This window comes from Nicotiana sylvestris, chromosome 9, assembly GCF_000393655.2.
Source record: "Nicotiana sylvestris chromosome 9, ASM39365v2, whole genome shotgun sequence".
NCBI lineage: Eukaryota > Viridiplantae > Streptophyta > Magnoliopsida > Solanales > Solanaceae > Nicotiana > Nicotiana sylvestris.
In genome coordinates, this window is record NC_091065.1 from 49,718,662 (window position 1) to 49,790,750 (window position 72,089).

The window sequence follows — 72,089 nt, forward strand, 5'->3', positions numbered from 1 at the left end:
TACTTTGTGTTATACACCGGTAGTGGGTTTTTGGCTGATCAGAGGTAGAGTTATCTAAGTCTAGCGAGGTGGCTGTCGGCGTTCGCAGCACCGCTTTTCTCCCTTTTGTTCATTATTCCTGTTTTGTATAATTTGACCTTGTAGTTGTATTTACACCCTAATAGATGCTCGTGACTTGTGACACCCCAGTTTGGGTTGTGTCGGGATGGTTTCTACTATTGTTATCATATTTCCGCAAATTAAGGTTACTATATCATGTCTTAGAACTATTTATAATATTTAACAGTTTAAAAGAAGTGTTCTGTTTTGGTCTGGCTGGCCTTGTCTTCACGAGAGGCGCCATCACGATCGGGTTCGGGGATTTGGGTCGTGCATTTATGAACATTCGTAGAAATGCTTTTGGCGCGCTATTTAATAATTTACCTTCCTAAACTCGGGTGTGCATTTATGTGACCCAAATCCAAATCTCAACAACATTAGATAAAATGTGTTGCGGACTGCGAGTGCATTTATGTGACGTGGTTCAAGAAGTATTTTAAATGACGTTGCAATCTTCCTTAAAAATGAAAAAAAGCGGTTATAAAGTTAAAATTGCACCATAGGCTAAAACATGGGTTAAAATCAAGTAAATAGGTCAAATATAACAGTTGAGCGACTATGCTAGAACCACGAAACCCGGGAATGCCTAACATCTTCTCTCGGGTTAACAGAATTCCTTATCCGGATTTCTGTGTTCGCGGACTGTAATACAGAGTTAATCTTTTCCTCGATTCGGGATTTGAACCGGTGACTTGAGACACCATAAAACTATCCCAAGTGGCGACTCTGAATTTTATTAAAATAATCTCGTTTCGATTGTCACTTAAATTGGAAAAACTCTCTTATACCCTTTCGGGTTTAGTTAAAAGGAGGTGTGACACATAGCATATTGAAGAGGACATGATAACAGAGATAGACACGATGTTTAAAAGCAGTAGACAGGAAGAACATAGGTCTAATTACATAGCATATTGAATGATAGCAGAAGTGGAGACATACCAGTTAAGAGATAGCAACAGGAAAGGGAAGCAAATAGGACCCAAGAGTCTAGCCTTGGCTTTCAGCCGGCTAGACAGTGCAATAAACACAAGTAACAGAAAGAATTGCAATGGAGAGAGTGTGTATGAATAAGAGTTTGTCTGTGTTTCTGTGTCTTTCTATGCGTGTTCGTGTGTTTGAAAGAAATCAGAATGGGGGAATTATATAGCATATAGCAGGGTAAAACAAATAAGGCAAAGAATATTAGAGTTCATAAATAAGGCGGGCAGATAAAATCAACTAGTTAATTGGGGCTAAACCCAACTAATTAGTACAACAGAATCCGGAAAACATCCCTTAACTTAGGGAGAATCAATTAGCAGCCAAATTAGAGGTTAAACAAGGCAAGAAAATTAATCAAAGACCATCTAGGAGTTGGCTAAAGCAATCAAATCTCATAAATCCGGTTAATAAACTAATTAAGGTAAGTATTACCAATTAGGGGTTACAAATAAGGAAGATAGGTAAAAATCACAGAGAAGTACCAATCTTGGAAGAAAAATATAATTTGAACCCTAATAAAATCAATCAATCTCTTTTAATTAACAGAGATAAAAATAACGGGCAAATACTAGAACAACTAATGAAATAATCAGAAACCCTAGGGTTTAGAACATAGACAGTCAAGCAAACAAAGAATAACGGAATCAAACACTCAAAAGGTTTTGCAAAAATGCAAAGAAATGAAACCCTAGTTTTAGAGAAACATTAAAATCGGTTAATAGTAAGAAAAATAGAAGTTTTTGAAAGAGAAATATCAGATAACCTCAAAATCATCTCAGATCTACAAAGATCTGAACAGACTCGAGTAGAAAGAGATTAGGGTTTTGAAGAATGGAACGAGGTGAGAAAAATCCAGTTAAGAACCAGAGTTTTCAAGCCATAAACATAAATATAACAATACTCACAAACATAGCGATGAATATAAGGCAGGTTCATCAAGAAATGAAGAGTTTGAAGCTAAGTCTGAGTTGAATCTCTTTGAGATTTCTTCAGATAACAGCAAAATCGAACAACCAGTGAAGATAAGAGGCCGGCTGGGGCCTAAAATCACAGGGAAACACCATGGAATGGAGGGTTTTTAGGTGACGGCATCTAGGGTTAAGGGAGCGTCTGAGAGAGAAGAGATGAGGGAAGGGATTTAGGGGCGGCAGAATTAGAGAAATGACTAGGGTTAGGGGGTTTGGTATATTAAAAAAGGAAAGAATGTCCCGGATCGTTGATCTCTTGAGATCAACAGCCAGGATTGAGTCTGGGGTTGGGCGGTTTAAAATTGGGTTATGGGTATTGGGTTAGTTTAATTGGGTTGGGGTGGTAATTTGGGCTAGGTCCGAAATTAGGCAAAATTAAAGAGGCTATTGTTAAATACCTAATTAAGTGATAAAATAATATATAAAAATAGTTAATTAAATGATAAAAATTATTGTTATGCATGAAAATGATTCAAAATAATTACTTAATATTATAAAAATACAAAAGGTTATTTTTGTGAAATAAGATAATTATATACACATGGGCCATTATTGCAAAGTTATTGCAATTATAACCCTGACATGTGAATGTGGCTATTCATGAAATAACTAAAGCTTAGTATAAATTTAAAATAATGAAATTAAGCAATAAATTTATCATGAAACCATTTGTGATGCAACTAGTAATTATTTGGGTAATAAAATACTAGAATAAATTAATTAAAATTCTTTTAAAATTACAGAAAAATTATGAAAAAATATTGGTTTATGCTCATGCACTATTTTGATAGTATATATGCATTTTGAAATATATGAGTAAAAAATTGGGTATCAACAGTGCTCTATTGTAAGTATGAATATTTCTATATATTCTTTTGATTTCTTACTTACCCTAAATTAGGGTTTTCATATCTCTTTTAATCGAGCCAAAATAGGTTCAGTAATGATTACTTTAGTATTATTTGTGTCTATATTTATCCTATGCTATTGTTTATGTATACTCCATTGATATTTGTTTTTCCCAAAACTAGGTTTACCTATTTTTTCCTAAATTCGATTTTTATTGATTTTTGCATGATATTGCTTCCTTATTCACGTTTGATTTTATAGTGTTTCCTTGTTTACTTATTTAATTTTTACTACTATATAAACCCTTCCCCTATTCACTTTTAAACTGACTTGGATCGTTAAGAATTTACTAAAAAACTGAAGTTAATACTCTTTGTTCTCTAATACTCTTGTTCAATATTCTGGTTCTTGGCCGGCTGAAAGCCAAGGCCAGAAATTCTGGGTTCTTCCTACTGTGGACTTTGTTCTTTATTATTTCTTCGCTTAACTGGTGAGTTGCTGAACTTTTGTCACTTCATTCCTATTTGCCTGTCATTTGCATATGTTTTCACTTCTGGAGATTGTAGTTTAATACGTTTTCTGGGATGTTCTTGTATGCAATTCTGATTGCTTTACTGTAATTTTAGGTATCTCTAATCTTTACCTTCATCATGTTGGTAATCTAAGACATGCCTAAACCGAATTTGAGTTAATTAATTTCTTTTCAAGCTCATCTAACCTATCTGTTGCAACTTACTAATGTTAAGAACCTTTGCACTTTAGCCTCTCTTTATTGTTTAATTTTGCTACCAATCTTGTTACTTGGACATGCTTTCATATCCCTTTTAATAGACTAGTTGATTGTATTCAAAAGCATAAATGTAGTCATTAACTATATAGCATAAGTCTGCTTCTTGTCCTATTCTGAACTTGCTATGGTGGTATCCTGCTTATGTAGCATGTTTGATCTTATTTCTTATTAGTATGCTTCTAGTATATATTGACTTCCCATTAGTTGCAATAATCTGTTCTCATCTTGTCTAAGTCCAGTTGTCAATTAATATGATTCTTTCTTGTAACACTAGCACCTATACTTAACATAATTTGAACATTTTCCTTATTAGGAGTCTGTGTATACCAATCCTGCAAACTTGTTTGTTAATATGTGACTACTTATGCACTAGGTGTCGAACTTGTTCTTCTGAATCTTTGCTAAGTCTATTCTTGAAACCTAGAGCCTGATTGATTATTTTCTCTACGTGCTCAACTTGTACCCTTCAGTTCTGTCCTTCAGCTATTGTCCATTCTCCCTCATTATCACTTATGTTATTCTGAACTTCTTATTCTTAGCCGGTTGAAAGCTAAGGCTATCAAGGCTCTTGTTACTTACCTCCCTAGTGTGAGCACTGCCCTGGGTTCTTGAAGTTCTTGGGAACTCTGACACACTAGGGTCCAAGGTGCCTTGCCACTTTGTCCTAATTGCTCAATTCTATCCCATTTCACTTGCTAAATAAGTCAATGGGCTTATGTACGTGGCTGTTTTTGAATCTTTGAGGGCTACTGGATTCTGGCTATGACTTTTGGGCTATTGTGAACTACGTGGACTTGATATCGAAAGCATGTCCTGGCCGGGTATACTTTGGGCCTCTCTTAGGCCCATTATAGTTATTTTGTAACTTTATAATTTATTCATTGGGCATCTAATAATGATGTAATAATAATTGGGTGTTAGTTTGTGAAAATGGGTTTATTCTAATGCTTGCATGAAACGGGTATATCCTGCCTATAGGTATTTAATTGCTTGAATATATTTTGTTTATTTGTGTGTTAGATAACCTGCCTATAGGACTTTGATGTTCAAATTCGTTCAACATGTTTTGATTATTAGATATCATGCCTATAGGAAATAAAATGACCAATCTTTCAATTGCAGCATATTCACTAGATACCATGATCACAGGATCATATTAGTTCATGTTTTACAAATTTGCATTTTAGAAATCATGCCTATAGGGTCTTAATTGGTTAATGTGTTGTTGTTATGATTACTCACTTAGGGGATATGCCTATAGGAGTTAAGTATATAAAATTGTATCATGTCTATAGGGCTTAATGGCTTTAACTCATCTCTGAAAGCATGCCTCTAAAATAACACCTCGCATCTGAAACTGCCTGCATGTTTGAATTGCAAAGTCACATAGCAATCATGTCTATGGGGCTTAATGGCTTTAACTCGTCTCAATTCTGAAACTGTAAAATGCCTAATTTGTTTGTGTGCATTTGTTGTCTACGTGTGGAGGCTAACTTGAGCCTGTAACTGCTTTTATGTGAAATCTAACTTGTTTTGTATGTCCCTTAGTTTTCTCATTTTTGAGTAACCGAAGTTAGCTCTAGAACCACCTAAAGTAGAGGTCCAAATGCCTCCTGGACCATAGGTATGAGACGGGTAGTGCACGCATAAGGCACGGTTTAAAATCTACTAGTGTGCTTTAGGTAACAACTTAAAGATAGTAATCGGGTATCAGGAGATGATAGTCTATACCCGCTGAATAATACGAGTAACACCCCATCTTGAGGGAGTTATGAAGTATTATTTATGTTGCACGGGGTGATCCTTAGGCTAAAAAATTTAGGACCCCCCATCTTGTATTTAAATCAATTTTTTGTGTTTAATAATGAACTTCCCAAAATCCTTATTTTCTTGTCTTTGATCATAAAGATAATTCATATAATTCAAGTTCGGCTGGGACCCACAGTTGTGGACCTCGAAGAGTGCCTAACACCTTCTCTTCGAGGAAATTTTGAGCCCTTACCCGATCTTTGGTGATGCAAACTGTTTAGACCTAAGTTATTTGCAAATAGGTGACCTAACGCACCTCAAACTCGTTAGGTGGAGACTCTCTCTTTTAACATCTTCCTTAAAAGAGTTGTCACATGTCGAAACCCAATTTCGCGAGAAAAGGGGGTGCGACAATTAGTCAGCTTTAAATTTGGCTATAGTTCTTAGCGGGTGAGAGAGCTCCATGACGTGTTGATCTGATGAGTGGTTATGAGTTTCTGCGTGTTTCTTTCATCATTGGTTATGTATGAAGGTTTTGAACAAGATTTTATTTGATATAAGGTACGTTACCGGTGCCGGGTTTGTTATTAGGAAACTATCATGGTTGGAATTTATTGCTATGAGCATCTGAGTTATGCGGTATATCATGTGACTATATATATGGTTATGGCTTGATACAACTTTTTCAAACTCATACATTGTATAGATGCGAGATTCAAATGTTATGATGAACTTCGAATGTTGGGGATTTGGTTCTAAGGCTTATGGACTAAGATTGTAGTAAGAATCTTAAGTTAGGTTGTGATGTCAGGCTTATATGGATTGGGGTGATGTGGGATCACCCAGGCTTATATTAGACCTTGTATTGGAGTTTTGATGATTCTGTTGGGTAGTGATGGTGATTTTGGACTTGGCCATATGCCCGGATTTAAATTTGGATATCTCTAGTAGTTCTTGGCACGAATGGGCGAAGTATAGCAATTTGAAGGTTTGGAATGTTCATAAGTTTGACTAGGAATTGACTTTAATGGTATCGAATTTGGATTTTTGTTTTGGGAGTTGGAATAGGTTAGTTATGTCATTTATATCTTGTGTGCAAAATTTGATGTCATTCCGAGTTGATTTGATATGGTTCGGCACGAATTTTAGAAGTTGAAAGTTCATTAAGTTTAATTTGAGGTGCGATTCATGATTTTGATGGTATTATGCATAATTTGAGGCCTCAAGTAGGTCCATATTATATTTTAGGACTTGTTGGTATGTTCGAATGGAGGTCCCGAGGGACTCGGGAGTATTTCGGATGAGTTTTAGAATATTTTTAGCATGTTGGGCAGTTCTGGTGATGGTTCTTGGCACCTGCGCAAATTTGGCCGCAGGTGCGGATTCGCTTATGCAATGGAGTGTTCGCTTCTGTGAAGGGGAGGTGTCTAGGAGAGTTACAATTTTTTGGAGGTTTTGGCGCAAATGCGACTAAGCACCGCATATGCGGAAATGCTGGGCAGATGTTATATATTTCGAGCGTTTGTTCATTTTATCCCATTTTGGGTTGGAGAACTCGAATTTGGGATATTTTGGAGAGGATTTTCACCACATGGATTGGGGTAAGTGTCTTTGACTCAATTTTGATTATATTTCATGATTCTATCTTTGACTTTGGCATTTGATTGATGTATTTAAAACAGAAATTGGGGGGGTTTGTCTAAACTTTCCTAAAGTGAATAATTATGTTTTGAACATCGATTTGGAGTTGTATTTTAGTGAAATTAGTATGGTTAGACTCGTAATTGAATGAATTGTCGGAATTTGTGAGTTTTGTAGGGTTTCGGAGAGCGGTCTTGGATTGACTTTTTGGTTGACTTTGGGCATTTGATTAATAATTCGACGTTTATTGTTTGGGTTTGTTTCCTTAGACATTATTTAATATATTTGTGTTACTTCTTGCTAGTTTCGAGCTGTTCGGAGGTTGATTCATGCGAGATAGCATTTTTAGAGTATTGTTTGGCTTGCTCGATATAAGATTTGGCTTGCTCGTGGTAAATAACATATCTAAACTTGGATTTGACGGTAATTATCCCTGAGAACTATGATATTTGAGATTGGTTGGGTATGACGCACGTGCTAGGTGACGGGAGTATGTGAGTGCACCGAGGTATTCGTGATACGGGTATTTGTAGGCTATTATGTTCCTTGTGTTGCTATCATGCTTCTTGATATCATGTTTTCTCCATTTATATGACTACGTGAGTTTTTATTTATGTTAGAAATCATGTTTGAGCCATCTGATTTATTGTTCGAGACCTGATAGGGCTATTTTACCATGTTGAGCTATTTGCCTTAGCCAGTCATATTGTGTTAATCATAATAGTTATATCTGCATGCTATCTTTGTCTCTGTGCATTTTTTATATGCTATCTCACATGTTATTGGTGTCTTTGCACGTGACACGAGTCTGAGCTATATTTGAGACACACTTTAGTATTCTGTATTATATAATTAGATTATGTTATGTGATATGTTGATATGAAGACTTTTGATGACCGATGTGGGTCGTAGGGCCATTTTGTGTGTTATGCTAGATCGGGTTGCACACCGCAACAGTTATATATTGATATTGCAGTGGCGCGTATGCCAAGCCCCACATTGGGCTAAGTGTTTTATTGATGTTGAGGCTATGCATGCACCAGGCCCCACTATTTGGGCTATGTGATTATGATTAGTGCTTGGGCAGGATCTGCCCCTGCGGAGTCTGACATACCAGCAGTGGGCGCAGGCACATCATTTTTATACATGTGCTTTAGTGATGTGCATTTATGCCAAGAACCTATACAGTGTTAAGTGTTGATGTGTGTGATGGTTAGGGCCTTGTGGCAGGCACCATGAGAGTGCTAAGTGTGGTTATTCTTGATGGTTTCACTGTGATGATATTTACTTGACATGTAGGCATGAAGATACATTTTTCCTCATGCTAGGTGGTAATATGACATTTGATGGTTGACATATAGGCATAGAGATGTATAATCCCCATACTAGATGCATAGAGATGTACTTTCCTCATGCCAATCGGGAAACAGAAGTTCTTATCTAGTGTTGTGAATTGGTGAATACAGATCTTTTGATAAACTCATGTTTAGTTGATTTCAGTGGTGAGATTTGGACTTTAAATGTTATACTTGAAAAGCATGTCTATTTTTCCATAAATGTGAACAAATTGATCATATATCTCTTGAGTTAATTACCTATAGCATCCTCATTATATTATTACAAATTGTTATTGGCTTTTGATGTTGGACTACGACTATCTTCCAAGCCCGTCACTGCTTTTAACCTAAGGTTAGGTTTGTTACTTATTAAGTACATAGGGTCGGTTGTACTCATACTATACTTCTGCACCTTGCGTGTAGCTATTGGAGCTAATGTTACTGTGTATGGCGAGAGCTGACATTGAAGATGTACCTGTTTTTCCGGATGTGGCTGCCACTTGTTTTTGGTAGCTTTAGATTTGCATTCTGTCTATATATATTTCAAACATATGATGTATTTATTTCGTACCAACAATGTAAATTCTAAGTCTTAGAAGCTCATGATTTGTACTACAATCTGTGGAAATTTTGTATAAAAGTTCAGTTATTTTATTCATTGACTCATATTATTCTTATTTGAGTTGTGTTGAATGTTATTTGACTTACATAGCGGGTTGGGTTAAGTTCCATCATGACTTGTGAGTTTTGAGTCCTGACAAAGATAGAATATTGGAATCAAATCCCGAACACTTACAAATCAAAATTAGGCGACTGTGCTTTTGTAATTGTGTGCAGACAACATCATTTTCTTAGTAATAGAGAATAATGAACGCCTGAAGGTAACAACTAAGTTAATTTAAAAAGCCCAATTGTTAGTGTTGACTTTGGGATAGACACTTGAAATGCCTGAAGTCGGTCAGATATACTAAAAAATTTGACGGGGTATCTGTTGACCCAAGTAAATGTGAAGTTTTGAAGACTGACAAAAGAATTCAGACATGAATCAGGTCCATCTTGTGAAGCATAATCGTGATCAACCCAAATATGTGATATGCATGTGAAGGAGATAAATCTAACTTATCAGAAGTAATATCTCTTGATTTGATCGAAAAGGTTGCATATTGGATAAGGAGAGAAAGACTCCTTACACAAAGAGAACACAGTTTAAGAAGAGGATAGAATTAGAGCATGAGATCAACTAGAACTCTACTACCATAGAAGAGTAACATTTGTATCTCAGTCAATCTCTAATTACTAACCCCTTAAATATCAGTGTCGTTCTCTTTTACAGGTAATGCACATAAGCAGAAGTTAAACATGAATTGAGAGCAAAATAGCAAGGGAATTTTTCAAGCAATTTATGTGTGATTCAAGTGTGCAATCCTAAAGCTACTTGAACAAGATAGAAGAACCAGTTCCAAGTGTCTATCTTTTATTCTAGTTCAATTGTAGTAGGTAATTTTACATTGTACCTTTCAGCTTTTATAAAAGCAATTGTATTAGGTACTTAGAGTTTTCAAGTTAGAGTTAACTTGAAGCTGTCGCAACAGTTAAGGTTGTGTGCCACAACGGGATTAGAGTTAATCCTAGGTTTACCAAAGAGTTTTTGTAAATGCAGTTTTTGGCTCAGTGATTTTAGTGGAGAGTTTGGGTAAATTCTACTGGAAAGTAGGTCGTGGTTTTTTCACCTTTTGAGCTAGGTGTTTTCCCCGTAAAATCTTTGTGTTCTTTATTTTCTCTACTTATTATTCTGTAATAGTAGTAGTTGTAACACATAGAAGAACCGGGTCCTTCTATAATCAAGTTAAGCGAAAATTGGGTACCACACAAATCATCCCCCCCTCCGTTTTGTGTGGTATTGAAGTCTAAAACATCAATTGGTATCAGAGGGGGTTATCCTTGAAGAGGCTGACACCTTAGGAACAGATCAAGATGATTGCACCACCTGAAACTGGGAAGGGCAATCCACTGCTAGGCATTCCTGGTGGAAGAATAGGATGAGGAACCACATCATAGGAGAAGAATATGAACTCTGGGACATAAATACTAATGGTCCCATAGCTACTACAAAGAAGAATGCTGAAGGAGTGGATGTACCAAAGACAAGAGTCGACTGTACTGCTGAAGATTTGAAGAAATGGAAAAAGAATGCCAAGGCCAAGAAATGGCTTGTGTGTGGAATAGGTCCAGACGAGTACAGCATGATTCAAAGTTGTACCACTGCTAAGGAAATATGGGACACCTTACAAGTGGCCCATGAAGGAACTCCTCAAGTAAAGAGATCAAGAGGAACACTGCTATATTCTCAATATGAGAATTTCACTATGAAAGAAGGAGAAACCATCCAAGAGATGTACACAAGGTTCACAACACTAACAAATGAACTTAAGTCTCTTGGAAGAATTATCCTTGAAGAAGACAAGGTTGAGAAAATCTTGACAAGGGTCTTGCCTGTAACTTGGGAAAGCAAAATCACAGTTATTCAGGAATCAAAGAAAATTGCTACCCTCAAGTTGGATGAACTGATTGGGAATCTCACTGCCTATGAACTGAGAAGGCAAACCATTAAAATGGATGCTCCCAAGAAGGAAATAAGCCTGGCTCTCAGAATTGTTGAAGGTGCAGACTTGGAGGATGATGAAATGGCTATGATCACAAGGGATTTCAAAAAGTACCTAATGAGAAGAAAGGGTTCTTCAAGAGGTACAACCTTCAACAAACCAAGGGCTCCTGAAAAACAGACCAACGAGGGTTGCTATAAATGTGGTAAGACTGACCACATGATCAAAAATTGTCCCCAGTAGGAAATTGAATGGAAGAAGGAACAGGTTCAATCGAAAAGGAACAAAGAATCAATAAAGGCTATAGTTACTGCTTGGGGAGAAACCTCAGATGAGGATTCAGAAGATGAAGCTGGAGATGAACAAGCACTTATGGCACAAGGGATTTCAAGAAGTACCTAATAAGAAGAAAGGGTTCTTCAAGAGGTACAACCTTCAACAAACCAAGGGATCCTGAAAAACAGACCAATGAGGGCTGCTACAAATGTGGTAAGACTGACCACATGATCAAAAATTGTCCCCAGTAGGAAATTGAATGGAAGAAGGAAAGGGCTGAACGAAGAAACAGGAAGAAGGAACAGGTTCAACCGAAAAGGAACAAAGAATCAATAAAGGCTATGGTTGCTGCTTGGGGAGAAACCTCAGATGAGGATTCAGAAGATGAAGCTGGAGATGAACAAGCGCTTATGGCCATTGGAGAATCAGACGATGAACAAGAGGTAAGTGTTATTCATCTCAAAGACAAGATTAAATTTTTGTCTAAAGAAAGGTTATTTGAATTATTGCTAGACTTCATTGATGAGTCTGAGGTCATAAATAATGAGAAGAAACAGCTGTCTAGGGAATGTGTGATCCTAAAAGCCAAGTGCAAAAATCTAGAATTTAGGTCTAGTGAAAGTGATAGTAAAAATGCTAAGTTGAAGAACGAGGTTCTTGAACTTGACACTAGTGTCTTAGAACTAAGGTCTGAAAATTTAAAACTGAAATTAGGAACATGTAAGAAGAAAGCTGATCACACACACCTCACCTTAGAAGAAAATCTAGGAAAGATGAAGGATGAGTTGTACAAGAAAGATGAGCAGATAAGAGTCCTAAAAGAAGATCTAGGCAAGGTGAAGTATGAACTAGATAGAACTTGCAAATGGAATAAGTCCTCTGATGCACTATCCTGGCTACAAGAGCATCAAAGTAGCAACAAGAGAGGACTTGGCTATGGGACCCCAGCACCTAAGTGGAAACCTAAAAGCAAATACATCACACTTCCTGAAAACAAAATCTGCATACATTATGGCAAGACTGATCATTACAAAAGTGAATGTAATGCAAAAGAAAAGGCCAGTCAAAAGAACAAAATTTTTGTTCAAGAGAAAAATAGGCTGCCTAGATGGTCCAAAAGGAATTTAATTTACCCATTTGCCTATAGAAAGGGACCCAAACTAGTTTGGGTTCCGAAAACTAACCCATGATTTCATTTTGTAGGTCCAAGTGAAGGGAAGTAGCCAAATATGGTACATGGATAGTGGTTACTCAAAGCATATGACTGGAAGCAAGAACCAGTTCCTTTCACTTGAGGATCTAAAAGGAGGTAATATCTCTTTTGGAAATGGAAATAAAGGTGAGATCATTGGGGTTGGAAAGGTAGGTAAGACAGACTCACATTCCATTGAGAACGTCTACTTGATAGATGGCTTTAAATATAGCCTAATCAGTGTATCACAACTGTGTGATAGAGGTAACCTGGTAGCATTCACCTCTACCAAATGTTTTGTGATTAATCTTACCACTGACAAGATTGGTTTGCATGGAAAAAGAGTTAACAATCTTTACATTGTAGATTTGTCCACTCTTTCAGAAAATGAACTCACTTTCTTGAGTGTGTTGGACAATGATCCCCTCCTGTGGCACAAAAGACTTGGTCATGCAAGTCTGAATCAACTCAACAAATTAGTCTCCAAGGACCTGGTGATAGGGTTACCTAACATCAAGTTAAAGGAATACAAAGTTTGTGAGTCCTGTGCAAGGGGGAAGCAAGTAAGATCATCTTTTAAAAGCAAGAAAATGGTAAGCACAACCAGGACGATGGAACTGGTTCATATGGATCTCTGTGGTTCAATGAGAACATTGAGCAGAGGTGGTAAGAAATATGTGATGGTACTTGTTGATGATTATTCTAGGTTGACCTGGGTACTATTTTTAACCTCTAAGGATGAAGCATTTGACATGTTTACTGCCTTTGTGAAAAACTCAGAAACAACTAGGTAATCAACTTGCATCAATTAGGTCTGATCATGGAACTGAATTTGAAAATACTAAATTTGCTGAATTTTGTGATGAGCATGGTATAGATCATAATTTTTCTGCCCCTAGGACTCCTCAACAAAATGGAGCAGTTGAAAGAAAAAATAGGACTCTTGAAGATATGGCTAGGACTATGCTTTTTTCTAGTAAACTACCCCATAGCTTCTGGGCAGAGGCTGTAAATACTGCATGTTACATCATTAATAGATGCATGACTAGACCTCTTGTAAAGAAGACTCCCTATGAGTTACTTAAAAGGAGAAAACCAAATATATCCCATCTTAGGGCATTTGGATGCAAGTTCTTTGTGCACAACAATGGAAAGGACTCCCTAGGTAAGTTTGATCCCATAAGTTATGAGGGAGTACTCTTGGGATATTCTTCACATAGCAAAGCTTATAAAGTGTACAACAAAAGAACTTTGTGTGTAGAAGAAAGTGTACATGTAGTTTTTGATGAAACTAACATTTTTTCTGAGAGACAGGAACATGAAGATGAAGTTATTGGGCTGGTAAAAGAATTGAGTAAAGTTACAGCTCAAGCTGAAGATGCATCAAAAAAAGGAATAGGTAATGGAACAGGTTCTTCCATCCAGGACAACCTGACAGGGGGAACTGAACAAGGAAGAACTGAAACCAATCCTCTAATGGAACCTGTCTATGAGCTTGTTCCTCAACAACAGAACATTAGAGAAACATCAAACAGAAACCAGTTGGTTGTGAAACCTTACAAGTATCAAAGTTCTCATCCCATTGAGAACATAATTACTGATCCAATATTTGGAGTTAAAACTAAATCACAATTAAAGAATTTGTGTGCTTTTGATGCTTTCTTATCTCTTATTGAACCTAAAAATGTTGTTGAGGCTTTGCAGGGCACATATTGGGTAAATGAAATGCAAGATGAACTCAATCAGTTTGAGAGAAGTCAAGTTTGGCACCTAGTTCAAGACCCAAGTACAGATCAGTAATTGGCACTAAATGGGTCTTCAGAAGCTTGATGAAGATGTAACAGTTACAAGGAACAAGGTAAGACTGGTGGTCCAAGGTTATAGCAGAAATATGCAAAAGAGTTGATTAAGAAGTTTAAAATGGATAAATCAAAGGAAATAGACACACCTATTGCAACAGCTACTAAATTAGACATAGATGAACCTGGTTCATCTGTTGATCAGAAGTTGTATAGGGGTATGATTGGTTCACTTTTCTATCTTACTGCTAGCAAACCTGATATAGTTTTCAGTGTAGGGCTTTGTGCTCGTTTTCAGGCAAATCCTAAGGAATCTCACTTGACTGTTGTCAAGAGGATACTGAGATATTTGAAAGGCACTACTGATCTTTGCCTTTGGTACCCTAAAGGTAGTAACTTTAATCTAGTGGGATATGTTGATGCTGACTATACAGGTTTCCTTGTGGATAGGAAGAGCACCTCAGGTATGGCTCATTTTCTTGGTTCATGTCTTGTATTATGGGCCACTAAAAAGCAAAATTCAGTGGCCTTATCCACTACTGAGGCTGAATATGTTGCTACTGCCTCTTGTTGTGCTCAATTGCTGTGGATCAAATAGCAACTGATAGATTTTGGCATTGAATTTGGTTGCATTCCTATCTTTTGTGATAACACTAGTGCTATAAGTATGACAAAGAACCCAGTTCATCATAAGAGGACTAAGCACATAGATGTTAGACATCACTTCTTAAGGGACAACTATGAGAAAGGATTGATTACCATAGAATTATGTGCTATTGATAAACAAATTGCCGACATCTTTACTAAAGCACTGAGTAGAGAAAGCTTTGAAAGGAACAGGTTAGAATTAGGGATGATTAAGATCACCTAATGGGACCAGCTCAGAATACACAATGACAAAAATATATGAAAACAAAATTGAAAAAGACAATTGGCTAGGAAATCTGGAACTTGTGTAAATATCTAGATTATTTTTTACTCAGCTTCATACTGTAAATAGTATACTCCTGTTACATGTCTTAATATGACTCACTGATCTCTAACAAAATTCTCTTTATTGTGGTAAATTGAGGCATGATCAAGAAAATTTTAAATGAAGAACCTGGTTCATCAGTATTGGTTCATCTGAATGACAAGGTATGTTTTCTATACTCTGCACAATTAAAAATATAAATATTTAAATCATGAGCAGAGTCCTACCATTGTTCAACACATTAGAAAATCCTATCCATTTGTTTTTGAACCATTTTTGTCCTCATTAGAATTCTCACCACAAACAAATTCCTAAAATCTACGGAAGCCTAACCATTCGTTCAACCTGCAATTTTAGGTTGATTAGACCTCTAATTGACTGCTAAAGCTATCGTTATCCATTAAATGACTCTTTCCTTTTAAATACCCATTATTACCTTATGTCGCCCTCATTATTCTAAACCGTCAAAAATCCCTTTTCATTCTAAATTGTTTTCTTCTCCAAAAGCCTAATTCACAAACTCTCTCAAGCCATCAACTACAATGTCTAACCCTTAATATAACCCAGGGACTCCTCCACCACCATCCCCTTCTGGTTCCTCCACACCTCCTCTACCTAGTACAAACCCCCAGCCTAAGAAAAGACATGTTAAAATGCTAGCACAAAAAATTGTAGCCTTAGGTGTATTGTCAAAGAAATTAAATGCACAATTGAAGGCTGCCCAAGCCCAAGATTCTGAAAACTCAGACGATTCGTTCAAATCTGCGAGTGAGGGGGAAGGACCTGGGTCGTCTGACTCTAAGAAGACTTAAAAAACCCCTTCTAAGGTAAGTTCTGCTTTGGCTGAAAATTTAGAAAATAGGTTCGTTTTGGTTGGGCCTATTAGGGATGTGGAAATGCCTGAATTGGGAATAAGTGGAGGTAAAAAGAAAATTGAAAAAGAAAAAGAGAGAGAGAGGGTGTATGTGGTGATGTAAGGGGAAAAGGGAAAGGAGTGACTGGTTCTTCACCCACTTCTGAATTGTCGTTACCAGCTATCTGTGGGGTTGCACGGGCAACTGTGGAAGAAAGTGGCAAGAAGTTAGGGGGAAGTGGTTTATGGGAGGCTGCTGAAGGGTTGGTTAATCTAAGTTCACAGGAAGATGAACCTGGTTCATCTATTGAGGAGACTCTAGCAGACCTTATAAAGAAAGTAGGTGCCAGTTATGATCCAAAGAAAAGAAGAACTCCAACACCAAAAGCCCCAGTGCTGCTAACACTTCCAAGAAACGAAAGGCTTTCTCCCCAACAACTACTGAAACTCCATTGCCAAAGGGAAGAGCCATAAGAAGCAGGGTGAAACAGAGTGAGAGTGACCTACAAGGCTTTGGCTTAAAGTAAGAAGAAAAGGATGGATAAAGGAAAAGGTAAGGTTGCAGAGTCCTCTAAAGTTGTTGATGTTGAGGAGATAGAACAGGTCCATCAGGAAGACCATACAACAATGGAGGTTCAGACCCCCCAAGCCCAAAAAGACCAAGACTTCTTCCAAGAAGTCTTCATCTGTGTCTAAGGCTATTGAACCTTCATCGGCCAAGAGGACAAGGTCTGTAGTGAAAAGCAAACAAGTTAGAGTTTCTGAAGATGAGGAATGGAGTGGTAAAGAAGAAAGTGAGTCTGATGGTGAACAAGACAAACTAGCCAAGTTTGGCAAAAGAAAAATTCTAAAGGGAAGATTGCTGAAAGACTTAGTAGAACCAAGAATGGTAAGTTTGGTTGATGTCCTAGCTGTTCAGGGCTGGAAGGACATGGCCCTTCAGATGGATAGAAGGCTAGCCAGGAATGAAATCATTGAATTCATGGCAAATGTTGAGGTCAAAGAAGGCAGAGTCACTAGCCAAGTAAAAGGAGTTCAAGTGACATTTGATGCAGAGAAGCTGGGAGAGATTCTTGATATCCCTGCTGAGGGATATGATGACTACACCAGACAAAGATGGCCAAGTCTGGATTCCCTTCCTCCTGCCCTTGAATCACTTGGAGATTTTGTGATGTTGAAGAAGTGAATGAGGCCAAGTTTGTGCAGAAGAGTGAAATGAAGCCACGGCACAAAGTCCTCTTTGAGTTTGTCAACAAGTACCTACTACCTAGGCAGGAAAGAAGGCATATTGCTAACTATATGGACTTAGTTCTGATGGAGTGACTTGAAAGTGGAAGGCAAATCAACTGGCATGCATTTATCATCAAGCTACTGGACAGGGTTATTAATGTCTCCAAGGCCCATGCCACCCCCTATGGTTTTATTCTGACTACTATTCTGGATCGATGCAAGGTGCCTCTAAATAAATGGGAAATGGAAACAAGCAAGGACTATTTTGGAATTAATACTCTGATTGTTTGTGACTATCTAGTCAATGCCATTCCAAATGAACCTGGTTCATCCAAGAAGACACCTATCAACAATAAAGTCAGGGCTTTAGTTCAGGAAAGTGAGGCCAAGGATGCTGAGATAGCTAGGCTGAAGGCTCGCTTAGCAGAGGTTGAATCTGAGATGGATGCTCTCAGAACTGAGCTTACCAAGGAAAAGGAGAAGAATGATGGGATTCTTCACAATATTCCGAATCTTCTCCAAGCCCAAAACCAACCCTCTAGCTCCTTCAAGCCTTAGGAATTCTAGTCTTTATCTCTTGAACCTATCTAGTACCATCAGTGCTCCGGATTAGGGATTTTCTTTCTTTTTGCTCATGTTTTGAATATTTTTGCTTTCTGGTTGTGGATTGTGGTAGCAGCATATCTTCTATCAATGATATCTATTGTTTTTGCTCTTATTGGCTGTTAATATTTCCTTGATAGTTTAAATATATTTGCTTGATTACTAATGATTAATCCATGATTGCACTTGCAGTTGCCCCAGTATCTATGAGTACTTATTTAAATCTGGGACTCACACTTTGTTTATGAAACTTTTCGATGATGCCAAAAGGGTGAAGAGATATTATGTTTTACATATTCTGAATATGTGATAATTTATAACCTAATGAACCTGGTCCTTGATGATAAGTAAATTTTTTTAAACTTTGTATTGATGATTAATCTGAGTTCTTACAGGGTCTAAGTGAGTAAAAAGCACATAGTTTGTCATCATCAAAACGGGGGAATTTGTTGGCCCAAGTAAATGTGAAGTTTTGAAGACTGACAAAAGAATTAAGACATGAATCAGGTCCATCTTGTGAAGCACAGTCGTGATCAACCCAAACATGTGAGATGCACGTGAAGGAGATAAATCTAACTTATCAGAAGTAATATTTCCTGATCTGATCGAAAAGGTTGCATATTGGATAAGCAGAGAAAGACTCCTCACACAAAGAGAACACAGTTTAGGAAGAGGATAGAGTTAGAGTATGAGATCAACTATAACTCTTCTATCATAGAAGAGTAGCATCTGTATCTCAGTCAATCTCTAATTACTAACCCCTTAAATATCAGTGTCGTTCTCTTTTACAGGTAATGCACATAAGCAGAAGTTAAACATGAATTGAGAGCAAACTAGCAAGCCAATTTTGCAAGCAATTTATATGTGATTCAAGCATGCAATCCTGAAGCTACTTGAACCAGATAGAAGAATCAGTTCCAAGTGTCTATCTTTTATTCTAGTTCAATTGTAGTAGGTGATTTTACATTGTACCTTTCATCTTTTATAGAAGCAATTGTATTAGGTACTTAGAGTTTTCAAGTTAGAGTTAACTTGAAGTTGTCGTAACAATTGAAGCTGTGTGCCACAACGGGATTAGAGTTAATCATTGGTTTACAAAAGAGTTTTTGTAAATGCAGTTTTTGGCTTAGTGATTTTAGTGGAGAGTTTGGGAAAATCCTACTGGAAAGTAGGTCGTGGTTCTTTACACCTTTTGAGCCAGGGATTTTCCACATAAAATCTGTGTTATTTATTTTCTGTACTTATTATTCTGCAACAGTAGTAGTTGGAACACATAGAAGAATCAGGTCCTTCTATAATCAAGTTAAGCGAAAATTGGGATACCACACAAATCACCCCCTCCCCCCCCTGTGTGGTATTGAAGTCTAAAACATCAAGTATCCTTCAGTCTTGAAACATATTTAACTTTTATCTCCATTTTTAAAAATATTGCAGATATAATTAAATCGTCAGAACTTCTCATTCTTCTTCTCCTTCTGTTTTCCTCTTCCTTCATCTTCTTCATGTGTACTATAAAAATGATCATTGCTTAATTGTTGTTGAAATTGAACGTTCCATGATATTATATTGTCTCTCCCTAAAGATTTGGATTGGTTTGATTGAATAAAATTATAGGACATCATTGTTGAATTTTGCTAAACTTGAAAAAAAATTAAAAAAAAAAACAAAGTAATTCTATTGATTTTAGAAGTTAGTTTGAATCTAATCAATGGGATTTTTGGGATTGGTAGAAGGTTTGATATCATTTTTGTAGTCATTTGGACCAATTTAGATCAATTTTGAGAAACCTATTGGAAAAACTTCTGATGACCCGTCAGAACTTGTAAATAAGTTGTTCTCAAGCTACGACACAATTTGCACTAAAGTCCTGACGATCCGTCAAGGTTATTTGCCAAGTATTAGAACTTTCGATGATCCGTTAAGGTAAAAATAGCACGGGCTAGTCAATTTTCGGATTGGTCATTCAAAAATAGTCAGTGTTTGTAAAGTCATTGAAAAATAATCACTATTTTGCTGCAACATGGAAAGTTCCAGCATAATATACTGGAGATTGGTGTACCTGTGTATGAACTTCCAGCATATTATGCTGGAACTCCAACACGCGAAAAGTTCCAGCATATATGCAGGACCGGTAAATTATACTGGAACTCCAGTATATTATTTTGGAACTCCAGTATATTATTCTGGAGTTCCAGCATAAGTATATTGGATAATATACTGGAGTTTCAGTATATTATACTGGAATTCCAGTATATTATACTGGAGTATTTTTTTGGATTTTGAACAGTGTTTTCGTTCAGATTTATCCTTATATAAAAAATGGCTAAATTTCAATTACTTTTGAAACTGCGGCTATTTTTGAATGACCACTTGTAAATCTGGTTATTTTTTAATTTCTCCCTCCGTTAAAACTTCCTGGCAAATTCTATAATTGTCAAACTATTTTTGCAAAATTTATTTAAAAGGCTCAAAACCTTTAAATAGTGGCACAAAATCAGTCTATTTGTGCAAACCATCCACCTAATATGTTGTAGATACTTTTTGGGGAATTCTATATTCTTATGCCATATAGTAAACTATATTACCTTTTATACTTAACTTTTAATATAATTACCTTTTATATACCTAATTACTATTTATGTATATTTTAGGGGTTTTAATGGTATTAATTAGTCTCCTAATTTAATTCTACCGTATATTCTCACTTCCCCCAAGTTTCTCTCTCCAAATCCTACCCCCTCACCCATGTATCAAACCACACTCCATGATTTTGACAACCATTAAAAAGCTTTGAAGCTTTGAATTCGAATTTGTGTTTTCAAATGACATTTTTGGATTGGATGTTATTGCAAAGAATTTTGAATTCTCTCTACGTCTCTCTCTATCTCTCAACCCCAAATTTCAGTAATATAAAGCAAAGGAAAAGAGAGCAGCAATTCCACCATTGACAGTCATTAAAAAGCTTTGAAGCTTTGAATTCGAATTTGGGTTTTCAAAAATCATTATTTGTTTGGATTGGGTGTTGTTGCAAATAATTGGGAATATGGTTTGGAGTTTATATCTCAATTTTGAGGGGTCTTGGTGAAGATTAGACTTGGTTTTGGCTGAATTTCAGATTGAAACTCGTCAAAGAAGAAGAAGAATAAGAAGAAGAAGAAGAAGAAGAACACATAACATACATTATATTGTAGAAATTGTAGAAAAATTGTATTATGTTATTTATATATATTTTTTTTATTATTTAACTATTGTATGAAAGTTGAACAATATTGTTTAAAAGTTATATTTAAGTTGTATGGTACTGTAATTATATATAATTGAGTAGAAATAATGTATGAAAATTGTAGATAAGTTGTATAATATATAATTAGTTGTATGAAATTTATTACTATGTATAAAAAAATGCAATATATACAAAAGACATATTGTATAAAATTTGTATTTAAGTTGTATGTTATTGTAGTTGTATTTAACTAGGTAGAAATAATATGTAAAAGTTGTAGATAAATTGTATAATATATAATTAGTTGTATGAAATTTATTTTTATTATGTATAAATCATATACAAAATATAGAAAAGACATATTGTATAAATTTTGTATAAAAATTATATTTAAGTTGTATGATATTGTAGTTGTATTTAATTGTATAGAAATAATGTATAAAAATAAACACATCATAATAGCTGTTGGAACTTTGAAAGTGAAGTTAGCTATTCTATTCGTATTTGCTAAGTAAATAGTAGTATAAGATATGATATAATACGAACCAAGAGAGGGACCATTATTCATTAATGAAAACTCAAATCCACTCAATTTGTCCTCGCGAACTTATGGAGACGTATGCCTAACTCAAAACTAGACTAACATTATATATAAGTAACCATAATTTCTGTTAACAAAAACCAGTGTCAATAAAGAAGAGCTTTTTTCATTTTTAGTAGCTTCAGGAATTATTTATATTCGTCCAAAAAAAAGGACGAGAACACCAGAGACGATAGACGGAGTTAGTCGTAATTGAACCAAGATGTCAATCTCCTTCTTGAAATTGCAGTAAAGACAAGTGTACAAAGTTCGTATACAAAATACTTCAACCTCCGAATAATTTTGTATAAAAAGATAAGGGAAGATCTGGAGAGAAAAAGGAGAGAGGAGGGGGAAAAAAAGGAAAAGGGTGCAACTAAATCCCTTAATTGAAGGCACTAATAATGGATTGGGAGCCTTTTAAGATGGAATATATATATTGTATACAAAACTTGTGTAGGTAGGGTAATTTACTAAACATGAACATTTAGGGTAATATAGTTTACTATATGGCATAGAAATGTAAAAATCCCTACTTTTTAATGAATGTAGCCTAGGAAGAAGCCTATTATAAATTTAGCAGATATAATGCCTTGAAAACAACAGAAAAATTTTGGAAAACTACCAGCTATGTCCTTTTATAAGTAGCTCATTAAAAAAATTGGTCAATTCATAAAATATTATGAATATTAGCCAAATATTACTAATATCAGCCAATTAGCTATTTGTAGCAAAAAAGAAAGGTCAAAATTTTGCTTTCTTTTGAGTGTGTGTTATTAGAATACATTTGGTACATCTTAAAGAGTTTGAATGTCAGTTTTGGAATGATTTGGTGAAGTTTTGAGATGGTTTGAATTGAAATTCGAAATTAAAACTGAACATGAAAAAAATGATATGTGTATCACACTGTGTATCATTTGTGTATCACATATCTATCATATTTGTATCAATTGTGTATTATATGTATATCCATGTAGACCTATGTGTGAGATACATGCGTGATAAATGTTTGATACATGTGCCGCAGAAGAATTTTTTAACTCGATTTAATTACGAATTTTGATACAAAACCAGTCCAAATCACCTCTAATCTTCCTCAAATTTTGTATATTAACTTATCTATATGTTTTCAATGAACTTCAATTATATCCACTGAAAAAGTTCCTTTTTTGCTTAGATTTTTGGAATGTTGTATTTTTTATTTTTATTTTATATTTCATCACCTTATTTACTACCTCATCCATGAAATTTCCTTCCCGTCTTTCATTTAATGTTGCTAATCACGCTTAAAAATATGGAAGGTAATTTTTGCATGTGATTCTTTGAGAGAGAAAACTTTATTTATTTGGTTTTTTGAGTTTTATATGTATTTGGCTAGTTTTGGTAAGTCTATGACTAATGGCTAAAGGTTGGTAAGTTGAGACTTATTTGGGACATTTGTGTAAGTTTTCCAAAAAATTTGTTTTGACAAGTGAGGCTTGCCCAGTTGGTAAAGTACCTCCACCCACGATCATTAGGTCCTGGATTCGAGTCACGCTGGAGAGCAAGTGTGGAAACATTATAGATCCTCCTAAATTGGGAGGGAATTTACGGAGAAAAAAAACAGAAAAATAACTATCTTGAAACAATATATAATTTAAAATAGAGTGCAATTTATATGTATTAATAGTGCACACTTGTTTTATAGATAAAGTTATACGGATAAAATGGAAAAGATAAATATTCCTTTTAGCCCAACTTTCAACTTATCACGCACTTTAGCCCTAAAGTCCTTTTTCTATTAATTAGCTATGAGCGCAATCATTACGACAAACTCAATTCTAGGTCAACTTCTATACGTGTGAGGTGCGATCAACCTTGAAATTTTAGTAATTAAGAACTTGCCCTCTGGTAAGCAAAGGAAAGTAGGTTAACCAAGACGTAAAGGCAGTTTGACACAAAAAGAAGCTCTGTCATAAACACAGAAGGAAGACAGGTTTGTTAATGCTTGAACTTGATGTAAGTGATTACGAGGTTAGTCTTCTAAGATCATCTTGTTTCAAATTGACCATTAATAATTTATTAATTTTCGAAATATTCCTGTCAGTGAGTGATGCCATGAGTGATTACGTACTGGACTTATTTAATGAATTGAGTCTTCCACTGCTCTCCACGGTATAATGAGGTGGATAATTTTGTTATGTCTGAGGCGGAGAAATTAAGAAAGTGAAGAAACGAATTAGGGAAAGGGATATGAGAAGGAGTCTATACTGGCTTATTCGGTGTATTGGGCCTAAGTCACAATTAACAGGCCCAATTATGAGAAGCATCAGTCCATAATAATCAGCAGCCCAATTACTAGTCAATGCCAGCTAATAAATAACATAATTGGATAGAGCGGTTACTAGTTTTGATTTTGGTAAATCTGATTACTCTCTCTTCTCTCTTTCTCTCTCTTTTTGTTCATCTCTCTAACTTCTTCATCTTTTCTATTTTCCAGGTGGATACAGGAGCTCTTTTATATTCATTGTAATTGTAACACAATCGATTGAGCAATTGAATAATAAATCATGTTCTGCTTGTTCTTCTGCAATTTCTTCCTAAAATTTCTAGTACATTACAAATTGGTATCAGAGCCCGATCCTCGCACCTTGACGATTACAGAAACTCGAGCCAAAGTTACAGAGGAAAGCGTTAAAAAATTAGAACATCAATTACAGAGTTACATGACTGAAACCAATCAGAAATTGGAAACTAATGAAGCAAAAATGGATGATCTTGGTCACAAACTGGATGTCATGATGCAGAAGCTATTCACCAACAAGGATGGCCTTCTGGGGAGTGCACCAGCTGAAATTCATGAAAGAACAGAAGGATCTGGTAGTAGAGCAAGGATGAAGGATCCTCATGAAAATTCTGGCGGTATATTCCATGTGAACAACAACAAGGTTGATTGTCCTTACTTCGAGGAAGGAGACCCTAGATCTTGGCTGCGAAAATGTGAGAGATATTTTCATTATAATTACATAATAGATCCTCAACACAAATTAGAAACTGTTGTATTACATTTAAATGGTAGAGCTAAGTCTTGGTACTTTTCATATCAATTAAGCAGGGGAGTTGTAAGATGGGCTGATTTTGTGGAGAAAATTTGTAAGAGGTTTAATAATTCTGATAATAGCAATCTGAATTTACTTGGGAAATTCAAAAGAATTGAACAAATAGGGACTGTGAATGAGTATCTTGAGAAGTTTGATGATCTTAAAGCTTGGGTGTTGATCAAACACCCTACTATACCTGATGAATTTTTTTTAGGGTTCTTCATTGAAGGTCTTAAGGAAGAAATTAGATACACAGTTAAAATGTTGGATCCTTATTCTTTGAGTCAAGCAGTAGAGAAGGCTAGACATAAGGAAGATTTGTTGGAATCAATGAACAAAAAAGGGAAATTGGGGAGTAGTAGACAAGAGGTTCAGTATAGCACTAATCTTAGTGCATGAGTGGTTAAAAATTCTGGTATGGGGCAGAAAGAAGGAAACCCTAACAGTTCTATTTCTGGTAACAAACTGTTTGAAGCTAGAAAGGCTAAATGAGAGTGTTACAAGTGTGGGGAGAGATACTTTCCAGGTCATGTGTGCAAGAATAGACAAATTAATGCCCTATCTGGTACTATTGAACAGGGGAAGATAGTAGAAGGGTCCAGTTTGGAGGAGCCTTACGAGGAGGTGATTGATGAAGCCATTAGTTTAAATGTCTTATCAGATACTGTTACATCCAACACAATCAAGCTAAAAGGAATGTATGGGAAGCAAGGGTTGATAATATTAGCTGACAGTGGGAGCACCCACAGCTTTGTGGCTAGTGACACTAGCCAAACAATTAAGTTGTGTGATTAGAGAAGCTACACCTATGAGGGTGACTGCTGCCAATAGTAGTCATTTGATGAGCTACCACGACTGCTCTCAGTTCAAATGGAAGGTTCAAGGAGTAGAATTTAATTACAAACTCAGGCTATTGGATATTAGAGGTTGTGATATAGTACTTGGTGGAGATTGGATGAGAAAACATAATCCTATACTAGTTGACTTCATTGGGTACAGGTTGCAATTTAGTGTCAATGGGAAAAGGGTAGATTTGAAAGGATAAACTGAGTTATTTGGAATAACTATATACAATCTGCAGGAGGGCTGAACATCATATATCTATATATTTGGAATAAAGACACAATTTGCAAACTACTATGGGTTGCAGATGAAAAGAAAGATACTTTATGGATCCAATGGGTGCACAATTTCTATATTGTGGTATATTGCGTTGTATGTTTATTCATGATTATGGTCATGCACTTAGCGTGTTTGTTGTTGATACACATGTTTGTTGATTGTGAGCATTGTGGCTCGTTGGATATTCCATGCAGATCGGTATGTCTGGATCGGGCTCCGTGATGCAGCGGGGTTATGTTAGGATATGATTCTTTGAGCTTATTTCGTGTATTTTGCTTCTCCCATGTGGAATGACATCATAGCATTATGCCTTGGCGGTTGTATCTGCGGATTTTGTTGGGTAGTTCTCTTATTTGGTTCTCCTCCCATCTTTGATTATATTCGAGTTGTTGCATGTTGGGCACGGATTGTATCATATGCGGCTCTAGGTGGCATTTATTGTGGCTTGTCGGCCGAGCGGTTTGTATTGGATGAAATGAGGTTATTGGACCTGAAATTAGTGCAATCGATTTTGGATAAAGTATGTTGAAGGGAGAATGTTATTAACCAGCTCAGAATTCGGCAACGATTATTGTCGGGCGCGAGAACTACACGCCTTATTGATTGGTTGAGTGGTTATGAGTTTCTATATGTTTCTTACATCATTAGAAGTATTGTGAAGGTTTGGGATAAGAGTTTATTTGACATGAGATTTGTTATTGGCACTGAATTGGGTAATAAGCAGTTATTACAATCTGAAAATATTACTATGAGTACATGAGTTATGTGGTAAATCATGTGATTATATCTTGGAATATGGTTATGCCTTGATGCAGCTTGTTTAGACTTATAGATGCAAGAACCGGGTCTCATAAGGAAATCCGAATGTTGGAGATTGGGTTATAAGATTTATGGACTAATGTTGAAAAAAGAATCTTCAGTTAGGTTTTATTGACGGGCATATATATATTGAGGTAGAGTGTGATCACCCATGTGTATGGTAATTTTATATGATGATTTGATGACTTTGGAACGACTCTTGACACGTTCGAGGACGAACATATATTTAAGTGGGGGAGAATGTAACGACCCGACCGGTAACTTTCAGCATTGACATTACATTCAGTGGTTTGAGGTCTTGAGTAGCTTCATATGATGTATTACAACTTGTATACATGATTGATTTTGATTTTCAGGAAGTTTGGGATTGATTCGGAAGAGTAATTCTCAATTTAGAAGCTTTAAATTGGAGTAGTTGACCAAGGTTTGACTTATAAGTAAATTATCTCGGATTCATATTTCGATAGTTTCAATAGATTCGTATGATAATTTTGGACTTAAGTATATGTCCGGATTTGGATTTGAAGATTCCTAGGGTGGTTTAGCTCTATTTGGCGAAAGTTAGAATTTTGAATACTTTGACTTTCTGAGAAGGACTTAAGTAGCTAAGTTTCCAAAGGTGAACACCCCCTGTCCTTTATAGTATAGTCGTAAAGGGCTTCTCAGAAAAGTCAGGAAGAAGGCATTCGAAAGGCCGACCACTATCTCATAGGCATTCTGGTGGTAAAACCGATGACCACACGGCTCTATACCAAGTCATGAGCGATAGCGAAGCCAAGCCGCCGTCTATAGGCGAAGGGACGAAAGCCCGACGAAGGCCTATGCTACAGTAAGAAAAAAAGTACGTTGAGGTTACGAAGTCACTTAGCCGTATACTATACAAAGGGAAAGGCGTCGGTACGGAGTCACGTCAGCTGTGGATATAGACTAGGCTATAAGGAACGGAGTCAACAACTATGGACCGAGACTACACTAAGGAACAAGGAAGCTTGACTGAGAAAAGAAGTCAAGGAACGAAGCTGCTTCTCTAATAGCCCCGTTGAATAGGAGGGCGAAGGCTTTTTGAAAAAGTCTTTTTTGTCTTGTAAATGCATTTTTTTCTATTTAGAGAGAGGGGGCTTCAAGTTCTTAGGAAGAGCCGTACGAGACAGCTCACGTACGGTTCGGACACTTGACTTGCATACTAGTTAAGTTTAAGAATTTGAGTTGACTACAGTCAAATAATGGACTTAACGAGCTTTGATTCAGGGTATGAAAGTTCCAACAGTCTTGTATGATGGTTTTAGACTTGTCCTCAACTTTTGGTTGGATTCTAGTAAGTTTCGGATAGGTTTTGGTTGTATTGTGCTCATATTTGGTGTTTCGTCGTCGTTTCCTTAAGCATAAATGGTACCGCATTAAGCAAATGAGCTCTAAATTCTATTTTGATTAAACTATTAGATTTGTGTCCTAATTACGGAACCATAGCAAAAAGAACCGTTAAATTCGAACAATATATGAGAGAGTTATGTCCATTTTAGTATCAGAATGATAGTTGATGATTGTTCTTCGAGATGCGAAGTGGAGTCCGCACCCACGGGAAAATAGGTCCGTAGGTACGGAAATGACACCTGTCAAACCACAAGTGCAAGTTTTTGGGCGCGAAAACGGAAATCACTATGTATTAAAATTAGACTGCATTCATTTAGTATTTTGAGCATATTTTAAGTTCTAGGCTCCGTTTGAGGTAATTTTCATGGCGTTCTTCTCGTTTTGACATGTGGTCAGTATCTAACCTCAAAATTTATATTTTTAACATGATTAAACTCATTTATTTGTGAATTAATCCATATTTTGGTTAGAGATTTTAAGATTTATTCACTAACATTTAAGATGATAAAATTTATGGATTTAGAGGTCGATTTGAAGTCGGATTTAGATGAAACGTGCATATTTGAACTCGTATTGGAATGAATGATCGGGATTTGTGACTTTTGTTAGGTTCCAATAGGCGAGCTCGGGTTGACTTTTTGGTTGATTTTGAGTATTTGATTAATGATTCGACCTTTATCATTTGAGTTATATTCCTATGGCATTATTTGAAGATATTGAATTCTTTTTTGTTAGATTCGAGCCGTTCGGATGTCGATTCGTGCGTGAGCATTTTTAAGTTAATGATTTGGCTTTTTTGAGGTAAGTATTTTGCCTCATCTTATTGAAGGAATAACCCTTAGGATATGACTTTGTTTGTCTAATTGAAATGCGTTAGAAGTGATGTATATGCAAGGTGCCGAGCATATATACGGGTGATATGTATGATTCATGAACGGAGTAGTTTTTATGTTGTACCATACCTTGATTTGGATATTGTGTTTCTTGCTATCATGCTTTATATTTGTATGGTTACGTGAACTCCGTGAATCATGGTAGAGATCATGTGTAGTTGTTGATTTCCTGTTGGGCATGATATTTGTTGTTGTATGGCGCATCTGCTTGATTTGAGTTGTAGTTGTATACTCGCATTATATGCATTTTGTGTGATGGACTGGATTGGCAGCACGCGAGTGGTCTATGCGGTATTATGATTATGGCACGTGAGTTGTTTGTGCAACACGTGAGTTGTCCGTGCAGTGTGTGGACTTTCATACGGTATTATAATTATGGCGATGTCACTTTGGACTTGCAAATTCGAATGAGGTCGAACTTTAGTCTCGTCAACATGGGTTAGGTTAGTTTTGACTCATTCGTTCGAAGGATAACGAATTTCACTTTTGCGTGGCGATAGCCGAGGTCCGCATGGGTGTGAATTCTAACGAGGTCGAATTTTGACTCGTGATGAGTTCGAGCGAGGTCAAACATCGATTTGTTAACTTGAGCGGGGTCGAATTTTACTTACTTGGTGAGGGCAGGGGGCCGTAAGGGTGTAAATTCGAGCGAGGTCAAGATTGTAACACGTTGTGAGTTTGAGCAAGGTCGAACGTTAACTTTGCTTGGAGAGGGCCGATGGCCGTAAGGGTATGAATTCGAGAGAGGTCGAAATTGTAACCCGTTGTGACTTCGAGCGAGGTTGAACTTTCCTTTCGCTTGGTGATGGCCGATGGTCGTAAGGGTGTAAATTCGAGCGAGTTCGAGATTGTAACCCGTTATGAGGTCGAACGTTAACTTTGCTTGGCGAGGGCCGATGGTCGTAAGGGTTTGAATTCGAGCGAGGTCGAAATTGTAAACCGTTGTGAGTTCGAGCGAGGTCGAACTTTTCTTTCGCTTGGCGATGGCCAATGGCCGTAAGGGTGTAAATTCGAGTGAGGTCGATATTGTAACCCGTTGTGAGTTCGAGTAAGGTCGAATGTCAACTTTGCTTACGAGGGCCGATGGTCGTAAGGTGTGATTTTGAGCGAGGTCGAAATTGTAACCCGTTGTGAGTTCGAGAGAGGTTGAACTTTCCTTTCGCTTGGCGATGGATGATGGTCGTAAGGGTGTAAATTCGAGCGAGGTCAAGATTGTAACCCGTTGTGAGTTCGAGCGAGGTCGAACGTTAACTTTGCTTGGCGAGGGTCGATACCCGTAAGTGTGTGATTTCGAGCAAGGTCGAAATTATAACCCGTTGTGAGTTCGAGCGAGGTCGAACTTTCCTTCCGCTTGGCGGTGTGTGGGCTCGGTAGAATCGTGAGATTTGTTTGTTGCATTGCTTTTATAGGAGAATATTACTCGTTGCTGCATCGTTTATGCGTGCATCGGGTTGAGTCCCGATTTATCTGGTCCCTTTATTGACGGGATGGCCGATGAATTTTATTGTTTGTGCTTCTGGGCGGCCTGGGACCTGATTGACTCGAACGAAGTTCGGGCATGATTCGTAATATTTAGTCGGCAAAACTGGCATAGGGTTGCCATGGCGAGCATACGTGCAAACTTTTTGTGCTTGTGTTCTGCCTGTGTTGGGGAGACTATGTGTTCCGTGGACTCACCGCCCAGTCCCAGGTTGTGGAGGTTGTTTCTTAATAGTGTTGGCTTGTTCTGAGTCATTTATCTGTTATTCGCAGTATGGTACGGTGTGGAGGATTTTGCTCGATCGTTGCTTGCGGGAGGATATGCGGCAGATCATTTTCCTGGCATGTTATTTTGATGGCATCTGTTCCTTGTTTGCGCACCTGGAAGAGTGCTCATGTTCCTGTTCCATTCCAGAAAGAAGGAAAAATAATAAGTTACAACCAAAAGAAATCGTCTGTTACCTTGACCTGATTGGCTGGTGAGGAGAGAAGGGCGTTGTAGAACGACTCATTTAGTCTCGCACTAGCATGGCGACTTCAGATTTGGTAGCCCCGTGCCTAGCTCTGTCGTTAGTCGAGTTTGGACTTCTTACGGACTGACAACTTACTTCGTCTGTTGGGATCTCGAGCTCGAGTCCCGATCTGATCCCGTCCGGGGTGCACATAATTAAAGGAAACATAAGTTATATTTCGTATATACGGGTAGGACAAGCTTGTTATTTCGAGGAATCATTCAATAGGCTATCGTCCTTTCCTAGGGGGGAGGGCAATACGCATGAAGTATAGATCAATATCTAATAGTTAATATAGCAGATAGCATTGCGGAAGTGCTCAATATGTAGTGGCCATAATCTCACTTTTGACAGCTTATACTCACTACGTACCAAACCTATCGCTATAGCAGAACACGGATTTTGTATAAATATGAGACATAATTCCGATTTTATGCAAAGACCTGACCCTGCTTGATTTGGTTATTTCAAAAGCTTGTCTACAACTTTCTCGCATTGGTATTTATAATGAGACGGTCAAGCTGCGACAGCCGGGGAGTGAAGCCCTAACTGACTTCAGATCTAGAGGGAGAAGAAGAGTGAGAATGGAGATTGAGGGGAAGAGGCTTAACACTAGAGTGAGTACACTGGGGACGGAGAAGGAGCTGTCAGTGTCTGTTTCAAAGCTGTTCCTTTAAAATTCAAATTATGAGACGGTATTGTCCCTTTTTTTTACTGCTTTACTTTATACTTAATTCAAATATAGTACAGTGCTGCATAATTAAACCCTCCAGTTTGTTTACGGTATTAATTAAACTATAGTACTACTATTTGATATGGTTTACTAGTCAACAGGGAACGAGAAGAATGTGAAACTATGGAGGAAAAGCATTAACGGTCACTTTTTAATTTTGTGAACTCCGCCAAATGTGTTGGAGGATATAATTACTGTCACATGACACTCACCTAAACCTGGGCCTTTACCTGTGACTTTAATATTTACCTTGCTAAATTCAATACGATTTGCCTGCTATCAACACCACTAATACTTAGGACATATTCACATCAAACAATGAATTAACGGTCAATTCTATTTCATATACACTTGTATTGTTTGACCATAGGTAATTTATCACTTGACTTTATTAATGTGGCTTGACCCCCTTCCCAGGAAACCCTCCTCTCATAAGTGTTAACTGTTGATATTCATTAAATGTCGATCCTAAATTTTAAGTTGTAAAACTTAATGGTCACAATTGCTTGACAGGTGGTTACTGTAGTTATTGAAAGCACCTAATTAAAGAAGTTACCAGCTGTGATTCTTCAAACGCTGATAAAGCACGTAGCTTCAAAAGTGAAGGTACCCTCGTCTTTGCACTCTTTATTTAACTTCCGGCTAGTTTTCACGAAGTGACATAACTGAAATTTCAGGTCTAATTAATCCTCGATGGCAGGAGAATTATCATTTTGTTTGTACTTCATTTGTTCTTTTTTCCTTCATGCACTCTCATACACAATCCATGTGCAGAACTTGCTCAAGTTGAGGAACACAATTTTCGGAACAAGTTTTAGGTAGAAAATGGTAAAGCCAAGTGAAAAATGTGACTCTCTATCTTAATTGGCCCAATTTCAGCACTTCATGTTCCTTCACAAATGACTTTTATCAGAACGTATGGTCCTTCTTGTCATTTTTCATAGAAGAAAGATTAGTTGAGCACCTTTCAAATTGTGAGCCCCACAGAAGGAGGGTTTGCTTTACGAGAAAAGTCTGAATAGATAACATAACGGCTCTTCTGATGCTTTGTCGAGACTAGAATTTTGAAAACTGGAACGCCACTCTCCAGTAGTAGATTTTGAATTAAACCAAACGCGATCATTTCAGAAGGAACCAAACTTTAGCTGTCGTTCTCAACCCGCGAAGTCAAAATTTGGTATAAAACAATTCTAATCTAATTTAAACTACTGATAACAATCTTCTTCATATTTCATCCTTAAAAAAACTAAAACACTAGCTCAAACGATTTCTTAAATTTAACCTCTTGTAGATTTCTTCACTCTTATTCTATAGCTAATCATAATGTCTTATTAACAACTTACTTGTCCGGTCGACTTTTGCATATTACATAGAGTACTTTAGCAATAAAATAAATAAAGATGTGGTTTTTTAGTACTCCTAACACAACTCTATATCACTATCACTATTATCTTCATTTCCATAGATTCCAGAGCCACAATGCAAAATTATTCCTAATTTTATACACTGCCGGGGTAAAATTATTTACACCATTAACACTTAAACACCAAGTGCAAAAAATGTTGAAAAAGTAACTGATCAAAATTTTAATGCAAAAAATGTGTAGTCATTGAATTCATTTGAAAACGATAAATAAAGGATGCGTGAAGGATTAGGAGGAAAAAAACACAAACTAAAGCAACCTGCGATACTTATCTAATTTAATGAAAGCTGTGTAAGTAGCATTTACACACAAAAAAAAAAAAAAAACGAGCACCTCACGTGGCCATTTCCAGTGCTTTTATTCTAAAGGATAGAAAAGAGATGGGGAACAACTATTGGCATGGGGCACTCTAAGTTGTCCTCTGACCAACTTGAAGTTCAGGGGTATCTCATTTTTTGTTATATCAACATCCCCAAAAGCGCCACTACCTATAATTTCCTGCTACTCTAAGTTAAAGAATTACAATATGAAATGCAAATCATATTTACTTCTCGACCAGAAGGATTAACAGGTTCAAAGCACAAGATAAAACAAGTCGAATTTGAGCTCAGTTATTCATGTACTACTCGTCTCTTCTCCCAACCCTCGAGGCATCAACAATAGCTCAATATACACGACTCCACTATCGAGTTGCTTTAAAGTGGTTATGGTTGACAAAATAAATGAAACTAACGTACAAGGTTTTTTCAATAATGATGGTATTCAGACTAACTCCTCATTAATCCACAGCGGATCTGTTATTTTTCACTAGGCACCAAGTAACTCTATCATCAAAGTTTAGGAAGATAAAATAACCAGTTAGAATTCGAACATTGGCTCCGAAGGACGCCATCCCCACTCATCAACTGCTAAGACACTCCCTTGGCAAAATTCAGCACAAGATATCTTCTTTAAGCAAAATAAAATATGACTATTAGGAAAAAGCAGAAGTATGGAAGAAAGGGGTTTAAGTTTTTAAATATCATTTGGGGCATATAAAAAACTTGAATATTGGAGCATCGCTGTGTCTGGAGTGCGGAACAGGTTCTTGAAATGAGAATTGAAGGACAAGTAGGCCCAAACCACACATGGGTTTCCCCACACAGACACTTTATCTTGCTTCAATTTTGTGATTCGATTGATCTTAGAGTCCCGAATTATCATCATTGCTAGTGATTGGACATGGCTAAAAGTATGATTCTACCCATGTATGGGTTTGTTCGCTGTATCACTGAAAGATAGATTTGCATATCATACCTCCGGAAACATGCTGGCTCCTTATCTCATAACTTTCCTTTTTCTCCTTTCCTCTTTCAACTTCTTGCCATAGTACTTCTGGGAAAATGTTTTAACACTTGTAAAGCGCCTATATCTTTGTACTTGTGTTCTTGTGTTCTTCTTTGGGTGTTTCCAACAGTAGATGTCTCAGAATTTTGTTTCAAATTCTATGCTATTTCCTTCCAACTACTCGTAATTGTTCGTATGACAACTATGCATAACTCTAAAACTCTTAATGTCTACTAAGATTCGAGACTGCTGTATAAGATGCAAAATCCAGCACCCCCCCCCCCCAACCACCAAATTTACACATGGATTATGACAAATATTCACACCCAAATTTTATGATGCTTACTAGATATTTAGACAGGATAGATCGGCTTTCTTCTCCGAGCGTTCCTACAAATTAGTGCAAGGAACAACTAGAATGCTATCTCTTGAAGTATTTGAAGTGTGTTCTGGCGAACCTGAAACCACAATTAAAAATTCAATAAGTTGCTACTTCTCAAGAAACGTCAAAAACAATCAGCAATTTAGCAACCTGTCATAGATAGACTCCCAACTACCAAACTTTAGGAAGTCTACTCTCAAGTGTAATAAACTAAGATTCAAAAATTTAAAAGACAGCCAAGTTAATGACACGATATACACGCTCCAATCTTGATATACATGATTTACTGAACGAAGTTAAACTTGGAGAACTCTCAAGTAACTTTCACCAGTAAAGGAGGAACTTTACGACCCTTCTACCTTAGAAAATGGCTATGAAAGTCAACTAGCGGGGTAGACATATTGCAAAGCGACTTTCTACATAAAATGCTACCACACACAAAGACAGATTAACAATAGCATACCCATTCAAGATGCTGTGCTGTGACTCCAGAGATATTTCCTCCATATATGCCACCTAACACCTAAAAAGTCCCAATAAAGATGTGGTTAGACATCATAACCGCCGGGGCATTTGCACAAATGGCCTATTTTTAGGCCACTATTTAAATTATGTCCCAACCAACCCAGTGGGCTAAATTTGTCTGCAAAAAGAGAAGTTCATCCAACAACTTTTAAAGGTAAAATTTATCCCACTGGGCTAATGGGAAGAAAATTTGAACAGTGGCCTCAAAAAGGCTATATACAGTGTAAATAATCCATAATTATCTCATACTTTTCTTTCGTAAGACACTTGGCAGAGAAATTTGTATCTGGAAACTGACTACCACATAGTCAAACTTAATGTACTTTTTTTTGTGACTAGCTCACCAGAAACCATAACCACCAACTCTACATCCTATAACAACAACCATATGCACAGGCAACTCTTACCTTAGAAACTGTCTCAAGAAACATGCCAGGGCGCACAGGCAATGGTTTACGCCCACTTACACTTGCCTGGGAGAAAAAGTAAAATTATCATAATGCAGACTATAATTTTCGTTGAAAAAACTTTTGGATATCTTAAAAAGTAATGAGATCATTGCGAAACAGAATCTCACCCTTCCTGCAATTCCACCAGCATTACTAACTTCATCATCCGAACTTTCTGCACCTTCCTCTTTACCCAGCATCACATTTTTTATCATGTCGTGTACAGTTTTCCCTGGTCTTAAGGAAACAAGTTTAGTTAAAAAGTTCACCTGCATGAACATAAAAAGGCTAACATCAGAAAGAAAAGCACAAGCAGCAAAACAAAGACATCCAGGTAGTTCATTTCTCACAGATTAACTACATTTTAGGAAACCTCCTGAGCAGTTGACCAATAAAACGTGACCGGATATCGAATGTTCAAGAACAAACCTCTGATTCAGGCAGTGTATTCAGGCCACGATCATTTCTTTCGTCAAGTATTCCACCTCCCATCATGTTCCTAGCTTCTTCTCTGATTAAAACTAATCTTGCTAGTAACTTCCTATCAGGTACAACAGGACGAGATTCCATTGTCTGTGGCAAAGGCAAACCAGTATTGTTTAGTGAAGCAAGGGTAAAGGAATCCTTCTAACCTAATAATATTGCAATCTGCATTAATCTGATAAATTACTTTCAGGGTTCAGAAAACACACTACATGATGTCACATATTTAAACTTAAGTACCATCAGTAACTTGCAATCTCAAAAAAAACGAAAAAATGCATATAGATAAGCATGCATGAAATAGTTATAATTTGGTTCGTACGGAACATCAGATGCTTCTTGAGCATGAAAACTACAGTTGAACATAAGAGTAAAAGGAATATCCGGACCAAATTATTACTATGCAATATTGCATAAGAGGCGTGATTCCCAAAAATCTCAATTTCTTTCTATAAGATGATACATGGATGTTATATTTAAATCAGAAAAAGGGGTCAAAACTGATTGCGAAGAATGAAATGTATCACATGTATTGAATTTCAAAACACATAAAATAGAAGTCAAAAGGGAGTAGGACAGAAAAAGTATTTTGAGAAATACTACAGCCTTACAGCACGTAGTTGAGGAATTTTTTAAAATTATTGATGACCAACAACTAACAACTCTCAAGTGCATGAATAAAATCAGAATGACTTGACAAAATCGAAGTCTAAACGACTTGATTTCTGGTCAAATAGACTTCACTGACACAATTTGCAGGTTAGGTTACTAACAGGAAACAATGTACCTCATTCTTTGGATCTGTTAACTACGATGGTTTTGTTAAGACTTGAAATTACCACAAGTTTCCTTCCTTTTTTTACTGTATATTAACAGGGGCGGGAGCGGATTCGGCCTAACCCAGTAGCTTTGGTTCGAACCCTGTATTTATCTTAAAAAATTCATTAAATATGTATAAATTATTAATCTAGAACCCAGTAACTTCAAACGATTAGAATCCCGAACCCATAAGCTTGAAATCCTAGCTCCGCCTCCGTATATTAACATAAATAAATCTGCAACTCGAGAACAACAAATAGATAATGAAGTATGCATCCGACACAAGTGCCTTAAAAATAACCAGCATTAACACTATAAATTTTAAAACAAGTTGGCTGGGCATAGTTGTTTAATATCACTATGTGAAAATATTGACCTAACCATATCAGCATGTTCCACCCCCTGTAAAAGTTTGTGGTTTCTAATAAGTTGTGTCCTAAGGGACCTGTAGCCGAATGAAACTGACACAGACAAACTATGTTGTAGCCGAATGAAACTGACACAGACAAACTTTGTACTTAGATCCCAACAGTTCAACTGTCTCCTGACTATGCATGTACATTGAGAGCCTACCTCCAGAATATCATCAGCCTGGTTAGCTATGTCATTCAAATTTGCGCCAGGAAGATGAACTTTTGTGCCATTCTCACTTTGGAATACTCCACCACCTGCAGCTACTCGCCTCAGCAATTCATGCCGGCTTTCTTTTTGGGGGGTTCTACAGAGCAGGCCTACGACTTGAACCTAGAAAGCATATAAGTTCAACCCAATGTAAAAAGAAAGACTAGAGCAACAATGCTGCTAATAATTTAGTCAATGATGATACTCACATGAGGGGGGCATTTCTTGGTAAGATGTGATAACACAGTCTCCTTAATCACCTCCAAGATTGATTTGCGCTAAAAGAAACATTCAGTTGTTAACATACCCGCCAAGAATATTGCTTATATAAATGCAATACTCAGAGAAAATGAATGGATATGGACAGAGAACAAAAAGAAACACAAAACATAGCAGAAGACAAAATATGAGCAGATATACAGTTTGCTATATAAATCATATAGTGTTCTTCCAAAATGAAGGAGAATTGATTACATTAGAAAGTTTCTTTTGTCCTTTAGATTCTTTGCTTATCGCTCTTCATTCCCGATAACTTTCATTAATTTTTTTTTTTTTTGTCAATTAAGAAGTAAATACCTATAGGATGAAAAAACCAGAGATGAGAGAAAACAACATATCATGCACACAGGCCTACTAAGTTGTACCAGAACTATCAGTATCACTAATCTTCTGAATGAGACTGCTTTACTTCACTACATCTTGCACCAGGCAAAAGCTAAAATGATGAGCATCAAGGACAACTATTTGTCATTAATTGATCTCTAAAGCCAGCATACAAATTATCTTACCACACAGAAATGCACCAGATGTGTCAACGGTGTGAGAAGCATATAAAACTAACAAGTGAATTGCTCGTGGCAAAACAATGAAACAGACCATAAATCACAGATACAGAGTAAAAAATTATACTTCAACGAACAGCAGTCCTTAAGAAAAAATAATGAAAACAGATCAGGAACATATAAAAAACACCTTGTCGTCCTGGTCCTTTTCAGCAATTTGGATCATGTAATCAAGGGCCATCATGAAACCGGACTCCATTTCATCAACTCTCTTCCCAATCACTCCTTGTGCAGCCAATTGCACTGCTACCTCCTCAGATGCTTCGTCCATCTTCATATCTTCCAACTGTTTCATACATATGTATCCAATAAACGACATTAAATGGATGAATAACTAATCCAGCTGACATACTGGACTAACTGTGTAAACAACTTGATTGAACTACATAATCAGGTATCCTATCACATACATATAACACTTATTTGATGCTTTTAGTTGTTCTTGGTTATTGACATCACAATGCACTTCCCAAATGTATCGGCAAGCACATAGTTATATCATGTTATTACTACTTTCATATTTCTACACCTACCAATTATCCATCACCATATAATTGCTAAATAGTGTAGGTGGAGTAGGATTCATTTCTAGGGATGCTAGCTATTAAGAATTAAGACGTGCCATTGCAATATTCACACCCTTCAGATGACAATGCAGAGACTTCAGATTATTCCTAAAGGCAGCAGATATTACGCACATTCACATGGATTTCGAAATCCTATTACCTCTGATTTTTAACATCTTTAATAATTCAACACGACCAAATTCGATGAACAGAGTTTCCAGGGTTTCCACTACCACTAATTTTAACTCTACTCTTCAGAATTTCCATTTTCCTATCAACAGGGTTTAGGGTTTAAGTGTTCCAGGAATCAACACTACGGAAGATTTCGTAGTTATTAAAAGATATATACCACCGCAATTTTAGAAAAAACGAAGAACGTTAGTACACAATAAAGGGCAACGTACTAGCTTGGCCATTTCTTCAAGGACAGAGGTAACTTGGTCACCGCCTTTAAGCAGAGCGGCGTACTGAGAACTATCCCAATTGCTATTTTCAGGTTCACGACTTTTATCATTTCCATTTTGAGCTCCAAATTCCTCCGCCAAAAATCCAGCGCCGACCTCGTAACTCGTGCATAGTGCCGAAAGGTTTTGTCTGCTGAATGGCTTCAGCTGCAATGAGTACTGAGTATGGATGGAGGGTTGAAGGAAATGACATGCTGGTGGAGTCGAGTAAAGAGATGGAATTGCAGGACCAGCCCGAGAAAAAATGCTAGGAATTGACAGAAACGCCATGGATAAGAATTTTGGGGGTGAGGGGGGGAGAGAAAGAAGAAGCTAACGATGGAGCTGTGAAAATTTTGTTTTTATTTTTTATTTTTTCTGGAACTATAAAAAGTATGGTGAAGCAAAAATATCAAAAAAGAGAAAACAAATGGAGTAACGCCGTCTGTGGGAATCGAACCCACGACCACATGGTTAAAAGCCATGCGCTCTACCAGCTGAGCTAAGACGGCACGTGTCAGGCATCTTTTCATAATCATAAATCAATGCTACTACAAATTTATTGAACTAGGTTCTCTCACAAGGCTCAGCTCCTTCATTATTTTCCCATAGAGAATTCAGAATGGAAGAAACTTGACCACTAACCTTAAAGTCGAGGAAGGGAAAATATTGCTTGGCTATGAATGTGTTGAATTGTATTTCAAATTTATGATTATTATTCCTACATGAGTTATAGGTATAATTTGCACTTAGATTTAACTATATACAATCTGCAGGAGGGCTGAACATCATATATCTATATATTTGGAATAAAGCCACAATTTGCAAACTACTATGGGTTGCAGATGAAAAGAAAGATACTTTATGGATCCAATGGGTGCACAATTTCTATATTGTGGTATATTGCGTTGTATGTTTATTCATGATTATGGTCATGCACTTAGCGTGTTTGTTGTTGATACACATGTTTGTTGATTGTGAGCATTGTGGCTCGTTGGATATTCCATGCAGATCGGTATGTCTGGATCGGGCTCCGTGATGCAGCGGGGTTATGTTAGGATATGATTCTTTGAGCTTATTTCGTGTATTTTGCTTCTCCCATGTGGAATGGCATCATAGCATTATGCCTTGGCGGTTGTATCTGCGGATTTTGTTGGGTAGTTCTCTTATTTGGTTCTCCTCCCATCTTTGATTATATTCGAGTTGTTGCATGTTGGGCACGGATTGTATCATATGCGGCTCTAGGTGGCATTTATTGTGGCTTGTCGGCCGAGCGGTTTGTATTGGATGAAATGAGGTTATTGGACCTGAAATTAGTGCAATCGATTTTGGATAAAGTATGTTGAAGGGAGAATGTTATTAACCAGCTCAGAATTCGGCAACGATTATTGTCGGGCGCGAGAACTACACGCCTTATTGATTGGTTGAGTGGTTATGAGTTTCTATATGTTTCTTACATCATTAGAAGTATTGTGAAGGTTTGGGATAAGAGTTTATTTGACATGAGATTTGTTATTGGCACTGAATTGGGTAATAAGCAGTTATTACAATCTGAAAATATTACTATGAGTACATGAGTTATGTGGTAAATCATGTGATTATATCTTGGAATATGGTTATGCCTTGATGCAGCTTGTTTAGACTTATAGATGCAAGAACCGGGTCTCATAAGGAAATCCGAATGTTGGAGATTGGGTTATAAGATTTATGGACTAATGTTGAAAAAAGAATCTTCAGTTAGGTTTTATTGACGGGCATATATAGATTGAGGTAGAGTGTGATCACCCATGTGTATGGTAATTTTATATGATGATTTGATGACTTTGGAACGACTCTTGACACGTTCGAGGACGAACATATATTTAAGTGGGGGAGAATGTAACGACCCGACCGGTAACTTTGACCATTGACATTACATTCAGTGGTTTGAGGTCTTGAGTAGCTTCATATGATGTATTACAACTTGTATACATGATTGATTTTGATTTTCAGGAAGTTTGGGATTGATTCGGAAGAGTAATTCTCAATTTAGAAGCTTTAAATTGGAGTAGTTGACCAAGGTTTGACTTATAAGTAAATTATCTCGGATTCATATTTCGATAGTTTCAATAGATTCGTATGATAATTTTGGACTTAAGTATATGTCCGGATTTGGATTTGAAGATTCCTAGGGTGGTTTAGCTCTATTTGGCGAAAGTTAGAATTTTGAATACTTTGACTTTCTGAGAAGGACTTAAGTAGCTAAGTTTCCAAAGGTGAACACCCCCTGTCCTTTATAGTATAGTCGTAAAGGGCTTCTCAGAAAAGTCAGGAAGAAGGCATTCGAAAGGCCGACCACTATCTCATAGGCATTCTGGTGGTAAAACCGATGACCACACGGCTCTATACCAAGTCATGAGCGATAGCGAAGCCAAGCCGCCGTCTATAGGCGAAGGGACGAAAGCCCGACGAAGGCCTATGCTACAGTAAGAAAAAAAGTACGTTGAGGTTACGAAGTCACTTAGCCGTATACTATACAAAGGGAAAGGCGTCGGTACGGAGTCACGTCAGCTGTGGATATAGACTAGGCTATAAGGAACGGAGTCAACAACTATGGACCGAGACTACACTAAGGAACAAGGAAGCTTGACTGAGAAAAGAAGTCAAGGAACGAAGCTGCTTCTCTAATAGCCCCGTTGAATAGGAGGGCGAAGGCTTTTTGAAAAAGTCTTTTTTGTCTTGTAAATGCATTTTTTTCTATTTAGAGAGAGGGGGCTTCAAGTTCTTAGGAAGAGCCGTACGAGACAGCTCACGTACGGTTCGGACACTTGACTTGCATACTAGTTAAGTTTAAGAATTTGAGTTGACTACAGTCAAATAATGGACTTAACGAGCTTTGATTCAGGGTATGAAAGTTCCAACAGTCTTGTATGATGGTTTTAGACTTGTCCTCAACTTTTGGTTGGATTCTAGTAAGTTTCGGATAGGTTTTGGTTGTATTGTGCTCATATTTGGTGTTTCGTCGTCGTTTCCTTAAGCATAAATGGTACCGCATTAAGCAAATGAGCTCTAAATTCTATTTTGATTAAACTATTAGATTTGTGTCCTAATTACGGAACCATAGCAAAAAGAATCGTTAAATTCGAACAATATATGAGAGAGTTATGTCCATTTTAGTATCAGAATGATAGTTGATGATTGTTCTTCGAGATGCGAAGTGGAGTTCGCACCCACGGGAAAATAGGTCCGTAGGTACGGAAATGACACCTGTCAAACCACAAGTGCAAGTTTTTGGGCGCGAAAACGGAAATCACTATGTATTAAAATTAGACTGCATTCATTTAGTATTTTGAGCATATTTTAAGTTCTAGAGCTCCGTTTGAGGTAATTTTCATGGCGTTCTTCTCGTTTTGACATGTGGTCAGTATCTAACCTCAAAATTTATATTTTTAACATGATTAAACTCATTTATTTGTGAATTAATCCATATTTTGGTTAGAGATTTTAAGATTTATTCACTAACATTTAAGATGATAAAATTTATGGATTTAGAGGTCGATTTGAAGTCGGATTTAGATGAAACATGCATATTTGAACTCGTATTGGAATGAATGATCGGGATTTGTGACTTTTGTTAGGTTCCAATAGGCGAGCTCGGGTTGACTTTTTGGTTGATTTTGAGTATTTGATTAATGATTCGACATTTATCATTTGAGTTATATTCCTATGGCATTATTTGAAGATATTGAATTCTTTTTTGTTAGATTTGAGCCGTTCGGATGTCGATTCGTGCGTGAGCATTTTTAAGTTAATGATTTGGCTTTTTTGAGGTAAGTATTTTGCCTCATCTTATTGAAGGAATAACCTTTAGGATATGACTTTGTTTGTCTAATTGAAATGCGTTAGAAGTGATGTATATGCAAGGTGCCGAGCATATATACGGGTGATATGTATGATTCATGAACGGAGTAGTCTTTATGTTGTACCATACCTTGATTTGGATATTGTGTTTCTTGCTATCATGCTTTATATTTGTATGGTTACGTGAACTCCGTGAATCATGGTAGAGATCATGTGTAGTTGTTGATTTCCTGTTGGGCATGATATTTGTTGTTGTATGGCACATCTGCTTGATTTGAGTTGTAGTTGTATACTCGCATTATATGCATTTTGTGTGATGGACAGGATTGGCAGCACGCGAGTGGTCCATGCGGTATTATGATTATGGCACGTGAGTTGTTTGTGCAACACGTGAGTTGTCCGTGCAGTGTGTGGACTTTCATACGGTATTATAATTATGGCGATGTCACTTTGGACTTGCAAATTCGAATGAGGTCGAACTTTAGTCTCGTCAACATGGGTTAGGTTAGTTTTGACTCATTCGTTCGAAGGATAACGAATTTCACTTTCGCGTGGCAATAGCCGAGGTCCGCATGGGTGTGAATTCTAACGAGGTCGAATTTTGACTCGTGATGAGTTCGAGCGAGGTCAAACATCGATTTGTTAACTTGAGCGGGGTCGAATTTTACTTACTTGGTGAGGGCAGGGGGCCGTAAGGGTGTAAATTCGAGCGAGGTCAAGATTGTAACACGTTGTGAGTTTGAGCAAGGTCGAACGTTAACTTTGCTTGGCGAGGGCCGATGGCCGTAAGGGTATGAATTCGAGAGAGGTCGAAATTGTAACCCGTTGTGACTTCGAGCGAGGTTGAACTTTCCTTTCGCTTGGTGATGGCCGATGGTCGTAAGGGTGTAAATTCGAGCGAGTTCGAGATTGTAACCCGTTATGAGGTCGAACGTTAACTTTGCTTGGCGAGGGCCGATGGTCGTAAGGGTTTGAATTCGAGCGAGGTCGAAATTGTAAACCGTTGTGAGTTCGAGCGAGGTCGAACTTTTCTTTTGCTTGGCGATGGCCAATGGCCGTAAGGGTGTAAATTCGAGTGAGGTCGAGATTGTAACCCGTTGTGAGTTCGAGTAAGGTCGAACGTTAACTTTGCTTGGCGAGGGTCGATACCCGTAAGTGTGTGATTTCGAGCAAGGTCGAAATTATAACCCGTTGTGAGTTCGAGCGAGGTCGAACTTTCCTTCCGCTTGGCGGTGTGTGGGCTCGGTAGAATCGTGAGATTTGTTTGTTGCATTGCTTTTATAGGAGAATATTACTCGTTGCTGCATCGTTTATGCGTGCATCGGGTTGAGTCCCGATTTATCTGGTCCCTTTATTGACGGGATGGCCGATGAATTTTATTGTTTGTGCTTCTGGGCGGCCTGGGACCTGATTGACTCGAACGAAGTTCGGGCGTGATTCGTAATATTTAGTCGGCAAAACTGGCATAGGGTTGCCATGGCGAGCATACGTGCAAACTTTTTGTGCTTGTGTTCTGCCTGTGTTGGGGAGACTATGTGTTCCGTGGACTCACCGCCCAGTCCCAGGTTGTGGAGGTTGTTTCTTAATAGTGTTGGCTTGTTCTGAGTCATTTATCTGTTATTCGCAGTATGGTACGGTGTGGAGGATTTTGCTCGATCGTTGCTTGCGGGAGGATATGCGGCAGATCATTTTCCTGGCATGTTATTTTGATGGCATCTGTTCCTTGTTTGCGCACCTGGAAGAGTGCTCATGTTCCTGTTCCACTCCAGAAAGAAGGAAAAATAATAAGTTACAACCAAAAGAAATCGTCTGTTACCTTGACCTGATTGGCTGGTGAGGAGAGAAGGGCGTTGTAGAACGACTCATTTAGTCCCGCACTAGCATGGCGACTTCAGATTTGGTAGCCCCGTGCCTAGCTCTGTCGTTAGTCGAGTTTGGACTTCTTACGGACTGACAACTTACTTCGTCTGTTGGGATCTCGAGCTCGAGTCCCGATCTGATCCCGTCCGGGGTGCACATAATTAAAGGAAACATAAGTTATATTTCGTATATACGGGTAGGACAAGCTTGTTATTTCGAGGAATCATTCAATAGGCTATCGTCCTTTCCTAGGGGGGAGGGCAATACGCATGAAGTATAGATCAATATCTAATAGTTAATATAGCAGATAGCATTGTGGAAGTGCTCAATATGTAATGGCCATAATCTCACTTTTGACAGCTTATACTCACTACGTACCAAACCTATCGCTATAGCAGAACACGGATTTTGTATAAATATGAGACATAATTCCGATTTCATGCAAAGACCTGACCCTGCTTGATTTGGTTATTTCAAAAGCTTGTCTACAACTTTCTCGCATTGGTGTTTATAATGAGACGGTCAAGCTGCGACATAATTCCGATTTCATACAAAAACTAACCCATGATTTCATTTTGCAGGTCCAAGTGAAGGGAAGTAGCCAAATATGGTACATGGATAGTGGTTACTCAAAGCATATGACTGGAAGCAAGAACCAGTTCCTTTCACTTGAGGATCTAAAAGGAGGTAATGTCTCTTTTGGAAATGGAAATAAAGGTGATATCATTGGGGTTGGAAAGGTAGGTAAGACAGACTCACATTCCATTGAGAACGTCTACTTGATAGATGGCTTGAAATATAGCCTAATCAGTGTATCACAACTGTGTGATAGAGGTAACCTGGTAGCATTCACCTCTACCAAATGTTTTGTGATTAATTTTACCACTGACAAGATTGGTTTGCATGGAAAAAGAGTTAACAATCTTTACATTGTAGATTTGTCCACTCTTTCAGAAAATGAACTCACTTTCTTGAGTGTGTTGGACAATGATTCCCTCCTGTGGCACAAAAGACTTGGTCATGCAAGTCTGAATCAACTCAACAAATTAGTCTCCAAGGACCTGGTGATAGGGTTACCTAACATCAAGTTAAAGGAATACAAAGTTTGTGAGTCCTGTGCAAGGGGGAAGCAAGTAAGATCATCTTTTAAAAGCAAGAAAATGGTAAGCACAACCAGGACGATGGAACTGGTTCATATGGATCTCTGTGGTTCAATGAGAACATTGAGCAGAGGTGGTAAGAAATATGTGATGGTACTTGTTGATGATTATTCTAGGTTGACCTGGGTACTATTTTTAACCTCTAAGGATGAAGCATTTGACATGTTTACTGCCTTTGTGAAAAACTCAGAAACAACTAGGTAATCAACTTGCATCAATTAGGTCTGATCATGGAACTGAATTTGAAAATACTAAGTTTGCTGAATTTTGTGATGAGCATGGTATAGATCATAATTTTTCTACCCCTAGGACTCCTCAACAAAATGGAGCAGTTGAAAGAAAAAATAGGACTCTTGAAGATATGGCTAGGACTATGCTTTTTTCTAGTAAACTACCCCATAGCTTCTGGGCAGAGGCTATAAATACTGCATGTTACATCATTAATAGATGCATGACTAGACCTCTTGTAAAGAAGACTCCCTATGAGTTACTTAAAAGGAGAAAACCAAATATATCCCATCTTAGGGCATTTGGATGCAAGTTCTTTGTGCACAACAATGGAAAGGACTCCCTAGGTAAGTTTGATCCCATAAGTTATGAGGGAGTACTCTTGGGATATTCTTCACATAGCAAAGCTTATAAAGTGTACAACAAAAGAACTTTGTGTGTAGAAGAAAGTGTACATGTAGTTTTTGATGAAACTAACATTTTTTCTGAGAGACAGGAACATGAAGATGAAGTTATTGGGCTGGTAAAAGAATTGAGTAAAGTTACAGCTCAAGCTGAAGATGCATCAAAAAAAGGAATAGGTAATGGAACAGGTTCTTCCATCCAGGACAACCTGACAGGGGGAACTGAACAAGAAAGAACTGAAACCAATCCTTTAATGGAACCTGTCTATGAGCTTGTTCCTCAACAACAGAACATTAGAGAAACATCAAACAGAAACCAGTTGGTTGTGAAACCTTACAAGTATCAAAGTTCTCATCCCATTGAGAACATAATTACTGATCCAATATTTGGAGTTAAAACTAGATCACAATTAAAGAATCTGTGTGCTTTTGATGCTTTCTTATCTCTTATTGAACCTAAAAATGTTGCTGAGGCTTTGCAGGGCACATATTGGGTAAATGAAATGCAAGATGAACTCAATCAGTTTGAGAGAAGTCAAGTTTGGCACCTAGTTCAAGACCCAAGTACAGATCAGTAATTGGCACTAAATGGGTCTTCAGAAGCTTGATGAAGATGTAACAGTTACAAGGAACAAGGTAAGACTGGTGGTCCAAGGTTATAGCAGAAATATGCAAAAGAGTTGATTAAGAAGTTTAAAATGGATAAATCAAAGGAAATAGACACACCTATTGCAACAGCTACTAAATTAGACATAGATGAACCTGGTTCATCTGTTGATCAGAAGTTGTATAGGGGTATGATTGGTTCACTTTTCTATCTTACTGCTAGCAAACCTGATATAGTTTTCAGTGTAGGGCTTTGTGCTCGTTTTCAGGAAAATCCTAAGGAATCTCACTTGACTGTTGTCAAGAGGATACTGAGATATTTGAAAGGCACTACTGATCTTTGCCTTTGGTACCCTAAAGGTAGTAACTTTAATCTAGTGGGATATGTTGATGCTGACTATACAGGTTTCCTTGTGGATAGGAAGAGCACCTCAGGTATGGCTCATTTTCTTGGTTCATGTCTTGTATTATGGGCCACTAAAAAGCAGAATTCAGTGGCCTTATCCACTACTGAGACTGAATATGTTGCTACTGCCTCTTGTTGTGCTCAATTGCTGTGGATCAAATAGCAACTGATAGATTTTGGCATTGAATTTGGTTGCATTCCTATCTTTTGTGATAACACTAGTGCTATAAGTATGACAAAGAACCCAGTTCATCATAAGAGGACTAAGCACATAGATGTTAGACATCACTTCTTAAGGGACAACTATGAGAAAGGATTGATTACCATAGAATTATGTGCTATTGATAAACAAATTGCCGACATCTTTACTAAAGCACTGAGTAGAGAAAGCTTTGAAAGGAACAGGTTAGAATTAGGGATGATTAAGATCACCTAATGGGACCAGCTCAGAATACACAATGACAAAAATATATGAAAACAAAATTGAAAAAAACAATTGGCTAGGAAATCTGGAACTTGTGTAAGTATCTAGATTATTTTTTACTCAGCTTCATACTGTAAATAGTATACTCCTGTTACATGTCTTAATATGACTCACTGATCTCTACCAAAATTCTCTTTATTGTGGTAAATTGAGGCATGATCAAGAAAATTTTAAATGAAGAACCTGGTTCATCAGTATTGGTTCATCTGAATGACAAGGTATGTTTTCTATACTCTGCACAATTAAAAATATAAATATTTAAATCATGAGCAGAGTCCTACCATTGTTCAACACATTAGAAAATCCTATCCATTTGTTTTTGAACCATTTTTGTCCTCATTAGAATTCTCACCACAAACAAATTCCTAAAATCTACGGAAGCCTAACCATTCGTTCAACCTGCAATTTTAGGTTGATTAGACCTCTAATTGACTGCTAAAGCTATCGTTATCCATTAAATGACTCTTTCCTTTTAAATACCCATTATTACCTTATGTCGCCCTCATTATTCTAAACCGTCAAAAATCCCTTTTCATTCTAAATTGTTTTCTTCTCCAAAAGCCTAATTCACAAACTCTCTCAAGCCATCAACTACAATGTCTAACCCTTAATATAACCCAGGGACTCCTCCACCACCATCCCCTTCTGGTTCCTCCACACCTCCTCTACCTAGTACAAACCCCCAGCCTAAGAAAAGACATGTTAAAATGCTAGCACAAAAAATTGTAGCCTTAGGTGTATTGTCAAAGAAATTAAATGCACAATTGAAGGCTGCCCAAGCCCAAGATTCTGAAAACTCAGACGATTCGTTCAAATCTGCGAGTGAGGGGGAAGGACCTGGGTCATCTGACTCTAAGAAGACTTAAAAACCCCCTTCTAAGGTAAGTTCTGCTTTGGCTGAAAATTTAGAAAATAGGTTCGTTTTGGTTGGGCCTATTAGGGATGTGGAAATGCCTGAATTGGTAATAAGTGGAGGTAAAAAGAAAATTGAAAAAGAAAAAGAGAGAGAGAGGGTGTATGTGGTGATGTAAGGGGAAAAGGGAAAGGAGTGACTGGTTCCACTTCTGAATTGTCGTTACCAGCTATCTGTGGGGTTGCACGGGCAACTGTGGAAGAAAGTGGCAAGAAGTTAGGGGGAAGTGGTTTAGGGGAGGCTGCTGAAGGGTTGGTTAATCTAAGTTCACAGGAAGATGAACCTGGTTCATCTATTGAGGAGACTTTAGCAGACCTTATAAAGAAAGTAGGTGCCAGTTATGATCCAAAGAAAAGAAGAACTCCAACACCAAAAGCCCCAGTGCTGCTAAAACTTCCAAGAAACGAAAGGCTTTCTCCCCAACAACTACTGAAACTCCATTGCCAAAGGGAAGAGCCATAAGAAGCAGGGAGAAACAGAGTGAGAGTGACCTACAAGGCTTTGGCTTAAAGTAAGAAGAAAAGGATGGATAAAGGAAAAAGTAAGGTTGCAGAGTCCTCTAAAGTTGTTGATGTTGAGGAGATAGAACAGGTCCATCAGGAAGACCATACAACAATGGAGGTTCAGACCCCCCAAGCCCAAAAAGACCAAGACTTCTTCCAAGAAGTCTTCATCTGTGTCTAAGGCTATTGAACCTTCATCGGCCAAGAGGACAAGGTCTGTAGTGAAAAGCAAACAAGTTAGAGTTTCTGAAGATGAGGAATGGAGTGGTGAAGAAGAAAGTGAGTCTGATGGTGAACAAGACAAACTAGCCAAGTTTGGCAAAAGAAAAATTCTAAAGGGAAGATTGCTGAAAGACTTAGTAGAACCAAGAATGGTAAGTTTGGTTGATGTCCTAGCTGTTCAGGGCTGGAAGGACATGGCCCTTCAGATGGATAGAAGGCTAGCCAGGAATGAAATCATTGAATTCATGGCAAATGTTGAGGTCAAAGAAGGCAGAGTCACTAGCCAAGTAAAAGGAGTTCAAGTGACATTTGATGCAGAGAAGCTGGGAGAGATTCTTGATATCCCTGCTGAGGGATATGATGACTACACCAGACAAAGATGGCCAAGTCTGGATTCCCTTCCTCCTGCCCTTGAATCACTTGGAGATTTTGTGATGTTGAAGAAGTGAATGAGGCCAAGTTTGTGCAGAAGAGTGAAATGAAGCCACGACACTAAGTCCTCTTTGAGTTTGTCAACAAGTACCTACTACCTAGGCAGGAAAGAAGGCATATTGCTAACTATATGGACTTAGTTCTGATGGAGTGACTTGAAAGTGGAAGGCAAATCAACTGGCATGCATTTATCATCAAGCTACTGGACAGGGTTATTAATGTCTCCAAGGCCCATGCCACCCCCTATGGTTTTATTCTGACTACTATTCTGGATCGATGCAAGGTGCCTCTAAATAAATGGAAAATGGAAACAAGCAAGGACTATTTTGGAATTAATACTCTGATTGTTTGTGACTATCTAGTCAATGCCATTCCAAATGAACCTGGTTCATCCAAGAAGACACCTATCAACAATAAAGTCAGGGCTTTAGTTCAGGAAAGTGAGGCCAAGGATGCTGAGATAGCTAGGCTGAAGGCTCGCTTAGCAGAGGTTGAATCTGAGATGGATGCTCTCAGAACTGAGCTTACCAAGGAAAAGGAGAAGAATGATGGGATTCTTCACAATATTCTGAATCTTCTCCAAGCCCAAAACCAACCCTCTAGCTCCTCCAAGCCTTAGGAATTCTAGTCTTTATCTCTTGAACCTATCTAGTACCATCAGTGCCCCGGATTAGGGATTTTCTTTCTTTTTGCTCATGTTTTGAATATTTTTGCTTTCTGGTTGTGGATTGTGGTAGCAGCATATCTTCTATCAATGATATCTATTGTTTTTGCTCTTATTGGCTGTTAATATTTCCTTGATAGTTTAAATATATTTGCTTGATTACTAATGATTAATCCATGATTGCACTTGCAGTTGCCCCAGTATCTATGAGTACTTATTTAAATCTGGGACTCACACTTTATTTATGAAACTTTTCGATGATGCCAAAAGGGGGAAGAGATATTATGTTTTACATATTCTGAATATGTGATAATTTATAACCTAATGAACCTGGTCCTTGATGATAAGTAAATTTTTTTAAACTTTGTATTGATGATTAATCTGAGTTCTTACAGGGTCTAAGTGAGTAAAAAGCACATAGTTTGTCATCATCAAAACGGGGGAATTTGTTGGCCCAAGTAAATGTGAAGTTTTGAAGACTGACAAAAGAATTAAGACATGAATCAGGTCCATCTTGTGAAGCACAGTCGTGATCAACCCAAACATGTGAGATGCACGTGAAGGAGATAAATCTAACTTATCAGAAGTAATATTTCCTGATCTGATCGAAAAGGTTGCATATTGGATAAGCAGAGAAAGACTCCTCACACAGTTTAGGAAGAGGATAGAGTTAGAGTATGAGATCAACTATAACTCTTCTATCATAGAAGAGTAGCATATGTATCTCAGTCAATCTCTAATTACTAACCCCTTAAATATCAGTGTCGTTCTCTTTTACAGGTAATGCACATAAGCAGAAGTTAAACATTAATTGAGAGCAAACTAGCAAGGCAATTTTGCAAGCAATTTATATGTGATTCAAGCATGCAATCCTGAAGCTACTTGAACCAGATAGAAGAATCAGTTCCAAGTGTCTATCTTTTATTCTAGTTCAATTGTAGTAGGTGATTTTACATTGTACCTTTCATCTTTTATAGAAGCAATTGTATTAGGTACTTAGAGTTTTCAAGTTAGAGTTAACTTGAAGTTGTCGTAACAATTGAAGCTGTGTGCCACAACGGGATTAGAGTTAATCATTGGTTTACAAAAGAGTTTTTGTAAATGCAGTTTTTGGCTTAGTGATTTTAGTGGAGAGTTTGGGAAAATCCTACTGGAAAGTAGGTCGTGGTTCTTTACACCTTTTGAGCCAGGGATTTTCCACATAAAATCTGTGTTATTTATTTTCTGTACTTATTATTCTGCAACAGTAGTAGTTGGAACACATAGAAGAATCAGGTCCTTCTATAATCAAGTTAAGCGAAAATTGGGATACCACACAAATCACCCCCTCCCCCCCCTGTGTGGTATTGAAGTCTAAAACATCAAGTATCCTTCAGTCTTGAAACATATTTAACTTTTATCTCCATTTTTAAAAATATTGCAGATATAATTAAATCGTCAGAACTTCTCATTCTTCTTCTCCTTCTGTTTTCCTCTTCCTTCATCTTCTTCATGTGTACTATAAAAATGATCATTGCTTAATTGTTGTTGAAATTGAACGTTCCATGATATTATATTGTCTCTCCCTAAAGATTTGGATTGGTTTGATTGAATAAAATTATAGGACATCATTGTTGAATTTTGCTAAACTTGAAAAAAAAATTAAAAAAAAAACAAAGTAATTCTATTGATTTTAGAAGTTAGTTTGAATCTAATCAATGGGATTTTTGGGATTGGTAGAAGGTTTGATATCATTTTTGTAGTCATTTGGACCAATTTAGATCAATTTTGAGAAACCTATTGGAAAAACTTCTGATGACCCGTCAGAACTTGTAAATAAGTTGTTCTCAAGCTACGACACAATTTGCACTAAAGTCCTGACGATCCGTCAAGGTTATTTGCCAAGTATTAGAACTTTCGATGATCCGTTAAGGTAAAAATAGCACGGGCTAGTCAATTTTCGGATTGGTCATTCAAAAATAGTCAGTGTTTGTAAAGTCATTGAAACATAATCACTATTTTGCTGCAACATGGAAAGTTCCAGCATAATATACTGGAGATTGGTGTACCTGTGTATGAACTTCCAGCATATTATGCTGGAACTCCAACACGCGAAAAGTTCCAGCATATATGCAGGACCGGTAAATTATACTGGAACTCCAGTATATTATTTTGGAACTCCAGTATATTATTCTGGAGTTCCAGCATAAGTATATTGGATAATATACTGGAGTTTCAGTATATTATACTGGAATTCCAGTATATTATACTGGAGTATTTTTTTGGATTTTGAACAGTGTTTTCGTTCAGATTTATCCTTATATAAAAAATGGCTAAATTTCAATTACTTTTGAAACTGCGGCTATTTTTGAATGACCACTTGTAAATCTGGTTATTTTTTAATTTCTCCCTCCGTTAAAACTTCCTGGCAAATTCTATAATTGTCAAACTATTTTTGCAAAATTTATTTAAAAGGCTCAAAACCTTTAAATAGTGGCACAAAATCAGTCTATTTGTGCAAACCATCCACCTAATATGTTGTAGATACTTTTTGGGGAATTCTATATTCTTATGCCATATAGTAAACTATATTACCTTTTATACTTAACTTTTAATATAATTACCTTTTATATACCTAATTACTATTTATGTATATTTTAGGGGTTTTAATGGTATTAATTAGTCTCCTAATTTAATTCTACCGTATATTCTCACTTCCCCCAAGTTTCTCTCTCCAAATCCTACCCCCTCACCCATGTATCAAACCACACTCCATGATTTTGACAACCATTAAAAAGCTTTGAAGCTTTGAATTCGAATTTGTGTTTTCAAATGACATTTTTGGATTGGATGTTATTGCAAAGAATTTTGAATTCTCTCTACGTCTCTCTCTATCTCTCAACCCCAAATTTCAGTAATATAAAGCAAAGGAAAAGAGAGCAGCAATTCCACCATTGACAGTCATTAAAAAGCTTTGAAGCTTTGAATTCGAATTTGGGTTTTCAAAAATCATTATTTGTTTGGATTGGGTGTTGTTGCAAATAATTGGGAATATGGTTTGGAGTTTATATCTCAATTTTGAGGGGTCTTGGTGAAGATTAGACTTGGTTTTGGCTGAATTTCAGATTGAAACTCGTCAAAGAAGAAGAAGAATAAGAAGAAGAAGAAGAAGAAGAACACATAACATACATTATATTGTAGAAATTGTAGAAAAATTGTATTATGTTATTTATATATATTTTTTTTATTATTTAACTATTGTATGAAAGTTGAACAATATTGTTTAAAAGTTATATTTAAGTTGTATGGTACTGTAATTATATATAATTGAGTAGAAATAATGTATGAAAATTGTAGATAAGTTGTATAATATATAATTAGTTGTATGAAATTTATTACTATGTATAAAAAAATGCAATATATACAAAAGACATATTGTATAAAATTTGTATTTAAGTTGTATGTTATTGTAGTTGTATTTAACTAGGTAGAAATAATATGTAAAAGTTGTAGATAAATTGTATAATATATAATTAGTTGTATGAAATTTATTTTTATTATGTATAAATCATATACAAAATATAGAAAAGACATATTGTATAAATTTTGTATAAAAATTATATTTAAGTTGTATGATATTGTAGTTGTATTTAATTGTATAGAAATAATGTATAAAAATAAACACATCATAATAGCTGTTGGAACTTTGAAAGTGAAGTTAGCTATTCTATTCGTATTTGCTAAGTAAATAGTAGTATAAGATATGATATAATACGAACCAAGAGAGGGACCATTATTCATTAATGAAAACTCAAATCCACTCAATTTGTCCTCGCGAACTTATGGAGACGTATGCCTAACTCAAAACTAGACTAACATTATATATAAGTAACCATAATTTCTGTTAACAAAAACCAGTGTCAATAAAGAAGAGCTTTTTTCATTTTTAGTAGCTTCAGGAATTATTTATATTCGTCCAAAAAAAAGGACGAGAACACCAGAGACGATAGACGGAGTTAGTCGTAATTGAACCAAGATGTCAATCTCCTTCTTGAAATTGCAGTAAAGACAAGTGTACAAAGTTCGTATACAAAATACTTCAACCTCCGAGTAATTTTGTATAAAAAGATAAGGGAAGATCTGGAGAGAAAAAGGAGAGAGGAGGGGGAAAAAAAGGAAAAGGGTGCAACTAAATCCCTTAATTGAAGGCACTAATAATGGATTGGGAGCCTTTTAAGATGGAATATATATATTGTATACAAAACTTGTGTAGGTAGGGTAATTTACTAAACATGAACATTTAGGGTAATATAGTTTACTATATGGCATAGAAATGTAAAAATCCCGACTTTTTAATGAATGTAGCCTAGGAAGAAGCCTATTATAAATTTAGCAGATATAATGCCTTGAAAACAACAGAAAAATTTTGGAAAACTACCAGCTATGTCCTTTTATAAGTAGCTCATTAAAAAAATTGGTCAATTCATAAAATATTATGAATATTAGCCAAATATTACTAATATCAGCCAATTAGCTATTTGTAGCAAAAAAAAAAAAGTCAAAATTTTGCTTTCTTTTGAGTGTGTGTTATTAGAATACATTTGGTACATCTTAAAGAGTTTGAATGTCAGTTTTGGAATGATTTGGTGAAGTTTTGAGATGGTTTGAATTGAAATTCGAAATTAAAACTGAACATGAAAAAAATGATATGTGTATCACACTGTGTATCATTTGTGTATCACATATCTATCATATTTGTATCAATTGTGTATCATATGTATATCCATGTAGACCTATGTGTGAGATACATGCGTGATAAATGTTTGATACATGTGCCGCAGAAGAATTTTTTAACTCGATTTAATTACGAATTTTGATACAAAACCAGTCCAAATCACCTCTAATCTTCCTCAAATTTTGTATATTAACTTATCTATATGTTTTCAATGAACTTCAATTATATCCACTGAAAAAGTTCCTTTTTTGCTTAGATTTTTGGAATGTTGTATTTTTTATTTTTATTTTATATTTCATCACCTTATTTACTACCTCATCCATGAAATTTCCTTCCCGTCTTTCATTTAATGTTGCTAATCACGCTTAAAAATATGGAAGGTAATTTTTGCATGTGATTCTTTGAGAGAGAAAACTTTATTTATTTGGTTTTTTGATTTTTATATGTATTTGGCTAGTTTTGGTAAGTCTATGACTAATGGCTAAAGGTTGGTAAGTTGAGACTTATTTGGGACATTTGTGTAAGTTTTCCAAAAAATTTGTTTTGACAAGTGAGGCTTGCCCAGTTGGTAAAGTACCTCCACCCACGATCATTAGGTCCTGGATTCGAGTCACGCTGGAGAGCAAGTGTGGAAACATTATAGATCCTCCTAAATTGGGAGGGAATTTACGGAGAAAAAAAACAGAAAAATAACTATCTTGAAACAATATATAATTTAAAATAGAGTGCAATTTATATGTATTGATAGTGCACACTTGTTTTATAGATACAGTTATACGGATAAAATGGAAAAGATAAATATTCCTTTTAGCCCAACTTTCAACTTATCACGCACTTTAGCCCTAAAGTCCTTTTTCTATTAATTAGCTATGAGTGCAATCATTACGACAAACTCAATTCTAGGTCAACTTCTATACGTGTGAGGTGCGATCAACCTTGAAATTTTAGTAATTAAGAACTTGCCCTCTGGTAAGCAAAGGAAAGTAGGTTAACCAAGACGTAAAGGCAGTTTGACACAAAAAGAAGCTCTGTCATAAACACAGAAGGAAGACAGGTTTGTTAATGCTTGAACTTGATGTAAGTGATTACGAGGTTAGTCTTCTAAGATCATCTTGTTTCAAATTGACCATTAATAATTTATTAATTTTCGAAATATTCCTGTCAGTGAGTGATGCCATGAGTGATTACGTACTGGACTTATTTAATGAATTGAGTCTTCCACTGCTCTCCACGGTATAATGAGGTGGATAATTTTGTTATGTCTGAGGCGGAGAAATTAAGAAAGTGAAGAAACGAATTAGGGAAAGGGATATGAGAAGGAGTCTATACTGGCTTATTCGGTGTATTGGGCCTAAGTCACAATTAACAGGCCCAATTATGAGAAGCATCAGTCCATAATAATCAGCAGCCCAATTACTAGTCAATGCCAGCTAATAAATAACATAATTGGATAGAGCGGTTACTAGTTTTGATTTTGGTAAATCTGATTACTCTCTCTTCTCTCTTTCTCTCTCTTTTTGTTCATCTCTCTAACTTCTTCATCTTTTCTATTTTCCAGGTGGATACAGGAGCTCTTTTATATTCATTGTAATTGTAACACAATCGATTGAGCAATTGAATAATAAATCATGTTCTGCTTGTTCTTCTGCAATTTCTTCCTAAAATTTCTAGTACATTACAAATTGGTATCAGAGCCCGATCCTCGCACCTTGACGATTACAGAAACTCGAGCCAAAGTTACAGAGGAAAGCGTTAAAAAATTAGAACATCAATTACAGAGTTACATGACTGAAACCAATCAGAAATTGGAAACTAATGAAGCAAAAATGGATGATCTTGGTCACAAACTGGATGTCATGATGCAGAAGCTATTCACCAACAAGGATGGCCTTCTGGGGAGTGCACCAGCTGAAATTCATGAAAGAACAGAAGGATCTGGTAGTAGAGCAAGGATGAAGGATCCTCATGAAAATTCTGGCGGTATATTCCATGTGAACAACAACAAGGTTGATTGTCCTTACTTCGAGGAAGGAGACCCTAGATCTTGGCTGCAAAAATGTGAGAGATATTTTCATTATAATTACATAATAGATCCTCAACACAAATTAGAAACTGTTGTATTACATTTAAATGGTAGAGCTAAGTCTTGGTACTTTTCATATCAATTAAGCAGGGGAGTTGTAAGATGGGCTGATTTTGTGGAGAAAATTTGTAAGAGGTTTAATAATTCTGATAATAGCAATCTGAATTTACTTGGGAAATTCAAAAGAATTGAACAAATAGGGACTGTGAATGAGTATCTTGAGAAGTTTGATGATCTTAAAGCTTGGGTGTTGATCAAACACCCTACTATACCTGATGAATTTTTTTTAGGGTTCTTCATTGAAGGTCTTAAGGAAGAAATTAGATACACAGTTAAAATGTTGGATCCTTATTCTTTGAGTCAAGCAGTAGAGAAGGCTAGACATAAGGAAGATTTGTTGGAATCAATGAACAAAAAAGGGAAATTGGGGAGTAGTAGACAAGAGGTTCAGTATAGCACTAATCTTAGTGCATGAGTGGTTAAAAATTCTGGTATGGGGCAGAAAGAAGGAAACCCTAACAGTTCTATTTCTGGTAACAAACTGTTTGAAGCTAGAAAGGCTAAAGGAGAGTGTTACAAGTGTGGGGAGAGATACTTTCCAGGTCATGTGTGCAAGAATAGACAAATTAATGCCCTATCTGGTACTATTGAACAGGGGAAGATAGTAGAAGGGTCCAGTTTGGAGGAGCCTTACGAGGAGGTGATTGATGAAGCCATTAGTTTAAATGTCTTATCAGATACTGTTACATCCAACACAATCAAGCTAAAAGGAATGTATGGGAAGCAAGGGTTGATAATATTAGCTGACAGTGGGAGCACCCACAGCTTTGTGGCTAGTGACACTAGCCAAACAATTAAGTTGTGTGATTAGAGAAGCTACACCTATGAGGGTGACTGCTGCCAATAGTAGTCATTTGATGAGCTACCACGACTGCTCTCAGTTCAAATGGAAGGTTCAAGGAGTAGAATTTAATTACAAACTCAGGCTATTGGATATTAGAGGTTGTGATATAGTACTTGGTGGAGATTGGATGAGAAAACATAATCCTATACTAGTTGACTTCATTGGGTACAGGTTGCAATTTAGTGTCAATGGGAAAAGGGTAGATTTGAAAGGATAAACTGAAGAAGGGAGCCTCCAAGCTATGTCAATTTTAGGGATGAAACAACTACTGAAGAAGGGTCAAGTATTGTGGGTACATCTATTCATTTTAACCGCCAAAGATGAAAGGGTAACAGAGGCAATACCTGAGGAGATTAAGACAGTGTTGAAAGACTTTACAAAGGTCTTTACAGAGCCAAAAACACTACCTCCAAGAAGAAAGCAGGACCACTTCATTCCTCTCAATCCTGAAGCAGCCCCAGTCAGTATTCGACCTTACAGGTACAACTATTTCCAAAAATATGAAATAGAGAAACAAGTTAATGAAATGCTCTCTAGTGGTACTATACAGCCTAGTTATTCTCCTTTCTCTTCCCCGATTCTTTTAGTTAAAAAGAAAGATGGAAGTTGGAGATTTTGTATTGATTATAGGGAGTTAAATAAGATGACTATTAAGGATAAGTTTCCTATTCTTTTGGTAGATGATTTGATGGATGAATTACATTGTTCCTACATCTACTCAAAAATTGATCTCAGGGCTGGTTATCATCAGATAAGGATGGGAGAAACAGACATCTATAAGATTGCTTTTAGAACTCATTCGGACCATTATGAGTTCAAGGTCATGCCCTTTGGCTTGACTAATGCACCTGCCAACTTTCAAAGTCTTATGAATCACATTTTTAAACCTTCTTTGAGGAAATTTGTGTTGGTATTTTTTGATGATATCCTAGTTTACAGTTCTTCAGTAGAAGTGCATGTATTGCATCTTAGAAAAGTGCTAGAGGTACTATACAAAGAGCAACTATATGCTAAATTGTCCTAAGTGTTCATTTGGACAAGATAAAGTTGAGTACCTAGGCCACATTATTTCAGTAAAGGGAGTTTCTACTGACCCTTCAAAGATTGAAGCAATGATCAATTGGCCTATTCCTAAGTCTGTGAAAGCCTTAAGGGTATTTCTTGGGTTAACTGGCTATTATTGAAGATTTGTTAAGTCCTATGGGGTTATCAGAAGACCTCTGACAAATCTTCTCAAGAAGAATTCTTTTCAATGGAGTACAGAAGCAGAAAAGGCTTTCCAACAATTGAAAGAAGCTATGTCAACTGTACCAGTATTGGCTCTTGCTGATTTCAGCAAACCCTTCATTATTGAAACTGATGCATGTGCAACAGGTATGGGAGTTGTACTCATGCAAGGGGGCAGACCTATAGCCTATTTCAATAAGGCAATAGCTTTGAAACACAGGGGACTTTCTACTTATGAAAAGGAGTATTTAGCTGTACTTTCAGCCATACACAAATGGAGGCATTACTTACAAGGGGGACACTTCATTGTCAAAACAGATCATCAAAGTCTTAAGTATCTGTTAGAAAAAAAAAAGTGACCACAACCTTGCAATAGAAAGGACTCACTAAATTACTAGGGTTGGATTGCGAGGTCCAATACAAGAAAGGTGTGGAGAACAAGATTGCAAATGCTCTTTCAAGAAGACAGGAAGAAGACTCTACTCTCCTAGATATATCTACAGCTCAGGCCACTTGGTTACATGAGGTTTCTCAGAGTTATAAGAATGATCCAATTTTAAGTGAGTTAGTGGTCAGTCCTAACAGTAAAGCTGACTATTCACTATACCAAGGGATCATCAGATTCAAGCAAAAGATCTGTGTGAGGAAGAATAAAGAGTTGAAACAACAGATGTTGGAAACCTTGCATCAATCATCCTTAGGAGGACACTCAAGTCAGTAAGGACCTTACATGACGGTGCAATCAATGTTCTATTGGCCAAACATGAAATCAAAAATCTTTAAGTGGGCTAGTGAGTGTGATGTCTGTCAAAGGACTAAGACTGAGCACAACCATTACCCTGGGTTCTCCAACCCTTACCTATTCCGGAACAGGCTTGGTAGGATATATCTCTTGACTTTATCGAAGGATTACCTAATTTTGGGCAGAGAAATGTTGTGTTGGTGGTCATAGATAGACTAACGAAGTATGGGCATTTCCTAGCTATTAAACACCCATATTCAGCACAGGACGTGGTAGAATTGTTTATGAGAGAGATACAGATTACATGGGCTTCCCAAGACTATTGTCTCTGATAGGGACGCCATTTTTACTAGCCATTTCTGGAAGTATCTCTTCAAGGCTTTAGGCACTAAACTCAACATGAGTTCTGCCTATCACCCACAGTCCGATGGTCAGACTGAGCGACTCAACAGGTGTTTAAAGACTTATTTGCGAGCTATGGTATTTGGAAATCCAAAGCAGTGGCTAAATGGCTACATCTTGCAGAGTGGTGGTACAATACTAATTACCACACTTCTCTTAAGACGACACTATTTGAGGCATTATATGGACACCCTCCGACTCAATTACCATTGGGTTCACTGCCTCATAGTGGTCATAACCCAGCAGGAGTCAACTTAGCACAGAGGCAGCACATGCTTCAGATTCTCAAAGATAACCTCACTCAAGCTCAGTCTAGAATGAAATTCTATGCAGACAAACTAAGGTCAAAAAGGACTTTGACAGTAGGGGATCTAGTCTACCTAAAGCTTCAACCTTACAGACAATCTTCAGTCGATGTTCGCAAAAATGTGAATTTAAGTGCTCGTTATTATGGTCCCACAAGATTCTACAGAAGATTGGTACAGTGGCTTACCGGCTTGAACTTCCAAGCGGATCTCAGCTTCATCCCGTCTTCCATGTGTCTCAATTGAAGAAGCGGATCGGACCAGCAGTGACATCTCAGTCACAGCCTCCCACTTGTGATGAGAAGGTCGAGTCTTGATCCAACCAATTGCCATTTTAGGAAGAAGAATGGTTAAGATCGATAATGGGGTTCAAGTAAGGGTGTTGATTCAATGGGCTAACTTGGGCAGAGAAGAAGCATCCTGGGAAGATTGAGGTTACATCAAGAATCGGTTCCCAGATTTTGTGGCACAACAAAAACCTTGAGGACAAGGTCTGTTTTGAAGGGGTGGAGAATGTTATGTCTGAGGCGGAGGAATTAAGAAAGTGAAGAAACGAATTAGGGAAAGGGATATGGAAGGAGTCTATACTGGCTTATTCGGTGTATTGGGCCTAAGTCACAATTAACAGGCCCAATTATGAGAAGCACCAGTCCATAATAATCAGCAGCCCAATTACTAGTCAATGCCAGCTAATAAATAACAGAATTGGGTGGAGCGGTTACTAGTTTTGATTTTGGTAAATCTGATTACTCTCTCCTCTCTTTCTCTCTCTCTTCGTTCATCTCTCTAACTTCTTCATCTCTTCTATTTTCCAGGTGGATATAGGAGCTCTTTTATATTCATTGTAATTGTAACTCAATCGATTGAGCAATTGAATAACAAATCTTGTTCTGCTTGTTCTTCTTCAATTTCTTCCTAAAATTTCTAGTACATTACAAATTCCTTACTCCAGCTTCATACAAGTATCTTTGCATGAATCAATACTATAATCTATAGTTTGATGGATGGTTTTATTTCAAAATTCTAATTTAACATACCACCGTCACTTCAACTTAACAAACGACCAAAGCCTCCATAGAAGTGAAGTATATTTTAACTATCTTCAGTTTCAGCCTAGAATATTTAACATACCTATGAAGAAATTAGTACAATTGAAAGATGCAGAGAACGAGATCAAAATTTTCAATAATCATAGTTTCAGATATTAAACTAAATGCATTACAGGGAGGAGCAAATGATGATGACAGATCAAGGAATGGATACAACCACCTATTTCCAAAATGATACCGCTATTGATTAGTTGTTCAAACATACATACATGTAATTATATTTGACAAAAAATAGTGTGTTATTACCAAATTGAGATGCAAGCATGGACTGGTCACTGAAAAATTACTTAATAATTGCAGTCCATAGAAACAAATATTCAATTCGAAACCAAGGGAAAGACTAAAATTAATAAATAAGTATATAACTTTGAGCGGGTATTATTGGAGTAGATCGAGTGCATGAATTAATTTCGTGCATAGAACATTGTTTGGTTACTTGCAAAGTGAAGAAGGTGAGTTAAAACCCCATTGAAAGCCATTGAAGAAACTTGAAGCTTGGGTTAGAAAGTTCGGAATGCGTAATTGTGATTTGTTTTGATTGAGTGTTAACAACAACAACAATAACAAAGATAACCCCATAAATAGGGTCTAGGAAGGGTATTATGTACACAGTTTTATCCCTACCTTGTGCAGGTAGAGAGACTATTTCCCGTAGACCCTCGGCTCCAAGCAAGCATGCAAATCACAACAGTATAGAGAAAAAATACAGTAGTTTAAAAGTTAGGAAAACAGTAATAACAACAAGGAAGTAGAGCAACCAAAACACAAGAAATATCAGGTATTAATAGAATTATAAGCATATGGAGATACTAGACTGCACAACTACTGCTAGAAGGAAAGGGAAGACGTGCACTGCATACTAGCCTTCAACCCTAATCATCGCCCTCCACGCCCGCCTATCAAGGGTCATGTGCTCATGTACTCGATGAGCTGAAGATGCGTCATGTCCTGCCTAATCACCTCACCTCAAATACTTCTTCGTCCTACTTCTACCTTTCTTCAGACCCACTATTGTCAATCTCTTACACCTCCTCTTCACATGCCCGAACCATCTCAACATCGTTTCCCGCATTTGTTTATGACGGAGGCTACCCTACCTTGTCTTGAATATCTCCATTTTTTACCATGTAAATTTTGGAATGAGGAGATGATTCCAAAATTGTATTATATTGGAAACATCTCAAGGACATTAAATCTCAATTTTGGGACAATTTCGTGAAGATTTGAAGTGGTTTAAGTTCATATCCCTGCATATGTCCGATGTATACCATGTATATCTTAATTTGTATATCCATGTGTGTGTATATATATATATATATATATAAGTTCATATCCCTGCATATCTCCGATTATATATATGTATGTATTTTTGCAAAACACTTTTCCAACTAGATCAACGACGTATTTGACTCCAAACAAGTCTGTGTTCTTTCTCCAATTTTGTATATTGTCTCGTTTATATGTTCTCGACAAATTTCAACCACACATTAAAAAAAATCTTTTTTCTAAGTATTTTTAATAGGAATTTCCACAAATAACCGACTAGATTGAATATTTATTTTTTCTAGACGATATACATAGTTATTACATATATTATATATGAATGATATATATATATTATACATTCACCGGCTATTTTTAATTTAAGAGATTAGCTGAGAGTCTATTTGAGTTAATTCTTCTTTTTAATATTGTATATCATTGGCAACTTTTTGTTGACTAAAAGGGTAAATGGTTCTATGGCTAAGAAACATTTTATTCTAGGAGACATTTTTGAAACAACAACAACCCAGTATAATCCCACAAGTGGGGTCTGGGGAGGGTAATATGTACGCAGACCTTTCCCCTACCCCGAGGGGCAGAGAGGTTGTTTGCAGGAGACCTTCGGCTCAAGAAAGCGACAAGAGACGATATATTAGTACTATCAATAGACTCATAATAAAATAACATAACATAACATAACATAAAATAAAATAACAGCAATATAAGAAATATAGGAAGTACGAAAAAGATGAAAGATATAATAATATCCAGCAGATAAAGCCCTGCATCAGTAGCTGACCAGTAGCATCCTAAGACTAACTCCTAACTGGCTAGTCTCACTCTAGTGCGCTTTAGAAATACTCACAACTTCCCCCTAGCCTACAACCTTAAAGCTCGACCTCCACACTTCCCTGTCAAGGGTCATGTCCTCAGTAATCCAAAGTCGCGTCATGTCCTGCCTGATCACCTCTCCCCAATGCTTCTTAGGTCTCCCTCTACCTCTCCTCGTGCCCACCACAGCCAGTCGTTCACGCCTCCTCACCGGTGCCTCAGTGCTCCTCCTTTGAGTGTGCCTGAACCATCTGAGTCTTGCTTCCCGCATCTTGTCCTCCATGGGGGCCACACCCACCTTCTCTTGAATATCTTCATTCCTAATCTTATCCATCCTTGTATGCCCGCACATCCACCTCAACATCCTCATCTCTGCTACTTTCATCTTCTGGATATGTGAGTTCTTAACCGGCCAACACTCAGTCTCATACAACATGGCAGGCCTAACCACTGCTCTATAAAACTTACCTTTTAGTAACGTTGGCACTTTCTTGTCACACAGGACTCCCGACGCTAACCTCCACTTCATCCACCCCACCCCTATACAGTGTGTGACATCCTCGTCGATCTCCCTGATCCCCTGAATAACTGACCCAAGGTACTTGAAACTACTCCTCTTAGGAATGACTTGAGAGTCAAGCCTCACTTGCACTCCCGCTTCCGTCGGCTCGGCCCCAAATTTGCACTCGAGGTATTCCGTCTTCATCCTGCTCAACCTGAAGCCTTTAGACTCAAGGGCCTGTCTCCAAACCTGTAGCCTCTCGTTGACGCCGCCTCGTGTCTCATCAATTAGAACTATGTCATCAGCAAATAGCATGCATCATGGCACATCTCCTTGAATATGATGAGTTAGTTAGTGCATCCATCACCAGGGCAAATAGGAAAGGGGGCAAATAGGAAAGGGCTGAACGCAGACTCTTGGTGTAACCCCGTAACAATCGAAAAATGTTCGGAGTCGCCTCCTACTATCCTAACTCGAGTCTTAGCTCCATCATACATGTCTTTAATCAGGTCTCTATTTTATATCATCGGGTCAAAGTTTCCTGGTAGTTAACAAGTTGGCAACTTACAAATTTAAATAAATTACTTGGTTTAACATAAATGCAACAGCTAACTAAACAATAAAGAGATAATTAACTATATTTTATTCCTTTCAAATGTCTAGTTCGGTCCTTAGTTCTAAGCAAAACTTACATAACATGTAATTATAAGGGAGGTGAAGACAAGCTACATTACATTATTACAATGCCTTCTTGTCCAAAAATACAATTACAACTTACTTACAATATCCACATTATGTGATTCTTTTCTGGAAAATTGCTTTCAGAATGAGTGATTTCTACAAAGCGATAAAACTATAAATCTTTGGAAAATTATCAATAAAAGCAGCAGGAAGAAGAAGAAAAAAAAGTTCAGCACCATGAAATATCTGGAAAAATCACCGAGTTATCTGTTACTAATATCTTCTGCTGAAGACTCAGAAGCTGTATCGTCCAACGTTGAGGTTGAGGCTGTGTCCACCGAGCTACTATCACTATCTGATGATGCAAAAGTTTGGTCCTCCAATGGTTGTTTCAAGTGCCAATACATTATACTTGCTGTCAGCGTAAGGATCATCTTTTGATTTACCTGATTAAACATAACAGTTCTAGATATATGAAAAATATTATTGTAAAATCTTACATCAGACAAACAAAAAAAAAACAGTAGTTATGATATTACTCAGGGAATTATTTGAATAATTCACGCTTAAAGCAAACAGTTCCTTTTTGGTCGTTAACACTTAACAAGAGGTAAGATGGACATCAAAAAAAACAAATGAAGGTAATTTTTTTTTTTTCCGAAATGTGATATGGAAACCTCTATAAAGGAAGGACGCATCAATTATTATGATGCCTCAGTGGCATAAACAAACGTAAAAGGAAGTGCAAAATTGACGACTACATACGAATGAGAAGTTACCTCAATTAAATCTTCAGGTAACAAAAATATTGAACATCCGAGCTTTCTCGCGATACTGATTATGTAGGTCGCGTTCATTTTCTTCTGCTCATCTGCATGATCCAAAATTTTGATAATCGAAGAGTCAACCTCAAACATACTAACGGTAGCCATGAACTGTGAAAGCATAGGAGCACTAATAGGTACAGATTCATAAAGGTATGGTTTTTCACTCCCACATAGTGAGTCAAGTGGAAGGAAACTATATCATTGCGACTGTTGTTGGAATTCAAAAGAATTGATCGAAACAGAAAATCTTCAGAAATTTCAACTATGACTCTTTTTGTTTCAACTATGATAAATGACCCTTTCAAATGGTCCGGACCATCAAACCTATGCAGTCTAATTCATTGCCCCCAAACAGATAGTATAGTTAGGCAAATGCAGAAAAATCTTTCACATGTAAAATGTGACACAAAAGTTTGCCTGTTGAGCTTAGGTTTCCTAAAACTTTAGCCGATAGGAGGGTGAACCTCCTGTATATATATGAAAAGCTCGGTACCCTTTATAATAGGAAAATTATTAAAACCTTGGTACCTCTGTTACCTAGGGAAAAATATTTAAGTATCAAATATCACCATATCCAATCATACACTATTTTCCAGCACCTATGTTTATATCCTAGCTCATATCATTCAGTAGGGCATCCCAGAACAATTACATCCAACTGCATTTGATAATTCGATATCTAATGCAAAGAAATATACTCCGAGGAAAGAACAGGGAAAAATTCATTTGTGTCAATACCAGCAAGCAAGTTTATTGACTTAAACAATAGAAAGATGGAACCTGTTTCTGAAAGAAAATTACCAGTTTCCCCTTTTGTAACAAGACTCCAGTTAACAGCTCGAGGATGAACAGAACTTAGCAGTTCAAGGAAAAAGATTCCAGTTGACAAACTTTTATCCTGCAAATAAAACAAAGTCATCAGCTTCTTCATCGTGGTGACGAGGTAAAATACTAGTAAAATTCAAGATATATATGGCCATCTTGTAAGCACATTATGCAACTCATGACTTCTCCAACGACAGACATTTACTATGTGGCAAAATACATGATTGTGATATTCTAATTCTAAATATGCCTCAGACCGATAATAATGCAATAAAACATTCAACTCATCAGAAGCTGATATTCCACCGAAAAAGAAGGAATGATTTACAATAGAATTTACTTGTTTTTTCAAAACTTGGTTCTCATATTTATTCACCTGATTCCATGGGTAAAGGAGTACACACATGCATAGCTTGTTCAATTTAACGTGACACGATTCTAAGACCAATATAAACTTTTAACTGCTTCTCCATCACAAGCTTCAAACTTTTGAAAACTAGGTTCAACTGAGAACCCAATCTTTACCTAGCTTGTTTGTACTTGAAAAGGACAATATTTAATGACTGATATGCAAACCCATTGATTTACAGAAATAGCCCCCTTAAAGGTCTGCCAACTCCATTATTCTGATTTTGGGAAGTTGAAATAACAGGAGATGATACCTCAAAACTATTGGGATTTAAGTAAAGAGATATGTTTGTGGAGATGATACCTTAAAACTTGCCATATGACTCTGGCTTCCTGAGTTTCTTACTTTGCTGTTAGCCCACTCTAAAATGTGGGCGTCGGTAATTTCCTTCCCATGGGAGTGAAATCTCAAATTCTTTAAGAGCTGAAGCATGTTACATCTCATTAACTGCCACAAGTAAGCTGAAACGCGAAATAAAGCGGTTGGTCCATAACAATTTGTGCTTTTCTGATTCCGGAATCAGTGGGGAAAATAAAAGAGCAGGCTTACCCAATATTAACTTCTTGTTTCCCTGCACAACGTCATTTCCAGCAATATTTACTAAGGAAAACTTCAATTGTTTGCCAATCTTGACAACTTGGTTGCAATTTTCTACTTTTCTAAAAGGCATCTTAATTGGAGGTTTAGTGGCAATTTTCCAATTAACAATTCCTGGGGAGACCTTGTCAAGTGTCTCCAAAAGCACCCATCTGCAAAAGAAAACATTGACGCATTATGAAACCACACATAAACGTTTTTGAAAGAACTTCTAGAAAAGCCAAATAAGATCAGAGCAGAGTTGGAGTTCTTTATTTTCACTGGATCAAAAGGAAATTGAACTAACTCTGGAGCATGATTGCACTACCATGGGGAGAATTTTCTACACTAGGTATCAAGGTAGCACTCACCCATCTCTCAGATCTTCGAAAACATTGTCTATGTATGATGAATTTCCAAGACTATTGATCCAAAAGCGAAATGATCTTTCTTCCCTGGACATCTGAGCTTCATCTGGTGATATCTCAACAAAGGATATCTGCTTTGTTTGGGTTGAAAGGCCATTCCTATAGATGGAAGATTTATGATCAGTTTATAATTGAAACAGAAATGATCAAATAAACTAAATTGTACAGAATGCAACCCCAGTTAAGTGTAAAACACAAGTTTTACCGTAATTCCTAGGCATATAATATCTCAGATTTATACAGAAAAATTGGTGAATCTTACAAGTGCGTTAAATTATGGGAAAATCTATAACAGATTTCAGGTCAACCGACAACTGTGGCGGAATCAACGTTATGTCTATTCAAGTGTCTATGCTGACATATACTGGTGAAGCTACTGATATGTAATTATCTAAGCAGCATGCTAGAAAAGAACATTACAAATTATAAAGCGCGTAGCTTTGAAAAGTAGCAAAGATTTCTCCAAGCAAATGTGGCCATGAGGTACTTTCTATGTATTGCTATTCAAGAGCTTTTTGATGGGAAAAAGTAGCTTGAAAGTAACTATAGGTCTTCTAGAACTTGGAACAACCAGCTAAAGCTTTCTTCTTATAGTTAAGTGTCAAATCCAAATAGAAAAACAACACAGGGAACAATTTGAAAGTTCGTAATTAGAATGGAAAGAACCACTTAACTATTCTCACCTATGCTGAAAGATATGTGCCACAAATGCAAGGTTAAGATTTGGAGAACCTTCCACAATATCTTTCGCCGTTAAATATCTTTTGCAGCCCATCCTATCTGCATGTTCCAGAACCAATTTTGCTCTTCCTAAAGGGTCTCTCACAGTGAGCGTTGAAGGATTGGTATACTCAGGGGCTAGTACATTTAGGAGGTGAGCATAAGCTTCTCCATCCTACATAAGCAATTTGATAACTTACGAATTAGCATTATACCTCTAAAATGGCAAACCACATTTAAGAGATGAAACTGAGAGCTCTTTTCTGTTATTAATGAGTAAAAGGAAAAGAAAGTCTAAATTGAGTACATTTTAGATAAAACTCAGATTATGCAGAAAACATCAGATATAACAGAACTTCGTAGGAGGCAGCAACGATATCTCGGTTGATCAAACTGATTTTATTTGCTATTTTTATGCCAAACTTATTTAGCACTTGGTGGCATTGTGAAAAGATTAATAAACTGAAGTAGTTTCTACTGTTTATAGAGTCAACATACAGAGGAAGTTCTAGAAACTAGAGTTGTTAAAATATGTCTAAAACCATTACTCAGTAGTTCATGTTGCTCAAATAGGGAAGAGATAATAGGGTCATCAGCACCAAAGTCTTGAAGAGGATTAAATAAAAGGTGGCAGATTTTTAAAAAAAACTGTCACTTGATTGATACAGTCCAATTCATTCCGATCTACCTTTATGTCAGAAGAGAAGTTTGTCACGATTTTCTTGTATCCAGATTTCTTCAATTGAAAATTCATCCATCTAAGCAGGATCTTTTCTGGAGGAAGGCTCATCAGCTCCTCTACTTCCTGACATTACAAATTTGAGATACTGAAGCATACAACACAAGTTTTCTTGCAAGATAATCACACGAAGAAAGCATCCAATAAGGGTATTTCTCTACCTGGCTATCGTCAACTAACTCGACCAATTGAGGTGTTTTCTTTAGATTGAGGTCTGCCAATAGTTGAATCTGAAAAGGCATGAATTAGCCAATCAATCTCCACAGAAGTTTCAGATTACAATTTGTGTCCTAAGATGTAAAGTATATGGTGGTATCATTTTGCATCTTAGTGCCAACCACCTGTTATTTGTAAGGTAATCTAGTCCCATAAAAAGTTGCTCCATTACTTCAAAATTAAAAATCATCTCAAGTATTCAATAAGTATACATTTAGAGACTTACTTTAATAATTTGGGATATCACTCCAAGAACAAGATGCCTCTGGAAACAAATGAAAAAACAAAGTATTAGTACAGTTTATCTGTTACTGCAAAAAGTGAAAGCAATCAAAAGAATGTCACTCATAAAAACCGCATGGCAAAATGCTCATCATGTTAAGAATCACAGTAAATATTGTGTTGGGGAATACTAGTAAACATACAACACGTTTTCCAGTAACATATTGACTAGAAAATCCCCGAGCCTCCAGTAGATGAAGAAAGTCACCATAATCCAGCCGCAGACCAGAGAACAAGATGATAAAGAGGCAGCAAGGATAATAATATAGACAATTGGATGCCTTTGTACATTCTAGAAGAGAGTGAACCTCTCCTATGAAACAAATCAGGCTATTATTGGGTCTAAAGAATTATTGGGTCTTTTGTTAGAAGAATGCTATTGATCAGGCTATTTAGACTACGTAAAATATTAATTGACCATCCAAAATGAACAGATGATATCACACTAACACTGCTCAAAGCCCAAGATATAACTGCTACTCCATCTGATGAGAAAGACGCTTTCCAAACAATGTTTCAAAGAGTTTCAAAAGGAAACAGAGTCAAGATGATAATTTCATGGAGAACTGATTGCAAACGGGAGAGGGAATTCATAAGGGGACACGTACCCTCCCTTCAATGAAGTCTTGAGTCCCAATATTGACCACAGTACATCCAATTGCCTTGGCAGAGTTAAGGCACAATGTATGATTTTCATTCCTTTCCCATGGATTAAGCATTCTCTTCATATTTATTGCTCGTTCATCAATTGTTCCAGGTACGGCCACATTGATAAGCTTGCTGCAATAAAAAACAATATTGTTGACGATCTAGACCATGAGGCTTATAAACGATATGCACATGAGTACAGAAAGAGCAATAGTTGATATTAACCAGATAAGAACTCCGTCCTTGGCAACCTCAAAGAGATCATTAGTAGAAGGATCAATAGGAAGGAATTTTTTCAAA

At 37.0% G+C, this 72,089-nt stretch overlaps 2 protein-coding genes and 1 non-coding gene across 3 annotated transcripts in view; all 3 read right to left on the bottom strand.

The window, feature by feature from the left end:
* Window positions 1-33,764: 33,764 nt before the first annotated feature.
* On the bottom strand, window positions 33,765-39,999 carry LOC138877041 (protein PEP-RELATED DEVELOPMENT ARRESTED 1, chloroplastic-like). Its single transcript, XM_070156471.1, has 9 exons — window positions 39,596-39,999; window positions 38,756-38,911; window positions 37,993-38,061; window positions 37,736-37,906; window positions 36,290-36,433; window positions 35,989-36,129; window positions 35,819-35,884; window positions 35,350-35,409; window positions 33,765-34,962 (listed from the first exon to the last, which is right to left on the bottom strand). The coding sequence occupies exons 1-9, from the start codon at window positions 39,923-39,925 to the stop codon at window positions 34,918-34,920; spliced, it is 1,182 nt and encodes a 393-aa protein (XP_070012572.1). The 5' UTR covers window positions 39,926-39,999; the 3' UTR covers window positions 33,765-34,917.
* A 74-nt stretch (window positions 40,000-40,073) lies between these two features.
* TRNAK-UUU (transfer RNA lysine (anticodon UUU)) lies at window positions 40,074-40,146 on the bottom strand. The gene has a single exon. It is a non-coding gene; the product is annotated as a tRNA-Lys (tRNA).
* Window positions 40,147-66,051: 25,905 nt separating this feature from the next.
* LOC104244893 (fimbrin-2-like) overlaps window positions 66,052-72,089 on the bottom strand; it is a 7,573-nt gene continuing 1,535 nt past the window's right edge. Inside the window, exons 3-14 of the mRNA XM_009800413.2 lie at window positions 72,015-72,089; window positions 71,750-71,921; window positions 71,086-71,124; window positions 70,805-70,873; window positions 70,593-70,709; window positions 69,868-70,079; window positions 69,128-69,283; window positions 68,730-68,929; window positions 68,484-68,641; window positions 67,748-67,844; window positions 66,899-66,990; window positions 66,052-66,565 (exon numbers count right to left, since the gene is read on the bottom strand). The exon at window positions 72,015-72,089 is cut by the window's right edge and continues 167 nt beyond it. Coding sequence (XP_009798715.1) covers window positions 66,383-66,565; window positions 66,899-66,990; window positions 67,748-67,844; window positions 68,484-68,641; window positions 68,730-68,929; window positions 69,128-69,283; window positions 69,868-70,079; window positions 70,593-70,709; window positions 70,805-70,873; window positions 71,086-71,124; window positions 71,750-71,921; window positions 72,015-72,089 — 1,570 coding nt within the window. The 3' untranslated portion in view covers window positions 66,052-66,382. The remainder of the gene's footprint in view (window positions 66,566-66,898; window positions 66,991-67,747; window positions 67,845-68,483; window positions 68,642-68,729; window positions 68,930-69,127; window positions 69,284-69,867; window positions 70,080-70,592; window positions 70,710-70,804; window positions 70,874-71,085; window positions 71,125-71,749; window positions 71,922-72,014) is intronic.

Coding starts and splice junctions, on each gene's coding strand:
- LOC138877041 (XM_070156471.1), bottom strand. CDS start 39,925: ATGGCGTTTCTGTCAATTCCTAGCATTTTTTCTCGGGCTGGTCCTGCA. Junction 38,062..38,755: donor AAAAGGACCAGGACGACAAG/GTGTTTTTTATA, acceptor TGTTTCTTTTAG/CGCAAATCAATCTTGGAGGT. Junction 34,963..35,349: donor CAGCACAGCATCTTGAATGG/GTATGCTATTGT, acceptor TTGTGGTTTCAG/GTTCGCCAGAACACACTTCA.